Source organism: Phoenix dactylifera, chromosome 13 (assembly GCF_051530095.1).
Source record: "Phoenix dactylifera cultivar Ajwa chromosome 13, Ajwa_hap1_PhDact_Kaust_v1.1, whole genome shotgun sequence".
Taxonomy (NCBI): Eukaryota; Viridiplantae; Streptophyta; class Magnoliopsida; order Arecales; family Arecaceae; genus Phoenix; species Phoenix dactylifera.
In genome coordinates this window covers 18,622,773-18,694,861 of record NC_143202.1, presented here as the reverse complement: position 1 = coordinate 18,694,861, position 72,089 = coordinate 18,622,773, and the positions used below count along the sequence as shown (strand labels likewise).

The 72,089-nt window shown below is 40.6% G+C and overlaps 1 protein-coding gene and 2 long non-coding RNA genes across 7 annotated transcripts; 2 read left to right on the top strand and 1 right to left on the bottom strand.

The window, feature by feature from the left end:
• Positions 1-29,882: 29,882 nt before the first annotated feature.
• Positions 29,883-45,280, bottom strand: LOC103703431 (cysteine-rich receptor-like protein kinase 6). Of its 5 annotated transcripts, none has more exons than XM_089926934.1 (7): positions 44,458-45,280; positions 32,101-32,226; positions 31,578-31,711; positions 31,188-31,398; positions 30,701-30,938; positions 30,468-30,618; positions 29,883-30,392 (listed from the first exon to the last, which is right to left on the bottom strand). In XM_089926934.1, exons 1-7 carry the CDS (start codon positions 45,260-45,262, stop codon positions 30,042-30,044), a joined length of 2,016 nt encoding a protein of 671 aa, XP_089783060.1. In that variant the 5' UTR covers positions 45,263-45,280; the 3' UTR covers positions 29,883-30,041. The 5 variants fall into 5 exon arrangements, with proteins under 5 accessions (XP_089783060.1, XP_088565951.2, XP_026658904.4 ...); XM_088709825.2 differs by having other exon boundaries at positions 31,578-31,714; positions 44,458-45,278; XM_026803103.4 differs by lacking the exon at positions 44,458-45,280 and adding an exon at positions 41,882-43,490.
• A 1,761-nt stretch (positions 45,281-47,041) lies between these two features.
• Positions 47,042-49,147, top strand: LOC148703554 (uncharacterized). Its single transcript, XR_016398250.1, has 3 exons — positions 47,042-47,178; positions 48,115-48,213; positions 49,059-49,147. It is a non-coding gene; the product is annotated as an uncharacterized LOC148703554 (long non-coding RNA).
• Positions 49,148-52,332: 3,185 nt separating this feature from the next.
• Positions 52,333-54,286, top strand: LOC149751458 (uncharacterized). The gene is made up of 3 exons (XR_016398253.1): positions 52,333-52,469; positions 53,409-53,507; positions 54,198-54,286. It is a non-coding gene; the product is annotated as an uncharacterized LOC149751458 (long non-coding RNA).
• Positions 54,287-72,089: the final 17,803 nt, after the last annotated feature.

Genomic DNA, 72,089 nt, shown 5'->3' with positions numbered 1-72,089 from the left:
TAGCACCTCTATGAGGAAATCGGGAAATAAGGGTTCTAAGAAACGATTGAACCCCAAGAGTAGCATCAAAAAGAAAAAAAGAAAGAAAAACTCCGGATCAAGTACCTATTTTCATTGCGGCAAAGCTGGCCACTGGAAAAGGAATTGCAAGAGTTTTCTTGCAAGTATGAAGACTGATGCAAGAGTTGCATCAAAAGGTATGTTTATGTTACATGCCAACTTGTCATTAAGTTCTTCAAATTCAAATTCATGGGCATTAGATACCGGCTGTGGTTTTCACATTTGCAAATCTTTGCCTGGACTACAGAAAATTAAAATTTTGAAGAAAGGTGACTTCGAGCTGTATGGCGCTGGAGGAGAGTCCATCCAGGCTGAAGCTGTTGGAACCTTGATAGTCAACTTTAAAGACCACGCAATAGCACGTATCTGGTAGGATAGTGATTACGGGTATCGATCCACAGGGATTGGGGTACAGTTATTTTTCTTAAAAATAAAAATATTTAAAATGATGAATTTGTGAAGACTATTAAACTAAACAATTCAATAAAAAAAAATGCAATTAAAATGATATCAATTTAGGAGAACCTAGGGCAAGGAATTCACCACTAACATCAGAACAAGGGTTATTTATATTTTATTTCGTTCTTGGATTAACATGCAAATTGGCTACAAGCCTAATAAGCATTTAAATAAAAATTCACAAAAGTAATTTGGGCATAATCCATCTTCAGTTGGCATGAAATGTCTACCCTAATCTAAGGTGGTAGCACATCGCATCTTCCCTAAGCATGGACTATCTTATATTTACTTAGTGATCATGAAGAACAGTTGTATAAACATCATATTTAAAATCACAGAAATTAAATATGAGATGAAATAAAATATTCATTAGAAGCAGAATAAGGTTTATACAACTCCAAGAATAGAAATCAAAAATATAAAACCCTCAACCCTTTGTTAGGGTTGCATCCAGCCCTAGAGAGGAGATCAGCCCTGCATGGAGTTGGAGACGGCAGCAGCAGCACAGCAGCAGGCTCCCATTTGCATCATGATCAGCTTCCTTTCTTCCTCCCTCAGCACTTCATTCTTATTTTTTTATATACATGGGAAGTTATTCCCAAAATATCCAAACCTCTCTCCCTCCTCTGTTTTTTTTATTTCTACTTCTCCCGTGGGACTTGCCTCAGAGAGCTTGGATAGCCGAAGGAAGATAGCTCTCCTCCTTTTATAGCTTCACCAGCACCCCCCCCCCCCCCCCCCCCCCTCCTTGCTTCCCTCAACTGATTAGGATCTTCCGAATGGGAAGATAAGATCAAGGAACGGCTTCCTGTTCCTTGGATGAAGGTGTGACTGATCCGGACGTGAAAGTCGGTGATTCGTTGAAGAAGTCGGTTGCTCCCTTGGATGCAGAGGATGGCGAAGACGTGGAAGCTAGAGAGCTTGATCCGTTGTCGATGGAGGAGGCTTTGGAGAGGATCTCGGACGGTTGCTGGCGAACGGTGGATACGATGCAGTTGGGATGAGGTGGTTCCTGAAACAGGGGAGGATGGAGTTCCTTGCCGTGAAGCTCGCAAGGATGAAGCTCATCCGGTTGAGATGCGGCTGGGAAAATCTAGGAGGTGGGTCGAATGGCTGGGAGTTGAACAGAGGAGTTCCGAAGCAACAGGGAATACGTGGGTGATGAAGGTTATCCGGAAGAGGATGAGAGCTGGTGCCGTTTGGATTCACGGAATGGGGAGATGTGATCCGGAGGACGTTGGGCTGCTCCATGAGATCCGGAAGAAGAGGAAGCTGTTTGACTTCCTTCGGCTGGGAAGAAGCTGAACCGAGGAAGCAGGGGGGTTCGGTTGGCAGTTGAGATGAAGCTCGCGATGGGAAGACTTGGGTTTTGTTCCGCTGAAGCAGGGGATGATGTGGATGAATCAGTGGATGGTGAAAGCTTGATTCGGCTGGGATGGGGAGATGGAGTGCGGAATGGGATGAAGTTGTTGTGTTCTGTTTCCGTGAAGCAGGGGATGAGGGTGAATTGGTTGTTGAGATGTTCGGACGCGGGCTGAAGAAATCAGGGGAGAGAAGTTGGGAGGATCAACGTGGAGATGAGTAGAGGCTTTGAACACGGATGGGATGAAGGCTGGGTTCTATCTGGAGTAGGGAATCTAGGAGGATCAAAGCTTGAAGAGAAACTGTTGTGGAGTTGGGAGGTTAGGAAGATGGATTAAGCCAGGGGGACGACGTAAACTGGGAATCCGGAAGGAAAGAAACTTTTGATGCGTGGAACCTTCGCATGCATCACAGGTGGACTGCTGGGAAGATGGGTTCTGTTTTGATTGGTTTTGTTCATGGGATACGGGAGGAAAGGAAACTGCTCTGCTTTGTTTTGGTGAAGGGAATGACGTGGAGAGTTGAAATGGAATGTGAATGGGTGTGGTCGGCTGGGAGCCTTTATTAAAAATAAATAGGTTCAATTAAAAATTTTGTTCTATTCTTTGGTCATGGGAGAGATTCGGAAGAAGAGCCTTCCGTGATGCTTGGTCTGTGATGGCGCTGAGATGTAGACATTTTGAAAATCCCATGTACTTTGGCATGTGTCATTCTGGATGGCTGCCACGTATGCTCTAGCGTGATCAGGCTTCATGGTTATGAGTCAGATGATGATGGGTTTGACCCGACCTGCATACATTAGGTTCAATTAATAAATAAATAAGTAAAAGAAACTCGAATTAATTTATTAAAATGCAATGATGAGGGTAACACATTTTTTAGTTAAATTTACAAAATATGTAAATTAAAATAATGATAAGTGCTATAAATAAGATATTAATTTATGCATTATTTAGCACTTATCAAACCCCCCAACCTACATTTTGCTAGTCCTCAAGCAAAATAAAAGCCAACTCACTTTCGCAGGAATCGCGATTGCATTTACCGTATGCAACAAGGCTTTAAACCCCTAGGTGGCCCTAGTGGACGAGTTTTGTCTCGTGAGGGTTTCCGGCTCAGATACCCACAAACTGCTGTCGAAAGAATTTATTTTATTATTTTATAAAATCTAATTTCAAATGCATAAGTGCTAAAAATTTCAAAAGCACACAAAGTTTTATTACTAAGTCAGCCCAAATCCTAGGTCAAGATGCAACTTAAGTTGAAGTTATTAAGTTTCCGTTAGAGAGTTGTAAGGCTAATTTATACTTGGGTGCTCGGTGATGTCTGGACCATACACAAGCTAAGGCTTTAGATTCCCCAAAATACTGCTAAAGCTAGTAGGTCCCAAGAATTGGTAAGATAAGACCTATTCACTGATTCAAAATCACCCTATCTTGTAGGATTTCGAGAGTTGTGGATGTTTACTTTAATACCTCATGGGCTTTATCTGTAATATTCCAGTTTACTCGAATTTTTACAACGACGGCTTTCACACTATCGTCTTTTTTCAAGGTCAATATTATTTTCTCTTTTTTTTTTCTATTCTTTTTTTTAAATTTATAAATAAATTACGCATTTTTACTCTTGTAATGATTCCTCCGTGTAGCGAGCATTCAGTCAACACTCCCACACCAGATGGCGTAAGGTGTTGGGCATCAAGACTCCCCTACGGACCTATGCTCGGGTTCCTCATACAAGCCCGCTGACCTTTGACAATAGGTAGCCCTTTTCGATGTACCTGACTAAATTCACTTCTCTCTTTTTTTTTCTTTTTTTTTTTTAATAGTGAATTAGATAGGTATGATTCATCAGGATTCAAGGTTGCTACCAGACTTAACAACATCATGTTGAACCTAACCCTTAGAAGTGCAGGCCATGTGTGTTGTGAAATTCCAAAGTAAAAATTATCTTACAACTTACTAAAAGAACTTTTAATAAAAAGAACTCAAATTGACTTACTCCTGACTAGTTATTGGGCTTTTTTAGATTTTATATACTTTGTGTGTTTATCATTTCAGCATTAAAGCATAGAAATTAGGTTTTTTTTTTTTTTTTGAGATGAAATACTTATTCACAAAATCAAAAAATTTTGAAAAATTTCTTCAAAAATTCGAATCTTATACCCCCCAACCTAGATTAGACATTGTCCTCAATGTTTTTGTTTTTTTTTTTATAATTTTTTTTTAAAATTTTTATTATTATTATTATTATTTTTACGAAAATATGATGCATATGGAGGATAGAAGCATTGTACCTTAGTTGCATCAGTAATATGAGGACTTCTGAAAAAAATAACAAGAAAATGTGCAAAAATAATCTATGGAAATTGGGTTGCCTCCTGTTGCCCAAGGTGACAAGCCAAGAGGGGGGGGGTGAATTGGTTTCTTCTAAATTTTGGTGCTTTAAACGTTTTCTTAATTAAGTGCGGTGGACGCTTTCTTAAGCTATTTGAGTGAGTTAAACTAACGCAAGAGTAGAAGATGATGCAAGAGTAAATGAAAACACAAGCACAACACAAACACAACAATATATAGTGGTTCGGTGCTCTCCTTAGCACCTACGTCCACTCCCCAAGCGTCCCCTTGGGAATTCACTATAATCTCGCGGATTACAGTTGGATTGTTTTCCGGGCTCACAATCCAAAAACCTTTGTTGGTTTTACGGGCTCACCAACGAACCTATACACTTTGGTTTTCCGGGTTCACCAAAAACCTTTGTTGGTTTTACGGGCTCACCAACGAACCTATACACTTTGGTTTTCCGGGTTCACCAAAAACCTTTGTTGGTTTTGCGGGCTCACCAACGAACCTTTACAAAGTGTTTAATAACAAAAGGAAAGATTCAAACTCCTAAATGAGCATATGAAACAATATAAGCTACAAGGAAGAGTTAGAAAGTATTTATCGCTTTGAAGTCGCTTTGCTCTTCTTTGTCAAGGATGCTTCACTCTTTAAGGGGGATGGAGCTCTTGATGCCTCTTTGAATCTGCTCAATCCCTTTCTTTGATTCTTGAATGAAGCTCTTGATGAAGAAGATTAGGGCACTTTTGTATTCTTGGGTACTCTTTGATATTCAACTCAAAAGTTGTTCTCTCTGATGAATAGTGCCCCTTTAAATAGCTTCCCACCTTCTTAGGACAAGTCCCAATGGTTAGATTTGAAAAACTAGCCGTTACTCACCTTGGGAAGGACAAAAAGTACAGTTGCAGAACTAGCCGTTACTGTTCAGCCCGTGTTTGGGTCGGCTCAACCTGTCCTTGGGTCGACCCAACTTTGCCTTGGGTCGACTCAAACATTCCTTGGGTCGACCCTCTCAGAAACCACAGAAACTTCAATTTCAGCCTTCCTTCCCATGGGTCGACCCAACCATTCTTTGGGTCGACTCAAAGTCCACTTGGGTCGACTCAACTTCTTCTTGGGTCGACCCTCTCAGTAATTCCAGAGAACCAATTTCTGTCTGTCTTTCTGTCTTGCCTTTGGGTCGACCCTCTCAGGGTTTGGGTCGACTCAAGCTTGGGTCGACTCAACCACTGTTTGGGTCGACCCTCTCAGTAAATCCAGAGAGCATTCTTCAGTTGTGTTTTTGAGGTTCTTCAAGGTTGGGTCGACTCATGCTTACCTTGGGTCGACCCAACTCACTGTTCATTTGTGCCATTTTTGCAGGAGTGTGCCAAATGATTTCTTGATGTGCCGGGGTTGACCCAATCAACCTTTGGGTCGACTCAATCCACACTTTGCTGCATTCTCAAGGTTAGATTCATTCAAATGAACAAGGTCATGTATCTATTTTCAATTAACCAAATATACTGAGAGTAATGAACTTATAAATGAAGTATCAATTTAACTTATAGCATACTCTAGATAATTGCTTGTTAATCATCAAAATAACACTATCATCCTCAATCTCCCCCTTTTTGATGATTACAAAATAAAGAGTATAAGTCTATTGATACTTGTCTTTAAAATCAGTTTATAAAAGGGATTAAATTGCTGAATTTCAGCTTTTCATATATACTTGTGAAATCTCCCCCTATATCATTCAAATGTTGCCAATTTGACTTTTTGAATTGCTCCCCCTTTCATTTATAATTCATTAGCAATGAAACTTCAAAAATTGGAGATAAACTCTGAGTTTCAGGTTATGTATCGGGGTGCGAGAGGTGCGTGCCAAATTCTGAATTTATATGTGCCAAATTCTGAACTTTGATGGAAATTTTTGATTTAGTCAATTTCATTGTTACAAATTGCTCCCCCTTAGATGTATAAGCTTTCTTATATGATTTTCAATTTGTTTGCCCATTTATTTCTCTTTTCTTTACATAACTTTTATCTTTATTTCTCCCCTTTTGTTATATTTCTTTACTTCTCCCAAAATTAATACTCTTTCTTTACTTCTTAAATAAATACTCTTTCTTTACTTAAATTGAATACTCTTTCTTTTCTTAATACTCTTTCTTTTCTTAAATACTCTTTCTTTTCTTCTCCCCCTTTTTGTTATCATCAAAAATATATATATGGGAAAAGATGCAATAAATAATAAACTTCAAACTTCATTGATCAAAATAGGAACATTTTCATACATTCATGTCAAAAACAAAGACAGATACAATGTTCCTTAATCAAGATTTAAAGATACATAAGATAAAAACAAGATACATAGGAGAAAAGCAAGATACATGTGAGAACTAGATATCTAGCCTAGGCTCTAAACATAGACGCTAAAATCAGCCTAGGGGGAATCTAATGGCTGGGATCTAGTCCTCATCCTCCTAGCATACGTGGCGAGGGGAGGTCGAGCCTGGTGAGACTGTGTCTGGCGTGGAGCACGACGAGCGGGATGACTCTGTGCCGATATTTCTGACTCAGCAGCCTGTGGCACAGACGGTCCATGTGTCTCTCTCTCTCTCCGGAGTGCTCCTATCTGCTGCCTGAGATCACTGATCTCAGCAGACATGACATCCAACCTGGCGTCCAATCGGCTCGTGAGCCCGTCAGTAATAGTCCTCGCCTAAGCTGTCATGAGCTCTGTCATCCTGCTCCAGAAGTCATCCGTATCTGTCGGAGGAGCGGATGACGATGGTCCAGCCTCTGAGGGTACAGTAGGATGATCCATAGGCTCCTCATCCTCATCCTCTGGTGCCTCTCCCTCTGGTGCCTCACCCTGAATGCCTGCACCGATGTGAATCCACTGCCTGTTCACTTTCGCATATCCCATGCGTATGAGTGTCCGTGCAGTGTACGTGTCCGTGTGATGCAGACTCTTGGATGCCTCCTCCTCAAGAGGTAAACCATGCTGACGGAAGATCAATGTAAGTATCATACCATAAGGTAGTGATACCCTGTTGCTGCACATCACCTTCCTCATCTGCCTTAATATCATAGCCGGAAGATTTAGAGGAGTCCCCCGAATCATACACTCCATAACTGCTAGATCTCGCTCTGAGATGAGATCAAATCTCCCGGTCTTCGGAAATAAAATCCTATTTATCATATTGAGCAATAACCTCATCTCAGCGGAAAGAGAACTAGCTATTACCTTCTGAGAAAAATCGAAGTTCTCGTTTTCCATGATCAATTGCAGAGCTCTCATTTTGTCTTCTGGCCTCTCCGGAGTGGCTCCTATGCAGGGTAGGTGTAGTAACTCACTCAAGCTCTCCTCGGACACACGGATCCGAACCCCTCGAACTTCCGACACAAGCCCTCCCATACCAGTCTTGAGGAAGGCATAGAACTCTTGTACCAACCCGGGGTAGATGACCACATCTAGGGAGCAAAGATACTCCCAACCTTGTCTTTGGATCCATTCCCAAATCCGAAACCCTTCTTGATTGAAAAACTCCGAATGGATCCTTCTCCCGGTAGTAACCGGCCTCCCCGCAAATCTTGCAAGGATCACTGAGGGGGAAGGAGGAGGAGGGACCTCCGCACGTGCCTCACGTCTTGGAGACACGGGAGAAGGCTCGGTAGGGTGCCTTTCCTCTGGTTGGACCCGGGTCACTCTTCCGGATCTCTTGGCTACGGCTCGTTTGGGTCCCATTTCTTCAAGATCCTTAGGAAATCTACTGTTTGGAGGAGTTTAGTGGAGATTGGAGAGTGGAGGCTAGTCTTTTCGGAAGAAGACAAAGGGCAAACAGTGCCCTAGATGTGCTCTCGGGCCCCCTTTTAACAGTGGGGTCCCGACGTTGGGTCGACTCAAGATTTTTCTTGGGTCGACTCAACGTTGGGTCGACCCATGTTCTGGGTTGGGTCGACCCAAGTACAGAAATTTTCTTTTCTCTTCCTTTTTGCTTCTAAAAAGTTTTTTCTTGCTTCCAATCCTTATAAACTCTTTATGGAACAATGATACATGAGTAAGAAATCTATAGATAACAAATTTGACTCATGTTTCATGGGATTTTTGAAATTAGAGGAATGTATCATGAGACTACTATCTCCCTTTTATATTTCTTTAATAAAAAGGATCACATATGCCTAATTTCCTCCTGAGCATACAGAATCTATCTTCACTCAATGGTTTGGTAAATATGTCGGCCAATTGTTTTTCCGTGCATATATGCTCAATACATACATTTCCATTTTGCACATGATCCCTAATAAAATGGTACCTTATTTCTATGTGTTTGGCTTTAGAGTGCTGAACTGGATTTTTAGTGAGATTGATAGCACTAGTATTATCACACTTAATAGGAATGTTATCTAGTTTGACTCCATAGTCCTCTAGTTGTTGCTTGAGCCATAATACTTGAGCACAACAACTACCAGCAGCTATGTATTCAGCTTCAGCTGTGGACAGTGCCACTGAGTTCTGCTTCTTACTAAACCATGATACTAAGTTATTTCCTAAGAATTGACATGCGCCACTTGTGCTCTTCCTATCTAACTTGCATCCAGCAAAGTCAGCATCTGAATATGCAAGCAAATCTAGACAGGAGTCTCTCAAGTACCATAATCCAATGGTGGTAGTTCCTCTTAAGTATCTAAGGATTCTCTTAACAGCACTTAAATGTGACTCCTTAGGATCCGATTGGTATCTAGCACATATCCCTACACTGAATACAATGTCGGGTCTACTAGCAGTAAGATAGAGCAAGGATCCAATTAGTCCTCTATAGAGCTTAATATCAACACTTTTCCCTTTTTCATCTTTGTCTAGCTTACTAGTAGGATTCATTGGAGTGCCAATTCCCTTATGATTTTCATTCCCAAACTTCTTCAGTATTTCCTTTGTATACTTAGTTTGATGAATGAAAATGCCTTCTTTGGTTTGTTTGATTTGTAATCCTAGAAAGAAGCTTAGTTCTCCCATCAAACTCATCTCAAATTCTCCATGCATTAAATCAGTGAATTCTTTGCATAGAGTATCATTAGTGGCACCAAAGATTATGTCATCTACATATATTTGCACCACTAATAGATTTTTGTCCTTTCTTTTGATGAATAAAGTTTTATCTACATTTCCTCTATAAAAATCATTTTCAAGCAGAAATTTACTTAGTCGATCATACCAAGCCCTAGGTGCTTGCTTTAATCCATATAATGCCTTATGTAGTTTAAACACATGATTTGGCAATTCATGATTTTCAAATCCTGGAGGTTGTTCTACATATACTTCCTCCTCAATAATACCATTTAAGAATGCACTCTTCACATCCATTTAATATAATTTAAAATCCATGAAACATGTAAATGCCAGAAGCAATCTAATAGCCTCTAATCTAGCTACAGGAGCAAATGTCTCATCAAAATCTATTCCTTCTTCTTGATTGTATCCCTTAGCTACAAGTCTAGCCTTATTCCTTATAACTAATCCATTTTCATCTAATTTATTTCTAAATACCCATTTTGTTCCAATTACTGAATTATGCTTTGGTCTTTCAGTTAATGTCCATACATTACTTCTTTTAAATTGATTTAATTCCTCTTGCATGGCATTTATCCAGTTAGTATCTTTTTCAGCCTCTTCATAAGTTTTAGGTTCTAATTGTGAAACGAAAGCAAGATAATCATTTAAATTTCTAAGAGATGATCGAGTTCTTACCCCTTGAGATGGATCACCAATGATTAAATCTTTAGGATGTCCATGTGCATACCTCCATTCTTTTGGCACGTCTTGGGGTTGTGGTGGCACGCAATCATCTTCCTTATCTTGATTTGGCACGTCATCAATTTTCAACTTTTCAAAGTCGATAATTCCTGTATCATCATCAATAGTATTTTCTTTCCTAGCAGACTCACTATCAGACTCATCAAATATAATATTGACTGACTCTTCTACTACTAAGGTTCTTTTGTTGAATACTCTGTATGCCTTGCTAGATGTGGAGTATCCTAAGAAGATACCTTCATCTGACTTGGCATCAAATTTACTTAAGTCCTCCTTGCCATTATTTAAGATAAAATATCTACATCCAAACACTTTAAAATATTTTGCAGTTGGTTTCTTATTCTTCCAAAGTTCATAAGGAGTTTTCTTAGTTATAGGTCGTATTAAAACTCGATTTAGAATATGGCAAGAGGTGTTTATAGCTTCAGCCCAAAAGTACTTTGGAAGATTTGACTCGCACAACATTGTGCGTGCCATTTCTGCCAATGTCCTATTTTTCCTTTCAACAACCCCATTTTGTTGAGGCGTTCTAGGTGCTGAAAATTGATGTGATATTCCATTTTTAGTGCAAAATTCCTCGAAGTGTTGATTTTCAAATTCAGTACCATGATCACTTCGAATGGCTACTAAGGTGAGTTTCTTTTCATTTATGATTTTATTATATAGTTTCAAAAATTCTGAAAATGCTTCATTCTTATGTGCCAAAAATGAAACCCATGTATACCTTGAAAAATCATCAACAATAACTAGTCCATATTTCTTTCCTCCTAGACTTGTAGTTCTAGTAGGTCCAAATAAATCCATGTGTATGAGTTCAAATGGTCTAGTTGTTGATACTACGTTTTTCGATTTGAAAGATGACTTAGTTTGTTTTTCCAATGAACATGGTCCACATATTTTGTCCTTTTCAAAAATCAATTTTGGCACATCCTTTATTAATTCCTTCTTAACTAGTTTTGATATTAATTCCATACTAGCATGTCCTAATCTTCGATGCCAAAGCCAACTAGTTTCAATTTTCTTTTCTTCATTAGTAATTAAGCATAAACCATTTTTCTTGCCTAACTCATGAAGATCTACTAAGTAAATATTTCTTTGCCTTTGTCCTACAAGTACAATGCTATTATCTTTAGGATTTGTGATTATGCATACAGATGCTTCAAATGTAACTTTAAATCCTTTATCACAAAATTGACTTATGCTAAGAAGGTTATGTTTCAAACCCTTAACTAATAAAACATTTTCTATAAAAATAGATGGAGCAATAAAAATTTTACCCTTTCCAATGATATACCCTTTACCATTGTCTCCATAGGTCACTACTCCACCTTTCTTTGGTTCCAAGGTGACAAATTGATCTTCGGCACCGGTCATGTGTCTTGAACAGCCACTATCTAGATACCATCGTTTTTTCATTTTATCAGCTGCAAGACACACCTCATCGTCATTGGCCATATGACATATTTGGGCCGTGTCTTGATGATCTTCGTCCTCCGAACTTGATTCCTCACTTTCACTCCAATCGGCCATAAAATTCTTCTTTTTCAACTTTCTTGCCATCCTCTTCAAATCTGGGCAATCTATCTTATAATGCCCGGGTTTGTTACACTCATAGCAAATGGGAGTCTCCTTTTCTTTTTCCTTATCCTTAACCTTTTCTTTGCTTGAGTTACCTTTAAGAAAGGGTTTCTTTTTATGGAGCTTATTCTTACCTCTCATGAATCTTCTGAATTTTCTCCCAAGCACTGCCATCCCTTCTTCATCAATATCTTCATCATCATCTGAATCTTCCGATTCAGTTTGTTGTCTAGGGGTGGTAGTCTTTAGGGCAATGGGTTTTCTTCTCTTGACCTCATCTTCTAAATTTTGCCTCATTGTCAACTCATGGGTCATGAGAGATCCTAGGAGCTCCTCTAACTGCAGTGTGTTGAGGTCCATTGCCTCTTGAATAGCGGTTACCTTGGCCTCCCAATTCCTTGGTAGAGATCTGAGAATTTTACGCACCAAATCAGAGTTAGAATAAGACTTTCCTAAACTTTTAAGCCCATTTATAATATCAGTAAAACGAGTAAACATATCAGTTATGGACTCAGTAGATTCCATTTTAAACAGTTCATACTTGTGTACTAATATGTTTATCTTGGACTCCTTAACTTGATTGGTCCCTTCATGTGTAACCTCAAGTCTATCCCAAATTTCTTTGGCGGTGGTGCAAGTGGATATTCTATTAAATTCATTTACATCTAAAGAGCAGTAAAGTGTATTTACAGCTTTTGCATTTAACTGTGCTAATCTTCTATCACTTTCATTCCAATCCATTTCTGGTTTGGGTATGATAGTGCCATCTATGTTAAGTGTGGGTATGTGAGGTCCTCTAGTGATGATTTGCCACAGTTCATAGTCCGAAGCTTGAATGAATATCCTCATTCTAGCTTTCCAATATGTGTAGTTTGTGCCATTAAATAGAGGTGGTCTATTTGTGGATTGCCCCTCACTCATTGCACATCCCACTTGGGTTGTCATGATCTTTAACTCTTGATTGTTAGATCAATGAGCACTATTAGAGAACCTGGCTCTGATACCACTTGTTGCCCAAGGTGACAAGCCAAGAGGGGGGGGGGGGGGTGAATTGGTTTCTTCTAAATATTTGGTGCTTTAAACATTTTCTTAATTAAGTGCGGTGGACGCTTTCTTAAGCTATTTGAGTGAGTTAAACTAACGCAAGAGTAGAAGATGATGCAAGAGTAAATGAAAACACAAGCACAACACAAACACAACAATATATAGTGGTTCGGTGCTCTCCTTAGCACCTACGTCCACTCCCCAAGCGTCCCCTTGGGAATTCACTATAATCTCGCGGATTACAGTTGGATTGTTTTCCGGGCTCACAATCCAAAAATCTTTGTTGGTTTTACGGGCTCACCAACGAACCTATACACTTTGGTTTTCCGGGTTCACCAAAAACCTTTGTTGGTTTTACGGGCTCACCAACGAACCTATACACTTTGGTTTTTCGGGTTCACCAAAAACCTTTGTTGGTTTTGCGGGCTCACCAACGAACCTTTACAAAGTGTTTAATAACAAAAGGAAAGATTCAAACTCCTAAATGAGCATATGAAACAATATAAGCTACAAGGAAGAGTTAGAAAGTATTTATCGCTTTGAAGTCGCTTTGCTCTTCTTTGTCAAGGATGCTTCACTCTTTAAGGGGGATGGAGCTCTTGATGCCTCTTTGAATCTGCTCAATCCCTTTCTTTGATTCTTGAATGAAGCTCTTGATGAAGAAGATTAGGGCACTTTTGTATTCTTGGGTACTCTTTGATATTCAACTCAAAAGTTGTTCTCTCTGATGAATAGTGCCCCTTTAAATAGCTTCCCACCTTTTTAGGACAAGTCCCAATGGTTAGATTTGAAAAACTAGCCGTTACTCACCTTGGGAAGGACAAAAAGTACAGTTGCAGAACTAGCCGTTACTGTTCAGCCCGTGTTTGGGTCGGCTCAACCTGTCCTTGGGTCGACCCAACTTTGCCTTGGGTCGACTCAAACATTCCTTGGGTCGACCCTCTCAGAAACCACAGAAACTTCAATTTCAGCCTTCCTTCCCATGGGTCGACCCAACCATTCTTTGGGTCGACTCAAAGTCCACTTGGGTCGACTCAACTTCTTCTTGGGTCGACCCTCTCAGTAATTCCAGAGAACCAATTTCTGTCTGTCTTTCTGTCTTGCCTTTGGGTCGACCCTCTCAGGGTTTGGGTCGACTCAAGCTTGGGTCGACTCAACCACTGTTTGGGTCGACCCTCTCAGTAAATCCAGAGAACATTCTTCAGTTGTGTTTTTGAGGTTCTTCAAGGTTGGGTCGACTCATGCTTACCTTGGGTCGACCCAACTCACTGTTCATTTGTGCCATTTTTGCAGGAGTGTGCCAAATGATTTCTTGATGTGCCGGGGTTGACCCAATCAACCTTTGGGTCGACTCAATCCACACTTTGCTGCATTCTCAAGGTTAGATTCATTCAAATGAACAAGGTCATGTATCTATTTTCAATTAACCAAATATACTGAGAGTAATGAACTTATAAATGAAGTATCAATTTAACTTATAGCATACTCTAGATAATTGCTTGTTAATCATCAAAATAACACTATCATCCTCACCTCCCAACAAGCGCTAAGTTTAACGTCTTCAGCCAGACGCAGTGCATCCTTATTCATCCCGATAAATAGGATCCATTAAATCAAGGGATTCAATCAATTGTCCGTCTGCAACACATTCTATATAAGGTTTCAATCTTTGACCATTGACGTTTAGGATACGACTATCACTGAGGTTTTGAATTTCTACTGCCCCATGAGAAAGAACTTTCTTAACTAAGAAGGGACCATCCCACCTAGAGCGAAGTTTACCAGGAAAGAGACGCAATTTAGAATTGAATAACCAAACCTTTTGATTAGGCTCGAAAGACTTGCGGTTAATGTATTTGTCATGAAAAGCCTTAGTCCTTGCCTTGTATATTTTGACATTTTCATACGCTTCATTGCGTAACTCTTCAAGCTCATTAAGTTGAAGTTTCCGGTTAGAACCAGCTGCAGCCATATCAAAGTTAAACTTTTTAATGGCCCAAAAAGCTCTATGCTCGAGTTCTACGGGTAAGTGGCAAGCTTTTCCAAAAATCAGTCGATAAGGAGACATGCCAATAGGAGTCTTATAGGCAGTACGATAAGCCCAGAGAGAATCATTTAATCTTTGAGACCAATCCTTCCTATCAGGGCGTATCGTTTTCTCTAAGATGTGTTTTATCTCCCTATTAGACACTTCAACTTGTCCGCTTGTTTGGGGATGATACGGGGTGGCAACTTTGTGGGTGATTGAATATTTTCGAATCAAAGCTTCAAAAGATCGGTTGCAGAAATGTGATCCCCCATCACTAATGATAGCTCGGGGTATGCCAAAGCGACTAAATATGTTTGTTTGTAAGAACTTAATCACAACCTTGTGATCGTTACTCCTAGTGGCAACTGCTTCTACCCACTTTGAAACATAGTCAACCCCGACAAGAATGTACTCAAAACCAAAAGAACGCGGAAAAGGGCCCATGAAGTCAATACCCCATACATCAAAAATTTCTATAATTAAAATGGGGTTAAGTGGCATCATATCTCTACGGGTGATTATACCCATTCGCTGGCATCGCTCACAAGTTTGGCAAAATTTGTGAGCATCCTTAAACAAAGAAGGCCAATAAAATCCACTCTGTAAGACTTTAGCTGCAGTTTTTCTACCACCAAAATGTCCTCCGCAGGCTTGGGTATGACAAAAATTAAGAATACTCTGAAATTCACATTCCGGCACACATCGACGGATTACTTGATCTGGGCAGTACTTAAATAGATCAGGATCATCCCAAAAGTAGAACTTAACTTGCGAAAAGAATCGATCCTTGTCCTGCTTGGACCAGTGATCGGGAATTTGTCCTATGGCAAGATAGTTCACTATGTTAGCGAACCAAGGTGTTTTCATTTGTTGTACCTCAAACAATTGTTCATCGGGAAAGGAGTCATGAAGTGGTGAAATGTTATGAGGAGGTTCGAGAACGATCCTAGACAAATGGTCTGCTACAACGTTTGTGGTGCCTTTCTTATCACGAATTTCTAGATTGAATTCATGTAACAATAGGATCCATCGAATTAGGCGAGGCTTGGTGTCTTTCTTTGAAAGGAGGTACCGGAGAGCAGAATGATCAGTGAACACAATAACCTTGGACCCTAAGAGATAGGACCGAAACTTATCCAGGGCAAATACTACAGCTAGTAATTCTTTCTCAGTAGTGGTATAATTCAATTGTGCATCTGAGAGTGTTTTACTAGCGTAGTAGATGACGTGAGGTAGCTTTTCTACTCGTTGTCCTAAAACTGCCCCAATGGCATAGTCAGAAGCATCACACATAAGTTCGAATGGAAGGGTCCAATTGGGAGGTTGTATGATGGGTGCTGTAGACAACTTAGATCGGAGTTTTTCAAAGGCCTCTTTACATGCTTTATCAAAAACAAAGGGTGTATCCTTGGCAAGGAGATTGCACAAGGGCCTCGAGATTTTGCTAAAGTCTTTAATGAAGCGACGGTAAAATCCAGCATGGCCAAGAAAAGAACGAATTTGTTTCACAGATTTGGGTGGAGGAAGATTAGAAATAAGATCAACTTTAGCTTTATCTACTTCAATCCCTCTTTTGGACACAATGTGTCCCAAAACTATTCCCTCTTGAACCATAAAATAGCTCTTTTCCCAACTTAGCACTAGATTGGTTTCCTTACATCTTTTCAGAACTAGGGCTAAATTACTAAGACAATCATCGAATGAGGGGCCAAAAACTGAAAAATCATCCATGAATACTTCCAGAAATTTTTCTACCATGTCGGAAAAAATTGCCATCATGAATCATTGAAATGTCGCAGGTGCATTGCATAGTCCAAATGGCATTCTTCTATACGCAAATGTTCCGAATGGACATGTGAAAGTGGTTTTTTCTTGATCATCAGGATACACGGCCACTTGGTTATATCCAGAATAACCATCTAAGAAACAGTAGAAACCCTGACCGGCTAATCTTTCCAGTATTTGGTCAATAAATGGCAAAGGAAAATGATCCTTCCTAGTCATGGAGTTAAGCTTTCTATAGTCGATGCAAACACGCCAGCTAGTGGTCGTGCGTGTAGGCATTAATTCTCCTTCTGCATTTTCAACCACAGTAATGCCCGACTTCTTTGGTACTACTTGAGTCGGACTCACCCAGTTGCTATCAGAGATAGGATAAATGATTCCAGCATCTAGCAACTTTACTACTTCTTTCTTAACCACCTCTTTCATGTTAGGGTTAAGTCTCCTTTGCATTTCACGAGTTGGTTTTGCATTTTCTTCTAGGTGAATGCGATGCATGCAAATAGATGGGTCAATTCCCTTTAGATCAGTTACAGACCATCCAATTGCATGTTTGTGTTCTCCGAGTACACTCAAAAGTTGACTTTCTTGTTTGGCAGATAGGTCAGCTGCGATGATTACAGGTAGGGTATCTTCGGGTCCTAGAAAAGCATACTTAAGGGTTACCGGAAGTGGTTTTAACTCAAGTTTGGGAGGGGACTCGATGGAGGGGCACTGTAGTGTACTAGAAAGAGTAGGAAGAAGTTCATATCGGACATGCCAAGGATGAGACATTGTGAGAGACAGATTGTCAAGTAGGACATTGACTTCTTTTATGGCATTGTTTAAATCAAGATTATCAATGTCAAAATGGGCTAGACATGCTTCCAGAGGATCATCTGTCAGAATATAGGGAAGGGCTTCTTCTACAAGATCGTCCATTCTGTCTACTAGAAAACACTCATCTTCCCTTGCAGGTTGATCGGAGGCGTGGAATACATTCAGTTTGACTTTCATGTTCCCAAAGGATATATCCATCACCCCCGTTCTACAGTTAATACATGCATTGGCTGTAGCTAGAAAGGGACGACCAAGAATCATGGGGATCTGTTTCTTGAGATTGGGCACAGGTTCCATATCAAGGACGATGAAATCGACTGGGAAATAAAATTTGTCGACCTTGACTAAGACATCTTCAATTGTTCCTCGTGGTATTTTAACAGATCGATCAGCCAACTGTAGGGACACCGAGGTAGGCTTTAATTCACCTAATCCGAACTTTTCGTAGACTGAATAAGGCAGGAGGTTAACACTCGCCCCTAGATCTAATAATGCTCGATCAATAGGATTGTCTCCCACCACACAAGAGATGGTAGGGGCACCAGGATCTTTGAACTTAGGAGGGGTTTTGTGCTGAAGGATGGAGCTCACTTGTTCAGTCAGGAAGACCTTTTTAGGCACATGTGTCCTAGATTTTCGTTTCTGTGTACAAAGGTCTTTAAGAAATTTGGCATAAGATGGAACTTGTTTTATAGCATCAAGGAGAGGGAGGTTGATTTTGACTTGTTTGAATACCTCCATTATTTCTTCCAACGAAGTTCCTTTCTTGCCAAAGGCAGAAGGTGTATTCAGACACTGGGGGAAAGGAGCCTTCAGTGTAAACGGTGTGGTTGATACTGGACTAGATGGTGACACAGATGAGTTCGCGTTCTCTTTAGGCACAGTCATATTCTTATCTTCATTTTCTTTATGTTCTCTTTCTCCAACCTTATTATCTACTATGCGTCCGCTTCTTAAGGTGGTCATGGCATTGGCTTGTTCATGGTGAACATCATTCGGTTGAGTCTCTTGAGCCATGTATTGCCCTCTCGGGTTACTCACTGGCTGGCTTGGAAGCTTGCCTTCCTCTCTTTTATTTAGTGCACTCGCTAACTGCCCTAGCTGGGTTTCTAATTTAGCAATAGACTGGGTATGGGAGTGCAATAATTGTGAATTGGCTTCGAGTCCTTGAAGAGCAGTTAAAACCTTTTGCTCAAAAGCCATATCTCTTTGGGGTGCTGGAGGAGGGACATGTTGAAATTGTGAATAGTGAGTAGGAGGGCGGTTTGGGTGAACATTCTGGAATGGTTGAAAGTTTTGGGAATAAGGTTGGGAAGTATTGGAAGTTTGCTGCTTCCAAGAGAAGTTTGGATGGTTGCGCCACCCCGGGTTATAAGTATTGAAAAATGGGTCGTTACCCGGTCGGGATTGTGTTTGGGCAGCATTTACTTGTTCTTGCACAAATTCAGGGAATTGAGCTGCCGAAGGGCATTCATGAATAGGGTGAGACGGGCTAGAACAAAGAGCACAAACTTGTGCTTGGGAAAAGTTTGGAAACTGTTCTCTAGACATTAGCTGGTCCAACTTGTGGGATAGTGCATCTACTTTGTCAGATAGACCTATGGACTGGCTAACTTCATATATGGTTCCTTTTCTTTGAGAACTCGGGGGTGCTTGACGAGCGGAGGAGGCATGGTGGAGGGAATTTTCATTAAGGTTCTCAAACAATTGCCATGCCTCATGTTCACTTTTAAGCATGAAGGTACCCCCACAAGAAGCATCAACCATCTGACGGTTTCGTTCAGACAACCCGTCATAGAAACATTGCACTAATTGCCATTTGGGTATTTGATGATGCGGGCATTTTCGGAGTAAATCTCTAAATTTTTCCCAAGTTTCATGAAATTCTTCCCCATCAGATTGGGAGAAGCTCGTGATAGCACGCCTAAATTGGTTTGTTCTTCCTATGGGAAAATATTTCTTTAGAAATTCATGTTGCATTTGAGCCCATGAAAGAATATTGGCTTCTAATGAATGGAGCCACTGCTTAGCTCTATCCTTAAGGGAAAAAGGAAACAGCCTAAGTCTCAGAGCATCATCAGTGAAGTTCTGAATTTTGACAGTAGTGCAGATCTCAAGAAATTCATCCAAATGTTTATATGGGTCTTCATTGTTAAGTCCATAAAAAGAGGGAAGCATTTGGATGACACTAGACTTAATTTCAAAATGTGCAGCAGCGGTGGTATCAGGTAGTCGAATACAAGATGGAGAGGTATAAATGGAAGGAGTGAAGTACTCCTTTAGGAGTTTGGGTTGTTCTTCAGCCATCTCTATAAGTGGTATAGATCCTATGGTTCTATAAGTCCGGATTTCGGCTCGAAGGGTCCTAATAGAACGCTCTATTTCAGGGTCAAAAGGTGCTAATTCGGGAGATCTGGAACGACACCCTAGCATACACTAATACTCCTCTGATCAGTTTCAGTCAAGCATGCACTAAAAAGAAAAACACATCAATTCCTTAAGTTCATCCTAAAACCACTAGAGAGCTCCTAACTGGTTTGAAGAGGGCACCTAAGCCTCCAATCCGGTCTAATGACTGAGCTGACCAGGTAAGCTCCCAGGTAAGTGGGGGGGTCACGATGCGTTGCAAAGGTCCCACTTAAAAACCACTTGCCTCGAACAGATGAACTGTCTCCCTTAAAGGGACAAAGCTTGCCTAGACATCAACTGAGCCACAGAGCGAAATTGGTGCAACTTTCGGTGATCTTCGTCCTATTGAGCTCGAATGTCCCTAGGGGCCAACGTCTAATTGATTTTAATTAAGGTGAAAGCTATGTGAGAATTGATTCACCTAATTTGGGCAAGAAGCTGGTGATGAAATCCAGTTCTTATCTTGTTGGGGTGATTGCCCTTACTATGTGCAAATTAATTGGTGTATATGTATCAAGCATGCATTCACACTTTTGCTTAATTTAAAATCAAACAATCACCACACAAGGAAATTTAAATAAGAAAGGTTTAGATGTTACCAAAGGGAATTTTTCCAGCAATTTTTAGAGCAAACCTTTTCAGCATTCCTTTGCCAATAGTTCCCTTTCTGATCGCTCCAGATTTTCTCTTTGATTTCTGATCAAATAACACCAAAATAAAAATCAAGAATTAGTAAGAAAGAAGGAAGGGGATAATTAAAGTAAAAAAAATAGAAAAATATTTTTATTTTATTTTAGATATATATATTTTTTAAAAGTTTTTTTTTTGAAAGTTTTTTTTTTATGAAAAGAAAAACAACTATGTTAACAATCCCCGGCAACGGCGCCAAAAATTGATAGTCAACTTTAAAGACCACGCAATAGCACGTATCTGGTAGGATAGTGATTACGGGTATCGATCCACAGGGATTGGGGTACAGTTATTTTTCTTAAAAATAAAAATATTTAAAATGATGAATTTGTGAAGACTATTAAACTAAACAATTCAATAAAAAAAATGCAATTAAAATGATATCAATTTAGGAGAACCTAGGGCAAGGAATTCACCACTAACATCAGAACAAGGGTTATTTATATTTTATTTCGTTCTTGGATTAACATGCAAATTGGCTACAAGCCTAATAAGCATTTAAATAAAAATTCACAAAAGTAATTTGGGCATAATCCATCTTCAGTTGGCATGAAATGTCTACCCTAATCTAAGGTGGTAGCACATCGCATCTTCCCTAAGCATGGACTATCTTATATTTACTTAGTGATCATGAAGAACAGTCGTATAAACATCATATTTAAAATCACAGAAATTAAATATGAGATGAAATAAAATATTCATTAGAAGCAGAATAAGGTTTATACAACTCCAAGAATAGAAATCAAAAATATAAAACCCTCAGCCCTTTGTTAGGGTTGCATCCAGCCCTAGAGAGGAGATCAGCCCTGCATGGAGTTGGAGACGGCAGCAGCAGCACAGCAGCAGGCTCCCATTTGCATCATGATCAGCTTCCTTTCTTCCTCCCTCAGCACTTCATTCTTATTTTTTTATATACATGGGAAGTTATTCCCAAAATATCCAAACCTCTCTCCCTCCTCTGTTTTTTTTATTTCTACTTCTCCCGTGGGACTTGCCTCAGAGAGCTTGGATAGCCGAAGGAAGATAGCTCTCCTCCTTTTATAGCTTCACCAGCACCCCCCCCCCCCCCCCCCCCCCCTCCTTGCTTCCCTCAACTGATTAGGATCTTCCGAATGGGAAGATAAGATCAAGGAACGGCTTCCTGTTCCTTGGATGAAGGTGTGACTGATCCGGACGTGAAAGTCGGTGATTCGTTGAAGAAGTCGGTTGCTCCCTTGGATGCAGAGGATGGCGAAGACGTGGAAGCTAGAGAGCTTGATCCGTTGTCGATGGAGGAGGCTTTGGAGAGGATCTCGGACGGTTGCTGGCGAACGGTGGATACGATGCAGTTGGGATGAGGTGGTTCCGGAAACAGGGGAGGATGGAGTTCCTTGCCGTGAAGCTCGCAAGGATGAAGCTCATCCGGTTGAGATGCGGCTGGGAAAATCTAGGAGGTGGGTCGAATGGCTGGGAGTTGAACAGAGGAGTTCCGAAGCAACAGGGAATACGTGGGTGATGAAGGTTATCCGGAAGAGGATGAGAGCTGGTGCCGTTTGGATTCACGGAATGGGGAGATGTGATCCGGAGGACGTTGGGCTGCTCCATGAGATCCGGAAGAAGAGGAAGCTGTTTGACTTCCTTCGGCTGGGAAGAAGCTGAACCGAGGAAGCAGGGGGGTTCGGTTGGCAGTTGAGATGAAGCTCGCGATGGGAAGACTTGGGTTTTGTTCCGCTGAAGCAGGGGATGATGTGGATGAATCAGTGGATGGTGAAAGCTTGATTCGGCTGGGATGGGGAGATGGAGTGCGGAATGGGATGAAGTTGTTGTGTTCTGTTTCCGTGAAGCAGGGGATGAGGGTGAATTGGTTGTTGAGATGTTCGGACGCGGGCTGAAGAAATCAGGGGAGAGAAGTTGGGAGGATCAACGTGGAGATGAGTAGAGGCTTTGAACACGGATGGGATGAAGGCTGGGTTCTATCTGGAGTAGGGAATCTAGGAGGATCAAAGCTTGAAGAGAAACTGTTGTGGAGTTGGGAGGTTAGGAAGATGGATTAAGCCAGGGGGACGACGTAAACTGGGAATCCGGAAGGAAAGAAACTTTTGATGCGTGGAACCTTCGCATGCATCACAGGTGGACTGCTGGGAAGATGGGTTCTGTTTTGATTGGTTTTGTTCATGGGATACGGGAGGAAAGGAAACTGCTCTGCTTTGTTTTGGTGAAGGGAATGACGTGGAGAGTTGAAATGGAATGTGAATGGGTGTGGTCGGCTGGGAGCCTTTATTAAAAATAAATAGGTTCAATTAAAAATTTTGTTCTATTCTTTGGTCATGGGAGAGATTCGGAAGAAGAGCCTTCCGTGATGCTTGGTCTGTGATGGCGCGGAGATGTAGACATTTTGAAAATCCCATGTACTTTGGCATGTGTCATTCTGGATGGCTGCCACGTATGCTCTAGCGTGATCAGGCTTCATGGTTATGAGTCAGATGATGATGGGTTTGACCCGACCTGCATACATTAGGTTCAATTAATAAATAAATAAGTAAAAGAAACTCGAATTAATTTATTAAAATGCAATGATGAGGGTAACACATTTTTTAGTTAAATTTACAAAATATGTAAATTAAAATAATGATAAGTGCTATAAATAAGATATTAATTTATGCATTATTTAGCACTTATCAAACCCCCCAACCTACATTTTGCTAGTCCTCAAGCAAAATAAAAGCCAACTCACTTTCGCAGGAATCGCGATTGCATTTACCGTATGCAACAAGGCTTTAAACCCCTAGGTGGCCCTAGTGGACGAGTTTTGTCTCGTGAGGGTTTCCGGCTCAGATACCCACAAACTGCTGTCGAAAGAATTTATTTTATTATTTTATAAAATCTAATTTCAAATGCATAAGTGCTAAAAATTTCAAAAGCACACAAAGTTTTATTACTAAGTCAGCCCAAATCCTAGGTCAAGATGCAACTTAAGTTGAAGTTATTAAGTTTCCGTTAGAGAGTTGTAAGGCTAATTTATACTTGGGTGCTCGGTGATGTCTGGACCATACACAAGCTAAGGCTTTAGATTCCCCAAAATACTGCTAAAGCTAGTAGGTCCCAAGAATTGGTAAGATAAGACCTATTCACTGATTCAAAATCACCCTATCTTGTAGGATTTCGAGAGTTGTGGATGTTTACTTTAATACCTCATGGGCTTTATCTGTAATATTCCAGTTTACTCGAATTTTTACAACGACGGCTTTCACACTATCGTCTTTTTTCAAGGTCAATATTATTTTCTCTTTTTTTTTTCTATTCTTTTTTTTAAATTTATAAATAAATTACGCATTTTTACTCTTGTAATGATTCCTCCGTGTAGCGAGCATTCAGGCTGAAGGAGAGTCCATCCAGGCTGAAGCTGTTGGAACCTACAACTTGAAATTGCCTTCGGAAAAGCTCCTACAATTAGAAGATTGTTATTATATGCCCAAAATTATTAGAAATATAATTTCCATTCCTTTGTTGTTAAAGAAAGGTTTTGAAATTAATGGAAAGGGCAATGGTTGCTCTATTTATTTTTCTAATAAGCATCTTTGCAATGGCATTATGGAAAATGGTCTTCTAGTTTTATTACTTAATGACAATATCTTTCATATTAATAAAAGCAATAAAAGAAAGAGAGAGGAAGTGAATAATACCCTCCTTTGGCATTGCCGACTTGGTCACATAAGTGAATCAAGAATCAACAAGTTATACAAAGAAGAGTTCTTTGATCCTTATGATTATGAATCATTAGGAACTTGTGAATCTTGTCTTATGGGAAAAATGACCAAGTCTCCATTCACTGGACATGGAGAAAGGGCAAGTAAGTTACTAGGACTTATACATATAGATGTATGTGGTCCTATGACAACTCCAGCTAGAGGTGGATACTCTTACTTCATCACATTCACTGATGATTTATCAAGGTTTGGATCTGTGTATCTTATGAAACATAAATCCGAAGTCTTTGATAAGTTTAAAGAGTATCAAAGTATGGTTGAAAAACAAACCGGAAAGTGTATTAAAATCCTTCGATCTGATCGAGGAGGTGAATACCTTTCTAGTGAGTTTTTAAATCATCTTAAAGAAAAGGGCATTCTCTCTGAATGGACACCTCCGTATACGCCACAATTAAATGGTGTAGTTGAACGGAGGAATCGTACTCTATTAGATATGGTAAGGTCCATGATGTGCTTTACAGATCTTCCTATTTTCTTCTAGGGTTATGCCTTAGAAACTGCTACATATGTGCTAAACAGGATACCTTCAAAATCTGTATCTAGTACTCCATATGAGATATGGAGAGGTAGAAAGCCCAATCTTAAATGTTTTAAAATATGGGGCTGCCAAGCATATGTCAAAAGAAATTTTGGACATAAGCTAAGTGCTAGATCAGATAAATGTACATTTATAGGTTATTCCAAAGAAAGTATTGGATATCTCTTCTATCACCCTAGTGAACAAAATATATTTGTTAGTAGGCATGCCACTTTCTTAGAAAAAGAGTTTATCTTAGAAAAGGGCAGTGAAAGAAGAATTGAACTTAATGAAGTTCAAGACCTACAAATAGAAACACAAGAAATTCTTCAACCAGATGTACCCATTTATGAAGTACAACCACAACACACATCTCCTCTCCAAAGGTCAGATAGAGTGCGAAATGCACCTAAGAGGTATGGGTTTATCATTAAGAATGATGAAGCCCACTTCGTCGAAAATGATGATCCTCTGACCTATTCGGAAGCTATCATGAGTAATGACTCTAACAAATGGTTAGAAGCTATGAAATCCGAAATAGACTCTATGTATACCAACCAAGTACGGACTTTGGTTGATGCACCAGAAGGTGTAAATCCTATAGGTTGCAAATGGGTCTATAAGAAGAAGATTGGAGCAGATGGCCAAGTAGAAACCTACAAGGCTAGATTGGTGGCAAAAGGTTTCAGGCAAAAGCAAGGAATTGACTATGATGAAACTTTTTCACCAGTTGCCATGCTTAAATCTATTCGGATTTTGCTTGCAATAGCTGCATACTATGATTATGAAATTTGGCAGATGGATGTCAAAACCGCCTTCCTTAATGGTTATCTTGAGGAAGAGGTTTACATGACACAGCCAGAAGGATTTGTCTCAAGTGAAAGAGCAAATCAAGTATGCAAGCTTAAGAGATCCATTTATGGATTAAAGCAAGCATCGAGGAGTTGGAACATCCGTTTTGATACAACAGTCAAAGAGTTTGGTTTTATCAAAAATGTGGATGAACCATGTGTGTACAAGAAGACTAGTGGGAGTGCCGTTGTCTTCTTAATATTGTATGTAGATAACATACCAATCATTGGAAATGATATTCCAATGTTACAATCGGTCAAGACTTGGCTATCAAAAAGCTTTTCCATGAAAGACTTGGGAGAAGCATCCTATATACTTGGTATAAAGATCTATAGGGATAGATCTAAAAGGATGCTAGGCTTGTCCCAGTCTAAGTACATAGATCGTGTGCTGAAAAGATTCAGCATGGAAGGAAGTAAAAGAGGTTACTTACCTATGAGTCATGGCATACGTCTCTCTAAGAAGATGTCTCCTAAGACATCTGAAGAGAGGAATAGAATGAATTCTATTCCCTATGCTTCGGCAGTAGGATCAATTATGTATGCTATGCTATGTACTAGGCCTGATGTTGCTTATGCCTTAGGCATAACAAGCAGATTCTAGGCTGATCTAGGAGAAAATCATTGGATAGCTGTGAAAAATATTCTTAAGTACTTAAGAAGGACTAAAGATATTTTTCTAGTTTATGGAGGATCTGAGTTGAAACTAGAAGGATTTTCTGATTCTAGTTTTCAATCAGATCCAGATAATAGCAAGTCCACTTCAGGATATGTCTTTACCCTAAATGGTGGTGCAGTGAGCTGGAAGAGTTCCAAGCAGCAAACTGTAGCTGATTCAACTACTGAGGCAGAATACATCGCTGTAAGTGAAGCCGCTAAGGAAGCTGTCTGGATGAAGAAGTTCATCGCTGAGTTGGGAGTAGTTCCTGAGATTGCTGGACCAGTTTCAGTTTATTGTGACAACACTGGAGCTGTTGCTCAAGCAAAGGAACCAAGATCTCATCACAAATCCAAGCACATTCTAAGACGCTTCCACCTCGTTCGAGAGATCGTCGAGAGACAAGACATAGTCATTGAACGAGTAGACACAAAGAACAACTTAGCAGACCCGTTCACTAAAGCTCTACCACAACAGCAGTTCGATCGCCACCTCGATTGTATGGGGATAAAATATAAGAGCGATTGGCTTTAGTGCAAGTGGGAGATTGAAAGAGTAGATGCCCTACAAGCCAATCGCAATATGTATTGCGAAAGGTTTTTTCTTTTGATTTGTCCAAATCATGTACATGACATTTAAATATGAATAAAGGCGTTATGTTTTATCATTTGCTGTTGATTATATTTATGATAAACTCCTTAGATTAGGGCAATGGTTTTAAGACTATGATGAGATCATACTACTGAGACTTAAAATCCTAAAATTCTAATCTTAAATATTCCCAGTCATTGGTACATTGAGTCGGGAATCAATGATTACCGGAAAGACTGGCATGTCTTATGTATGCTCGATGCAGAGGATAATTGATCTCACAATCATTTGTGTGGAGACACTAATACAAAGATGTGGGTGCTCATTAGAGGAATGAGTTCACTGAATTGACCTACAAAGAGAAATCTTATGAAGTCTTACTTACATGTCAAAAGATGATTCTCTTAGTGGGAGTTGCCTGATCCTATGACCTGAGATGACCATGGTATCTTGTGCATATGAACCCATATTTTGGTTTACACTCATTCATGACAATAAGTTATGTACGAGGTCTTCTGGATATGGTGAATTGTGTACGAAGATTATGAGTAGGTCAACAAGGAATTAATCACTTCTAGTAAGAGAAGATAGCATCCTATTTATTCTAATCATATGATAATTCAGGAAGCCTTTGATCAAAGCAGAATGAAAATTAGAAAGAGTTTCTAATGTTTCATTATTTGAATTATCATTAAAAGATTGAGAAAAATATGAATATGAAATTGAGTTTGACATATATTCATACTCATATACATATTTGGGATGCAGTTTGATTAAAGGATTGAATTGCATGGTAACTTGCCACTGAAGGGTATTTTTGGTATTTCCACCAAATTTCATATTTTTCGGGTAGACATGACACGTTGCTAGACGTCAATCTTGTTTTATAGGTTTGATCAAATTAAAGAGTTTAATTCGATCACCAATTAAAAAGGATTCTAATTGTTAAGTTCAGGTTCGCGCAGTTTGGACTTAAATCGATTAGAAGAGTTCTAATCAAGTTGGGTCAACTCGCACTCACACCTATTGCTGGCTAAGTATGGAACCCAATGGGTCACACACAAGAAAACTTATCAAGGGTCTAATTGGATTAGATCATGTTTGCAAGATAAACATCCTAGCAGGTGTTGCAAATCTTAGCTCCTAATTCGAATTGGATTCGAATCTGATTCGAATTGGATTCGAATCTGATTCTTAATTGATCTAATTTGATTAGATCATACTCTAATATGGGTTAGCCAAGAGTTGGCACCTAATTGGCTTGGTTTGAGTCTAATTGGATTAGATTTAATAAATCATTCAATCTAGACCCTTAGATCTTGATCTACCGTTGGATGAAGACATAATGGAGAGTTGGTTTAACCCAATTGGATTGGGTTAGAGGATGGCTACCATAATTGACCATTGGATCTTAATCCCACCATTGGATGAAGACATAATGGGTCAAGTGAATGGCGCCTTGCATTGGAGCCCTTGGATCATCATCATGAAAGATCAAGAGGTGAGGCGTGATGGACATGTGATTAGCATGTGATGTTGACTTGGTCAAAATATGGCACCACATGAAAGGACATATCATTTGATACACCTCCTCACTTGATCTGCACCTCCTCTTATTTGATATGGCCCTTTAGATAATGCCCTTTCATGAGAGAATGTGTGGATGGGATGCATCCCTTGGAGATGCATCCCTACACCTATTATAAATAGGTTAGCACTCCATGGGTTTCATCATTCCAATTCCACCCCACTCCTCTCTTCTTTCTTTCTTACATTAGTTTCTTTCTTTCTAGCATTGCTTCTAGTGTGTCCTAAGCCAAGACAAGGTGGTCTTCTTTAGGACAAAAAGGATTAGAAGTGATTTTAGAAGGCTAAAGAAAAATAGAAAGGAAGGAAAGCAAGCCATTAGAGTTCTTTAGAAGAATTCTGCATTAAGGATCAAAAGTCTTTGGAGCTAAAGTCTTGATCAAGTTTTCGTGTGGATCACCATTGGAGGGTGGACACTTGGACGCCTCGTGGAGATTGTACACTTTGGATTAGCGTTTGAGGTATTCTACTAATTCTGCATTTATTTTATATCATTTGATTGTAATCATTAAGGTGATCTAGGCTTAAAAGGGTTTCATGCATAGGAACTTTATTACGAAATTTTTAAAATCCCTAGCTTCCGCTGCGCATTATAACATGTTAAAATCCTTCAGCTTCAGTCTACCACAAGTGAGCAAACTGGGTCCTGCACAGGTCTAAAGAGGTTGCGTGGAGTAAAGCTTGTCATACCAACAAATATGGTGCAGGAGGATGAGCTTCACACAATTTGAATCATCCAATGATGGGGGTGAAATCTTCATGACTCACCACAAATGTAATGTTTGTGCTTTCTATACTTGATGAAACAAAATGATTAGACTGCAGAGTTAGATTGTAGGGTAGACTGATATGATTAAATTACTTATGATATTGATTTTTCCTTTTATAATATTTAAGAATGTTTTGGAAGCTTATTTTTTGAGTGGAACTCAGCTTCATCTTGGTACCTTTTTTATGGTGCAAATGAAGTGAAAAATCTAAGAAAATTATCCGACCATCGTTATTCATATTAAAGCAATTGCTAAGGGAACGGAAGATTCATCTATATTCTCTTACTATACCTACTAATTTGTCGAACACTAGCTGCCATCAGAATGCATGATGGTTTGCTGCAATTTTCCTTTGACATTTGGTTTGGTGCAAATATTATTTTAAATTTAAAAAAAAAGCTTCGTAGTACATGAGGCTCCCACTATTGTGGGGTTTGAGGAGGGTTAGATTTATGCAGCCTTATTTCTGTATGTGGAGAGGCTGTTTCCAAATTTCAAACCCATAACTCCAAGATTATAAAAGAGCAACTTTATCATTATGCCAAGACCCATGCTCAAATATTGTTTTCTAACTTGCAAAATATAATTTGAGCAGAAAACTTCTTAGTTATTTATTCTCGCTCTTTTCTTATTGTATTGATGATTGTGTACTCCCGTTCTTTGAAACTTTTGCTTGAAGTTAGCTTTTTCCCATCCGCTATATCATTTCCTTTTATCATACTTCAATGCTAAATTGATAAATAAACATTGACACGGAGGAAATCAGGCAAAGACGCTTATCAGAGTATGGAAATGTAAGAGACATACATATTGATTTTCCCATGTTTCAAAGGATCTGAGCAAAATACATGCGTTACATCCATGGCACAAAGCCTTTAAGCTGCATAGAAAGACTTAAGTCTTTAAAGATATTTGCCAACAACCTTCTTCTTAGTTTCTTATGTTTATCTAGGTTCGAATTCCGTAACTGACATCTCATTTAGTGACACCGTTATCAACCTATCCAAATATTGGTTGTGTATACCACCACGTAAATTGAATTCATTTGCATGAGCATATGAATCCATGACACTCTGTCTGGTACAAAATGCTGGTCTGGAGGGAGCTTGGATAGAAGCTGAATCGCTGTAGAGCAGCATAACGACTGTTGACATGTTGGGTCTATCTGATGGATCCTCCTGAACACACAATAGTCCAATCTGAATGCATCTTAACACTTCAGTTGTTGGGCAATGGCTGCCTAAGCAGGAGTCTAGTATCTCCAAAACTGTTCCTTTGTTCCACTGCTCCCATATCTGCGCGAAACAAATCTATTAGATCAATCATCCAAAATAGAACTATGCTATGTATATTATGATTTAAGAACTCACATCGGCCAGAAGATATCTGCCACTTTCTGAATTTGAGGAGCCACTGTTCTTCCTGCCTGTTAGAATCTCTAAAACCAGCACGCCATAGCTGTATACGTCTGACTTGATTGAAAACTGCCCATGCATAACATACTCTGGTGGCATATATCCACTGCCATGAAAATAAGTAAATTATGGAAGATAGTCTATGATCTGCTCATTGGATTATGTTGATTATTCATATTTCTACTTACAATGTTCCAACAACTCGGGTTGTGAAGCTTTGACTCTGGTCTCCGCCAAAGAGCCTAGCTAAACCAAAATCAGATATCTTAGGGTTCATGTCTGCATCTAATAATATGTTGCCGGCTTTCAAATCCCGATGTATAATTCTGAGTTGAGAATCTTCATGTAGGTATAGTAGGCCTCTAGCAATTCCACGGATGATCTTGTGCCTTCTTTCCCAGTTTAGCTGTTCGCGTTTTACAGGATCTATTCTATAAAAAAAACCTAGTAGTTAATTGAGATAATACTTTTGCATTAAGTTTAAGATACGTTTAAAGATGATCAAATAGTTATTATTTCTACTAACAAAAAGAGGGTTAAGTTGGACATGTGAGTTTTGGATTCAATAGGAAAACAAGGAGAAACAACATACGAGCAAAATAAAAGATCATCAAATCAATTGTAAGCTGAAAATATTATGGTCCTCATGCAAGTTCTAGAAGGATAGAGAAATACCAAAAAGAATGGTATCCAAACTTCTGTTAGGCACATATTCATAGGCAAGCAACTTCTCCTGTTCTTCCAAGCAAACACCGAGAAGCCTTACAAGATTTTTGTGCCGGAGATGAGCAACTAAAACTAGTTCATTTTTTAGCTCTGCTAGTCCTTGCCTCGAAGTTGTTGATAACCTCTTCACTGCACATTCTTGCCTATTGGGTAGTATTCCCTACGAATAGCAACAAGATTAGCAGGAAATGTCAACGGGAAGAAAATGAATATATTAATGGAACTGATTTGGATCAAGAAAGATAAAGACTGCATATATTAAGTCTTTAGTCTGAAGTCCTTTCATCAATATTAGATTGGAAAGAAGGGCATGATTTTAACACGAGATTACAATGATACCTTGTAAACTGCACCAAAACCACCTACTCCAAGTTTGTTTTCTTCAGCAAAGTTAGCCGTCGCAGCTCTTAGCACAGATAGATCAAGTAATAGTGACTCAGAATGTGTGATCTCCTCCAGGTTGTCCTCCTCATCTACTGAAACAGCAAAGAATGTTAAGACCATTTTAAATAGGTTTTCTTACAAAATGAAATAACCGGATTGGTTTCTAAATAATTTCACTCAAACACATTGTTGAGTATGTTGAGTGGTTTGGATGATGACATGATAAACAGGTCATTGCACCTGCAGTGGACTTGTGCACTGGTGAAACTAGTTTAACAGGCCCATTTTGACCTATGAAGAGGATCAAACAGTGTATGCATTATTGCTTGATTACAGTAAACCTACGTTTATATCTTACAGCTCAGGTAGGATTTCGTCACATGGCCCTCTCTAAACAATTGGTCTCACTCTCTCAGTGAAGCTCTCTAACAAAAATTCCTGGGAAAGAAACCAAATTTTGCAGATATGGATCACTTACAGGGTAAATTTTTTGCCGACTTCCACCTTGTCCAGAAGCAAATGCAGGTGATGGAGATTAGCAAGGATGATGACACTAGAGGTATGGCAATTTTAAGAACAATATCTGTTGCATTCTTCTTGTTGCCTGCATAAATGACCAAATTTCATTAGTATTTTCATCTCAACCTGACACTTCTATGGTATCAGAACACGGATCCATGGTCAAGAGATATCTGTCGTATCGGTGCATTTTTGTCGAGCTAAGAATCCTTGTGGCACCAAATGGAAATTGAGACTAGAGGGAAAACTGTCATTGATTTTTACTTTACAAACCATATGGCTCTAGTTGGGAAGGCTTACTGATTGAAGCGTGGTAGAGAAATAGATTAGGTGTCAAACAGGACTAGAAATTCCAGAGAAAAGATTGCAATCTAAGAAGAATACAAGTGCAATTATGAAGCCTCTTTGGTCAACAATGAGAACTCCGATCGATGTTTTTAATTCCTAATTCGGTGCAATAATGACATTGGTGGGCCCTATCTTTGATCACTTACTAATATCCCGGTGGAAGCTGGCCTATCCTACGATTCTCTGGAGGAAAAAAAGATGGCTAGTTTGGTTTCTTTGCGGAGAAAACTAACTTATGCGGCAATATTTTTGGCACAACTATATATCTCACTATTTAGCATTGATTCTTAAAGGGTTGTCTATATAATATTGTTATTATTGCGGCAATAAATGTTTTAGGTGATACCGTGCAACGAGATTCAGCTAGTGTTGGGCAACGGGCCATGCCGGGCCGGCCCGGCCCAGGCCCCCCGGGCCCAAGAAATAAACGGGCCGTGCCTGGCCCGGCCCGCTTATGAAGCGGGCCATGCCCGTCCAGCACGGAACGCCAGCCCGGCCCGGCCCCAGGCCCGTCTATTGGCGGGCCGGGCCGGGCACGGCACGCCACGGCTCCAAATGGGCCGTGCCAGGCACGGCCTGCAACGGCTCCAGACGGGCCGTGCCTGGCACGGCCCGTCTGGAGAGGAGGGAGAAAAATAGCCGTTTCCAACGGCTATTTTCAGGAAAAAGACCCTTTTACCCCTCCCAACAGTCCAATAACGGCTGAATTGAGGGATATTTTGGGGAAAAAAAATTTTGGGCTTCTATAAATAGCCCATTCCTCCCTCATTCTCACCACACCAAACCAACTATTCTCTCCTTCTCTACTGCTATTATTTCTCTCTTCTAAAGTGCTCTTCTAGCAATTTAATTTTTAGTTTGTTCAAGTGCTACACAAGAGGAGGTTCCTGTTGAGAAGAGAAGGTCGCTTCTGTTGAGAGCACAAGAGGAAGCTCGGAATTTCGGCTCTGCCTCTGCCCTCCGACCCTCTACTCAATTCCTCCTTGCGGTTAGTTTTTATTTTTTGAATTAATCATAGATATGTCATCTTTTGAGGAAAGTCAGTTTGGCATTCCTCCTGTTTCTGAGGGAGAAGAAACTAATCCCCAACCCCATGTTCCTAGTTCCTCTAGAACTGGTGAACCGAGTGAAGATCAAACCTCTTCTCGTAAGAGGACTAGTGCTGTATGGAATGAATTTGATAGAGTTATGGTTGATGGAGTCTGGAAAGCTAGATGTAAAAAATGTGCCAAACTTTATAGTTGTAGTAGTAGTGGGGGAACAGGGCATTTAAAAAGACATCAAGAGAGTCATAGGATGCATGATTCTCATGCTCAAACTCAAAGTACCCTTAATATACAAGGGGGATTACTTGTAGGTAATTTTGCATATAATCATGAAAATCAAAGAAAAACACTTGTAAAATGGATAGTTAAGGATGAATTACCTTTTAGTTTATGTGAATCTTTTAATTTTGAAGAATATGTTCAATTAAACCTACAACCTGCTTACAAAAGAACTAGTAGGCGTACATTTAGAAGAGTAGCTATGACTAATTTTTTAGCAATGAAACAAAATTTAATTGAAACACTTTCTACTTTAATAAACTGGTAGGGGTCTATGCCAAATCCCCCACCAATAGTGGCTTTATATTCATAAATCCTTAGTTTTCAATATTTATTAATTTATTAAAAAAATTTATGAAGCATTAATTTTTATCGGGCCGGGCCGGGCCCAGGGCCGGGCCCAGGCTCGGACCGTGCCAGGCCCGCGGGCCAGCCCGACCCAGGCCCTTATGGGCCGGGCCGGGCCCAGGCCCTTATGGGTCACAGGGTACTGGCCCGCGGGCCGTGCCGTGCTTGGCCCGCGGGCCTAGACCGGGCCGTGCCGGCCCAGGCCCGAAGCGGGCCGTGCCGGGCTCGGCCCGCGGGCCAGTACCCTGTGACCCAGCACGGCCCTCTCAAATGGGCCGTGCCAGGCACGGCCCGGCACTGTAGCGGGCGGGCCGTGCCAGGCACGGCCCGCTTCGTGCCGGGCCGTGCCGGGCCGTGGGCGGCCCGGCCCAGTGCCCAACTCTAGATTCAGCCAACTCACCGACTACGTGGCGGCTTGAGTATCCTCCAAGGCTAAAGATGCGACATCCCTGCTGATGCCGCACAAATGCGGAAAAAGAGGAGAAGAAGGAAGAACAAGAGAGGAAGAAGGAAGAAGAGGTTCTAGAGACACAGGAAGAAGAGAAGGGGAGGAGGATGAGGAAGAATAAGATTTGGGAGGAAAAGAAATTCTTAATCATTCATTAAACCCTAATCATGAAAATAGTTCCCTATATATAGGGCCCAAATACACAACTTGCATAAACCCCCCTTACACAGAAATAAATCCTAATGAACCCACAAATAACACAAATAAGCCCTAAAATGCAAATAAGCCCAGAAATAAAATAAACCACAAATAAACCCTAGAATGCAAATAAGCCCAAAAATAAAATAATAAAATAAATATGCAAATAAACGAGTCTGGCTCAATCCGGGGGCTCAGGATCATCTGGATGAAGGGCTCTGATGTCCCCATCAACTCCTCCCGGGTGAGAAAAACTCGACCCCATCGAGTACAGGTCTGGCCGGCTGTCGTACTGCTCCAGAAGATCGGGGTCAATGCGCTGCAACTGTGCTTTGGAAATCCACGTCACATCAGACTTTGGTCGACCTTTCCACCGAACAAGGTAACGTTGGTAACCACCGTTCCTGCTTGAAATAACCTGCTCATCCAATATATGTTCTATTTGTTCTCTGCGTGCATGAAATTTGGGAGGTGGTGGCTCAACAGCAGGTAATAGGGCAGGGTGTCCAACATGGGCAGGTATATCAATAAAGGGGTCAGAAGGCAGGAATATTATCTTTTTGTATGGGACTAAATCTTCAATATTAAATGTCGCACTAATCCCATAGTCATTAGGAAGATCCACAACATATGCATTCGAACTGGTTTTCTTTAAGATTTTGAACTGTTCTGCACTACAAATTTGTAATTTTTTAAACGTTTCCGAAGAAAGTCGTTCAAACCTAATTCTTATCATGACGTAATCTCTTCCACTTAACTCATTATAACGTCTGGTTAAATCAGCAAGGGATTTATATTTTAAGTTATTAAAGTGACTGCAATTGCTGATTTCTTGATGCAATGAATGTGGATGTGATGCAATTGATTGTGCAGACTCAAAGACTCTATACTGATGAGACATGAAAAACAAGTCTATGGGTTGCCTAGGTTTGTAATCATGCACCACTTCGAATGGATTTATACCTATGGACTTATGAATCGAACTATGATATGTAAACTCAACTGTCGATAATATTAAATCCCAGGTCCTAGCGTATGCATTTGAGTTGAGCCTATGATGTGGAAGGTTGGGTAGAAATACTCCGGGAACTAGATCAATTGCATGTTGGATATCACGCATCGGAGAGAGTGCATCCGGAAGATCATCAGGGACTATAACATTAAACTCCTCTATAAGGGAAACTACTATAGAGGAATGTTCAAGATTGGATTCCACATGGGTATTTTTAGCTACGAGTGCCAATTCAGGTGACTTGCTCTCAATATCTGTCACTACCTCTTCCACAATAGTGATGTGAAGTGGCTTGGTTGTACTTAGATCAATAGTCTCCCTTTGGGAATCATTTTGGACAAAGTCTAATTCTGTAGGTTCGTCTTCAAAGTCTTCTTCATAGTCTTCTATATTTGGTTCATAGACTTCTTCGACATATTCGGCCTCTTGGTTCCTAACTTCTGGTTCAGTAATCGGGTAGGTCTTAGTGGAACATTGGGGCGCTATATGGCCGAATTGTTGACACCTAGAGTATTGGGTTTGGTGCCTAGGAGAGTGGGGAAGGACTACAGGTGGTGCGACCAAACCGATTTTAGTTTGGGCTGTAACAGGGGTTGGCGATTTAGGGGTCCTAGAATTTTGCACGAGCTCACGGATCTCTTGTTGGAATTCCTTGTATCCAGCCCGCATGGCAACGATCTGTTCTAAGAGAGACCTCAAAATGTCGGAATGCATGGTAGCTACAGGGGTTTTAGGTTGATTGAGATAGTGCTCCATATCACTACAGGTTGGCTTGCACTGATGACACTGGGTGACGATGTGAAATGTAGTGTCACTAATGAAACCCTTATAAGTATGATGCAGGACCAGATTTGATGCAGGACAACCTACTAATGCAATCTATTATGATTTCAGAAATCAGCAAGTTTTCACAAAATAACTTAAAATTTAAATGTTGCTGATTTTTACTTCGGTTATTCAGAATTAAGGATTAAGATTATTCAATTTAAGAAATTAGATTGCAATCAAGTAGTACAGTTGTTCTGATCTTAAAGTAATCTGATCGAATACTGTTGAGAAACGTCCTGTTACTAGGGTGTGCTAATTTAATGTTAAGATTTAAAGGGTAATGGGATGGGTTCGGAAGTGAAAGGTTTAATGTTCTGAATTTTGACAACAATATAAATTTTCAAGAATATGGCTATCATGCAAGAGAACTAGAACATAATTAAATGAACAAGCCAGAAAAAGTAGAAACCTATCACCTGTCGTGAAGTAGTCGACCAAAATCGTGTGCTTGTGGACTGGGGCGACGATCAGGGGCACGAATGCAGCTGGTAGGCTCTTCAATTGGCGGACCGAATTTGACTTCAGCAATTTGCAGACTTGAATAATTCTAATTAGTAGGCCTATACTCAGCGGCTCTGAAAAGGAGTGGCGTGCTTGGCGACAGTGGCCCGATTGCGAAGAAAAGGGTGGTTTTTAGGCTGGGTCTGATGGGGAGGAATAGGCCGAATACTGTTTTGTGATGGCCTGATGAAGGGGGTGGGGTGGATTATGCTTATGGTGGTGGCGCGGACCTGAGACTTGTTGGCCCGAAGGTTGAGGAAGGGGCGGGCGAGTGTGAGGGTGTGGGGCCTGATGAAACCCCTGTGGAGTCGGCCCGTGGGAGTTTGAAGGGAAGAGGGGTTTTGATCGGAGAAGAAGGGAGGGGAAAGGGGAGCGGGGCGGGGGCGGCGGAAGTGGGGGAGGAGAGGGACAAAGGGAGCCGGACGCGGGTTGGGGCGAGAGCGGAAGCAGCAAGAAGCGGCGAGGCAGCGGAGCAGAGGCAGGGAGATGGACCTCGGCGCCGAGAAAGAGGCACAGAGGTGGGGCGGCTCGGTGGTTCGATGGCGGCGTGCTCGGAGGGCACGAAGAAGTGCTGCGGGCGGTCTGCTTGGGGAAGGCGGCGTTCGGAGGGAAAGCTCGGCGGAGGGCCCGGCGGAGGCGGCGCTAAAGCGGTGGAACGGCGACAGCGGTCGCGGCAAGGACGGGCGGAGCTGCGGACGGCCGCGGTGACGAAGGCGGACGAAGGCGGTGGCAAGGCGGCGAGGCGGGCGGCGACGGCGGACGAAGGCGGTGGCGAGGGTGCTCACGGTGAGGAAGATGAACAGGTACCCTTTTTTTTTTCCTTTTTTTTTTCTTTTTTTTTCTTTTTTTTTTTACTTTTTTTTAACTCAGACCCGTTAAGATTCGGGTTAACGGGTTTGACCCGATCCGATACCCTTTACGGACCCGTCACGTGTGGGTCACGTGAAACTTTTTTTTTTTTTTTGATTTGTTGGAGCCGGACTCGGGCTAGCGGGTAATGGGCTAATGGGTTTGGCTCTTACCCGTGAACGCCGGTCTTCTTCAACCTCCCGACGGATTCGGGAGGGCGTGCCGCGCTTCGCGGCGGCGCTTGCGGGCGGAGCGGAGATCTCGGCCGCGGCTCTGCGGCGACGGGGGCGGCCGACCTCGGGTAGGCGGTCACAGGCGCGGACGGCAACCGGTCACGAGCTCCGGCTGGTGGCGGTGGCGGACTTTTGGCGACAGATGGCGGCGGTGGTGCAGAAGATGAGGCGGAGCGCGGCGGGCGGCGGCGTCGACTGGGACGTCGGCGAAGGCGGTCGTGGAAGAGAGCGGCGGCACGAGCAGATTGCACAGCTCGGGTGACGTCTGGAGCTCGGGTGAGGTCTGGCGGTGGCGCAGGCGGAGGATGGAGGCGGTGCGGCTTGACGGTGGAAAGGGGTTTTCCTTTCTCCTCTGGTTTGAACCGAGAAAGAAAGAGAGAGATTCCCTTCTTTTTTTTTTTTTTTTTTTTTTCTGATGAGAACCGAGAGGGAGGGAGGGACCTTCTCTCTTTTCCTTTTTTTTTTTTCGGTTTGGAAGATGTAGTCGGGAGATGGATCGGGGCTTTGGCAGCAGGGGCAAAACCAGCTTGCTCTGATACCAAGTTGATGCCGCACAAATGCGGAAAAAGAGGAGAAGAAGGAAGAACAAGAGAGGAAGAAGGAAGAAGAGGTTCTAGAGACACAGGAAGAAGAGAAGGGGAGGAGGAGGAGGAAGAATAAGATTTGGGAGGAAAAGAAATTCTTAATCATTCATTAAACCCTAATCATGAAAATAGTTCCCTATATATAGGGCCCAAATACACAACTTGCATAAACCCCCCTTACACAGAAATAAATCCTAATGAACCCACAAATAACACAAATAAGCCCTAAAATGCAAATAAGCCCAGAAATAAAATAAACCACAAATAAACCCTAGAATGCAAATAAGCCCAAAAATAAAATAATAAAATAAATATGCAAATAAACGAGTCTGGCTCAATCCGGGGGCTCAGGATCATCTGGATGAAGGGCTCTGATGTCCCCATCACCTGCCATAAATTAATCCAAAGGCTCTTCATAAGAAGGTCACGAACAAATGCACAAAAATACCTAAACTAGAGGAAGCTCGATCCCTCTATTTTCTCTTTCCTTTCCAGCTCACACTTTGACTTATGCATTAGAGTGCCCAGTTAAAGCCAAGCCAGAGATCTCTTTGATCTTTGTCTATTGTCTCATAGTTCCACGCGGATAGTCCACATTGACGTCTCGGGATTGGTGGCAATAGTTTGAAACCGTCTGCGAAAAATAAAGAAAGAAAATGATAAGACTCGAGAGAAGGGATTAACTATTGTCTGCCCACCCACTCCAGGCAGCTTTCGTGCAGCCCCTTGAGATCCCAGTCTTCTCATCTCAATGTGGGTGATATCGATGTTGGGCGACTTAACCTGCTTGTCCAACAAGTGCAAGCTCTAACAACAGTGGTATAGATTCTACAACAGCAAACTAATAATCCTATCATCTGCCCGAACCACCAAGGTCCCTCGATGCAAAGTAGCAGCCACCATCGCCCCCAACACACCAAATAGGGTTAGGGGCTTAGTTGCTCCTCCTTTGGTGCAAGTTCTAGCTCAGGTAATTCACCCGCTACTTGCTGGAGGGAATCTTCAAGCGAGAGGCTGACCTCTTCAATGAGATCGAGGAGATACATCACCAGATCAAGGCTCTACACGGGAAAAGGGTTGGAATAGAAGATGATTTGAAGGCGGTCAAGGATCCCCTCTTCACCAGGAAAATCTGTAAAATTATTTGGGCCCACAAGGGTGCAAATAAGTTCTGAAGTTATGGATGGGTTGAGTCGAACTAGATCCGATCTGGATCCGAATCGGACCCAACCTGGACCTGAACCGCACCCGACACGGACTTGAACCGGACACGAATTTTTTGAGTTGGGTCCGGATTATATATGGACCCGATTCGACTCGAATGACCCATTGGGTCAAAAATTGTAAAGGTGGACCTGTGGACCTGATCTGATCCTACCCGATCTTCTATTAGATGAGGTCTGGGTCCAAAATTAGGACCCGACCAAGAAATCAGATCGGGTTGGGATCACTTATGATCCGACCCATTTACAACCCTAGCCAGAACTAGGCATAAAGAGAAAAAAAAAAGAAGCAGTAGGAAGAAAAATCCTAAGTTTCCTCTGACCTGCCCTTACTTTAGTGCCTAGTCGACAGTTCGTTGGTGGTGTTCTGTGTTACTGGAGTTATATTGGACTATAGAACAACTACATTTTTAAGTGGGGGAAATGATTTCAGCAGCTTGGTGTCTTCAAACATTTTCTGTCACCCAGGACTTATCTACTTCCGTAAGCTGTCTTCTTTTGAGCCCGGATCCCTCAAAAGGTTGCTTTCTAGAAAGACTACTACCAAACTTCTTAGAAAAACTGCACATATTGACTGAAAATAAAACTCGTTCTACTCTTTCGTGGGCCGCCCACGAAAGACATGAGAGGAGCAGCAGTGCTCTCGGAATTTTCCAATAAAAAAAAGCATGCATTACTGGTCGCTGTTGGACTCTCCAATACGTCAAAAATGGTGGGCTGGACGTTGAAAGGTCCACATTTACACCAGGTGGGTCCATGGTCTATCTCATTTTCTCGTTGAACAGAAAAAATATATAAAACTTGTAGCACTTTTAGGATAATTACATGATAAATAACTCGGACAACGACAAGCTTGAAATTGGAAAAAAGGAAAAATTGATCGCAGAAAATTATCATAAATACACATATGTTAGTAATCAAACAATGAAAGAAAATATGTCTAAGAGCCTTATGATTAGGCAACAAGGGGGGCAAATCTAAACACAAGGTAATTTATTTATCAATTAACAAGAATTAAGAGTCAATGTATCATGTGGCATCGCTTTCATTTTTTTAATTTACAATTTTCTAAAAATTGAAATTCAGTTTTCATATTTCTTTCTTAACACTAAAAGGCTGAAATCTATTTGGTAGTCACTTGTACTGTGTTTGGCGCTGCTGTGATGGTAGTGGTGATAATGACAGCAGAGAAGGTAGTGATCATCATGGATGATTTTGGTTTTTAAAAACTTTAGAAACTAGATTTTTCAGCTCTCATAATTTCTAAAAATTAGAATATTTTTTACAAAAACAAATATGGAAATGAGGATATCAAATACCACTTTTTGGTGTTTTTTTTTTTTAAAGAAATGTGAGAGCTAGAAGGTGATACCAAAGAGGCCTATATATTTCAATTTTGTTAACTGAAAAACAATTCCATGTTTATGGCTATGCAATATCGGTAACCTGGAGGGGCAAATTTTTTTACTGATCAGTATATGCTTCTTTTATGTTAGTGTCTCTCTCTAAGGGTAGTCCGATATAAGTCATGCTGTTTCCTAGTTACTTCTTACAAATTTATTCAACAAGAAAATATAACTTTAATTCCCTCAATCAGACAATGTAAATTTTTATGTACAAAAAGAATTTAGCTAGAGTGCATAAATTGGTAGAATATAAATTAAAGAGCTTTACACAGGAATGGTCTATCTAAATATGATATCAAGCAGATATGTAGGTTATTATAAAGAGCTTTACCCAGGATTGATCGATCATGTAGTTGTTGACCCTTTTTGTGCATCAAACTGGTATTATCACAACTAGCTCTCCAGATTCTAGCAAGGAGTTATCTTACTTCCCTTACCTTTCTCTCTAGCTGGGTTTCCAGGCGTCGGCGAACCAAGCCTTAGCGTCGATGCCCCGTCGTAGAACTTGTAGAGCTCGTATCTAAAATTGCACTGCACTCGTAACACCCTTCCCCCCTGCTTCAAACCTACCCCCGTCAGTAACAACTGGATTATCTCCCGAAGGCACTGCCGGCACCGGCGTGGCCCCAGGTCTGGCATGCACTGCACCAGGCCGTATATCGTCGGAATATCTGTCGTAGTGGCGAACTTCCTCGTCGTGTTGTATGCGGCCCAATCGGCTATAGCACTCAGAAGCTCGTTCACTAGATTCTTGAACAGGGGGCCGTCCGTTGTTATGTCGTTGGTATTCCACATAAGGAGTGTCTCCGGCTCCTCTGTTGTCGCTAGGGAATCCTGGCTCGAGTGGCGGAGGAGGCATGAATCGTACCAGACGACAGCTTCGACCTTATAGGGGCAGAGGCGGACGATGTCATGGTTGGCTGTGTTGAGGCAGGAGAGGCATAGGGAGGTGTTGACGTCACCACGGCAGAGGGCGAGCCCGTATGCCGGGTTGGGCTTCTGGCTGATGCTTAAGTTGGAGAAGCCAGTACTGGAGAGGGAGGCGTTGGAGGCGAGGGTGGGGAGGAGGATGTCGAGGTTGACCTCGTAGTTGCTGTTGGCTGAGTAGTTGCCGCTGCCGCAAAACGAGTAGATTGGGTCGCCGGCGGCGACGGGAGGGGAGTGGAGGAGGAAGAGGAGAAGGCATAGGCGGAAGAGCGAGGATGATGAGGAGGGGAGAGAAAGAAACATTGCTGGTGATATGTAGCAGTACACTGATTTATTTTTTCGTCTTTCCCTTTCTAAGGATAAGATATTGGTTGAAGACTTGACTACTGAAAAAATGATGGCGGTCGATGCAGGGAACCGTGGAAGAAGTCGCGTGACAGAAAGCTAGGGGCAATGACAACGATAGTGAACTTTGTGTGTTTGTGCTGGTGCGCCTTCATGTAACCGATTCTTCCCTGAGTGTATGCTGTTGTGAAAAGGTGACATACGTGGTGTGATATACCAGTAATATTGTGTAGATTTATTTGATGATAGAGTGATTGGCTTCCGCGCTCCGGCCTCAGCATAATTATGAATCTGTTATTCAATCAATAGATTTTGGCGAATGGATTTTTCTTGGGCATTGGATTTTGGAATTTATTTTGTATGTAGAGTCATGGTTGTTATGACTTGAGACAAAAGTTTATGTCGAGAAGTTTTGCAATTATTCTCAGTTGGAATGTATATTTCATAATGGTTTCTTAAAATTATTCAGAAAAAAAAAACTTATAGACAAAATACAACTTAGACTTTGATTTTAAGTCTCAAAAGTTTTACCTTCCAAATTTATTGGTACCATTGCAGCTTGTCCAATTTGATTATTAATAGGATGTCGACTAATCTACCTCCGCCTGGATGCCTCACAAGGTTGCCTTCGAGAAAGACTGCTACAAAACTTCTAAGAAAAACCGCACATATTGACTGAAAGTAGGCTAGCTGTCCTCTTTTGTGGGCCCTAGGAAAAAGTCATGACAGGAGCAGGAGTGTTCGCAGAATTTCCCACAAACATGCATGGAATGGTCCCCGTTGGACTCTCCAACGCATGACAGTTGGTGGGCTGGAGGTTGCAAGGTCTATATTTACACCAGGTGTCTCTATGGTCTCATTTTCTCATTGAACAGAAAAAATATATAAAACTTGTAGCACTTTTAGGATAATTATATGATAAATAGCACGGAGAACCACAAGCTTGAAATTGGAAAAAAAGGAAAAATTGATTGAAGAAAATTATCAGTTTTCATTTTCTTTCTTAACACTAAAAGCCTGAAATCTATTTGGTAGTCACTTGTACTGTGTTTGGTGCTGCTGTGATGGTAGTGGTGAAAATGACAACAGAGAAGGCAGTGATGATCATGGATGATTTTGGTTTTTAAAAATTTTAGAAACTAGATTTTTCAGCTCTCATAATTTCAAAAAATTAAAATATTTCAAAAAACAAAAATGGAAATGAGGTTATCAAAACACCACTTTTTGGTGTTTTTTTTTAAAAGAAATGTGAGAGCTAGATGGTGATACCAAAGAGGCCAATATATTTCAATTTTGTTAACTGAAAAACAATTCCATGTTTATGGCTATGCAATATAGGTAACCTGGAGGGGCAAATTTTTTTACTGATCAGTATATGCTTCTTTTATGTTAGTGTCTCTCTCTAAGGGTTGTCCGATATAAGTCATGCTGTTTCCTAGTTACTTCTTACAATTTTTTTTTAACGAGAAAATATAACTTTAATTCCCTCAATCAGACAATGTAAATTTTTATGTACAAAAAGAATTTATCAAGAGTGCATAAATTGGTAGGATATTAATTAAAGAGCTTTACACAGGAATGATCTATCTAAATATGATATCAAGCAGATATGTAGGTTATTATAAAGAGCTTTACCCAGGATTGATCTATCATGTAGTTGTTATCCCTTTTTGTGCATCAAACTGGTATTATCACAACTAGCTCTCCAGATTCTAGCAAGGAGTTATCTTACTTCTCTTACCTTTCTCTCTAGCTGGGTTTCCTGGTGTCGGCGAGCCAAGCCTTAGCGTGGATGCCCCGTAGTAGAACTTGTAGATCTCGTATCTAAAATTGCACTGCACTCCTAACACCCTTCCCCCCTGCTTCCAACCTACCACCCTCAGTAACATCTGGAATATCTCCTGAAGGCACTGCAGGCACAGGCCTGCCTCCAGATCTGGCGTGCACTGCACCAGGCCGTATATTGTCGGAATATCCGTCGTAAAATTCACCTCCCCGGTGGCAAACTTCCTCGTCGTGTTGTTTGCGGCCCAATGGGTTATATTACTCAGAAGTTTGTTCGCTAGATTCTTGAACAGGGGACCATCCGTCGTTATGTCGTTGACATTATACATAAGGACTTCCTCCGACTCCTCTGTTGTCGCTAGGGAATGCTGGTTGGAGTAGCGGAGGAGGCATGAATCGTACCAGACGACAGCTTCGATCTTATAGGGGCAGAGGCGGACGATGTCATGGTAGGCTGTGTTGAGGCAGGAGAGGCATAGGGAGGTGTTGACGTCACCACGGCAGAGGGCGAGCCCGTACGCCGGGTTGGGCTTCAGGCTGATGCTCAAGTTGGAGAAGCCATCGGAGAGGGGGGCGTCGGAGGTGAGGGAGAGGAGGAGGATGTCGAGGTTGACCTCGTAGGTGCTGGTGGCTGAGTAGTTGCCGTTGCCGCAAATCTGGTAGAGTGGATCGCCGGCGGCGACGGGACGGGAGTGGAGGAGGAAGAGGAGAAGGCATAGGAGGAAGAGTGAGGATGATGAAGAGGGGAGAGAAAGAAACATCGTTGGTGATATGTTGCAGTACACTGATTTATTTTTTCGCCTTTCCCTTTTGAAGGATGGGATACTGGCTGAAGACTTGGCTAGCATTTGTGATGGCGGTCGATGCAAGGAACCGTGGAAGAAGTCACGCGTGACAGAAAGCTAGGAGCAATGACAAAGTGAACTTTGTATGTTTGTGCTGGGGCGCCTTCATGTAACCGATTCTTCCCCGAGTGTACACCTGTTGTGAAAAGGTGTGATATACGTGGGTGTGATATACCAGTAATATTCTGTAGATTTATTTGATGATAGAGTCATGTTTGGTTTCCGTGCTCCGGCCTAAGCATAATTATGAATCTGTTATTCAATCAATAGATTTTGGCGAATGGATTTTTCTTGGGCATTGGATTTTGGAATTTATTTTGTATGTAGAGTCATGGTTGTTATGACTTGAGACAAAAGTTTATGCCGAGAAGTTTTGCAATTATTCTCAGTTGGAATGTATATTTGATAATGGTTTCTTAAAATTATTGAAAAAAAAAAGCTTATAGACAAAATACAACTTAGACTTTGATTTTAAGTCTCAAACGTTTTACCTTCCAAATTTATTGGTACCATTGCAGCTTGTCCAATTTGATAATTAATAGGATGTCTAAGGTAGTTCTTATAAATAATGAATAGCTGAATTTTTTGTTTTCAAAAAATAGAAAATTTCCTGAGGGCCCATTTGGCATCACTTCTATTTCTATAACAATTAACGAAATTATCACTTAGAGATTATTATTGAAGATAGCACTTGTATAAAACTTCTGCAATTTCTTGCTTTTATTTTCACTCTTTTTTAGAGCAATAAATCTTTACTTTCAAAAGTGCTAAATATTTTTCAAACAATTTGAAATTTGTTAAGTGTAGTTCATTTCTTAAAATTATTCAAAAAAAATAGCTCATAGACAAAATGCAACTTATACTTTCATTTTAAGTCTCAAAAGTTTTACCTTCCAAATTTGTTAGCACCATTGCCACACATCCAATTTGATAATAACTAATATCATGTCTAGGGCAGCTCTTAGACCTAAACCCTATTTTCGTCAATTTTTCATATTTTCTAATTTTTTTAAGAGAATTGAGTTAAATATATTGACGACAATCTTCCTTTTTTCTAATCGGATCATATAAATATACATTTAAATTTACGATACAAATGTGTTAAAATAGTGATGCACTCAACGGATGACAACTTATGCACACATTTTTTAAAAAAAATAATGCAAGCATTATTTTTAAAAAAAAAGATTTAAAGCTTGAGCCTCTTGAAGGGCATGCCCTTAAGGTTGAGGTGAAAACCAACTATATTAATAGTTGATGGTGGCAAGGTATATATTCAAAATGAGCAATTCACACATGCTCAATTTTTGGTATGCCCATTCCAAATAGATGCTACATACATTTTAAATAGGTAATGCTCCGATGGATGATAGTTCATGCACATTTTTATAAGATATTAAAAAGTTACAAGTACACATTTCAAATAGCTTATATACACATATTTTAGATTTGGTGATGTACACATCTTAAATAGTTGATGTAGATGAAATATTTTAGATGATAATTGTAATACCCCATGAAAAAAAAAGGGAAAAAAAAAAGGAAAGAGAGATGGGCCGGCCCGAAAAGACCGGGCCCATCCCTCTTTTTACGATCGTGCCCTAGGCACGATCGTGGATGAGAGAGGAGAATGGGAGAGAGGGGGGCGGCGGCGTTGGAGGGGATCGTCGGAGAGGAGATGGACGCCGAGATCTGGCCGGCCGCGCTTCGGTGAAGACTCCTCACAAACCAAGTGAAGAGCTCTCGGATCCGTGTTTTTCAACCGAGCTCGCCACGGATTTCTTCCTCCGATTCCTCGCCGGAAAGGCCGCCGGAGCACCCATCGGACTGAGGTAAGCGTGGATCTTTCCCTTGCGTATCATTTGCTTGGTTTTTGGGTCGTGTGGATGGGATTTTGGCCGGCGGATCGCCGGAAAAGGGTCCGAAACAGGGTACCCCTGTTTCGGCCTCTTCTTTCCGGTTTTTGGCCGCCGCCGGCCGCCGAGATGGCCGGGATTCATGGCGGTTGGAGTTGGTCGGATCTGTGAGGGGGGTCAGAGAGGGTTTTCTAGGTTATGTATGTGATGAGGGAGGGTGGATCCGAGGTCTTCTTCCTCGGGATCCCATCCTCTCCTCCTCTTCCCCTCGTCGGTTGGCCACCGGCGTTGGCGACGGCGGCTGGGTGTCGTCGGTTGGGGGCCGAGCCACCATCACGGTGGCCTTTCCGTGGAAGAAATGGAGGAAGGGGGAGGGGTCTGTGTCGGTTGGAAAGAAGAAGAAGGAGAAGAAGAAGAAGAAGAAGAAAAAGAAGGAGGGAAAATAATAATATAATAATAATAATAATAAGAGGAGAAGGAAAAGAAGAAGAAGAGGAAGAGACTTCTTCTTCTCTCTTTCTCTTGGCCGGCCACCATCGCCGGTGACTGCAGCAGGGGTGGCCGGCGATGGTTCGGCCAATGGTGGCCGAGGGTGGGGAAGGTGAGGGCACAGCCACCCCGGCTGTTGCCCTTGGACCAAAGAGGTGGAGGAAGAACCCTTCTCTATCATCCACCCTTCTTTTGGTCTTTTCATCGGGACTGGCCATCGTCGCCGGCGTGGCAGCGGCCACGGCTGGCGACGACATGGGCCGGTGGTACAAGGGTGGGAGTCGGGCCACCCCGACTGCCCTAGATTTGGAGAGATTGAGATGTTTGGGGATCTGGTTATGGACCCCATAGTAAATATCAATTATGGTTTGGAATATTTAAATATTAAATGATTTAGTTTGTGATTTGTAATTGATGTTGTAGAGGAAGAGTCGGCAGAGCCAGGAGGTTTTGATCAGGGGACTCAGCACCCCAGCGCGTAGGTTGTGATTCGGACTGTGTTTGAGTCAGTCTACAATTTCGGTAAGAATCCCTACATCTGAGCACTTCTATGCATATTGATTTATCGTTGGATTTATTTACGGTTTTGATGTTATTGCTTGTGAGTTGATATGATACATATGAGACGAATTTTTATCAACATATTTTCATTATTATGTTGTTATTGTTTATGAGTTGATGCGGCACCTATGAGGCGTGCATGTTGTTTATAATGAAAATATTGAGATAAATTCATTTGGGAAGAAATAACATATTTTTGAAAATTTATGAAAATATGTGATGTGATGGGAATGCGATTGAACATGTAAAACTAGACATGTAATATGGGTTGGACTAACCTTGTCATGAGATAGCCTCTACGAGCTTATGCGTAGGATAGCGGCCACGAGCTGATGCGTGGGATAGCCTCCACGGGCTTACGTGTGGGATAGCCTCTACGAGCTTATGCGTAGGATAGCGGCCACGAGCTGATGCGTGGGATAGCCTCCACGGGCTTACGCGTGGGATAGCCTCTACGAGCTTATGCGTAGGATAGCCTCCACGGGCTTACGCGTGGGATAGCTGCCACGAGCTTATGCGTGGGATTTGTGCAGTCTTGGACTGGGACATGATCTTGGTTAGTCCAACGCCAGAAATGAAAAGTTTGAAAACTTTGGAATTTGAGTAATACGGGAATGGATCACATAATGTGAAAAAGGATTTGTGTATATGTACTGATTACATATATTTGTTGTTTGTTGAGCTTTTGAAATGATGAAATGATATATATATTTTGATACTTGATTATTTTATGATTTTGTTGTGTGTGGCTGTTGGGATTCTTACTGGGCTGGAAAAGCTCATACTACACTTCCATTTTTTTTCAGAGGCACTGGATTCGTAGAATCTGTCGGATGGGACAAGAAGTGAGCTCGATCTGGAGTCAGACTGCTAGATAGTTAGAAGTCAATTTATCCTTTATTTATGGACATTTGAAATTATGTAATAAATCAGTACATTGTAGCTGGATTTGATTGAATTACATCAATCTTTGGTTTTGGCATATATGTGAATATTGTACCTTTTAGGCCTTGCATGATCTTTAGGGCACTGCTCTAGGGCACTTTGGGTTTATCTTGTTATTATGGCAGGCCCCGTCATAGGCTGAAAAATGTGGTACTTTGGTAGGCCCCCTCACAGGCTAGAAATGTGGAACTATAATGTGCAGGCCCCGCCACAGGCTGAAAATGTGATACTTTGGTAGGCCCCCTCACAGGCTAGAAATGTGGAACTATAACGTGCAGGCCCCGCCACAGGCTGAAAATGTGATACTTTGGTAGGCCCCATCACAGGCTAGAAATGTGGAACTATAATGTGCAGGCCCTGCCACAGGCTGAAAATGTGATAATTTGGTTGCCCCACCACAGGCTGAGAAATGTGACTGAGATTTGACCCAAAGTCGGAAAGATAATTAATCCGGATCAAGTTAATATAGAATGTAAAGAAAAAGCATTGAAAACATTAATGAAGATTTATGAGCTATCGTATGCTATATCATTCTTGCGTGGTTGGACTTTCATTGATATTTGACGTACATACTTATATTGATTATTTGAGCCTTTTGATAGCCGGTTTATGATTTCATGAAATGTGCGTCGATTTGTCGTGGCTTTCAAATTTATATTATTATTGTGTTGGTATGGATGTGTAGGGATTCTTACTGGGCTGTAAAGCTCACCCCCTTTTTCTTCTTTTTCTTTATCAGAGTTGCAGGATGCATAGATTTGGATGGGATGTGCGCAGAGTGCGAGTACTTGAGTTATTAGTTAGTTTGTTTATCCTTCTTTGATGTCGATGAACATTTGAAGACTTTGTAATTGAACCAATTTGTTTATTTGGACATGTCGGATTTGCTCCATTTGAATTACTAGATTAATTGTGGATTTATTGGAATTTTTGTTAATCATAGGCCTTGCATGATCTTTAGGGCACTGCTCTAGGGCTCATGCGGCCGGTCGCGTACCGGACCCGGGTGCTGGGTTCGGGGCGTGACAGAGTGGTATCAGAGCTTAAGGTTAAGATATCCCAGGGTTTATGTTCAGGTGAGTGTGAGTGGAGAATTATGATAGAAAAACTATCAGAGTCTTGGTTTATAATCGCTTGAGATTGTAACAGGAATGATATTATAATCTAAGGTTTAAGACCACTAGGGACTGTGGCCTTAGTGGCATTAAAGTTTGAGGTTTAAGATTATTGGAAAATGTGACAAATTGGAATCTGAGCATATGTTTAAGATCACTAGGGATCGTGACAAAAATATATCATAGCTTAAGGTTATGATCATTTGGGACATGATAATTAAATTCGGTGCTTAAGCTGTAAGATCACTGGGCATTGTGATAAAATGTATACATCGGTTTGGTTTTCGATGCGTGCGGAAGGAAAGTATAAATTGTCTTTGATCATGATAAGAGAGGTTTGACCTAAGATAAGTGTAGGTCAACAATGGTATATCGAGTATACCATGTTCAGATATTATTTAAATGACTTGAAAGTTCAAATTTGATATGGGTTTTGATGTGATTGTACTTTTGGTTTTGCTGCTAAAATCATTGGGATTTGTACGTAGATCTTCCGTAGTATTGGAGTGAGCTAAAAAGATTTCATAATATTGAAAGGAATATTCTTCGAAGTTGAATATGTATATGGATTATATCTGGTATTGGCATGTTGGATATTGTAAACAGACCTATTTCCTATTGATGTATTTGATTATTTTGAGGCTATAGGGTATGCAAATTGGTGGAGTATTCTAATTATTGGAATTTGTATATCTGGATTGGGCTCCTGAATTTTTCTTATAATTGTTGGAAGCTATTGGATGTGTTAACTTGAACTCAAGTCAAGGTTTATGACCTAACTAGAAATCTTTGTCATTGTAAAATACAAAATTGAGTAGAAATTTCGATTTTGAGATGCTTATGTGAGTTATCATAGGTAACATTGATCATTGACATTAAGGATTTTGGTAAAGAAGGATTTGGAGGTTGATAGAGTTAATTCCTACTCATAGTGATTTTGGCTCAACAGTTCTAATCCATTGAGTTTGAGGTAAATTCTGTTGGAAGAAAAATCAATGTAGATCTTCTAATTAAATTGCTAAAGGAATACAAGAATTACCTCCCTTTAAATTAAACTTAGATATTTTGGATTCTAAGAAGGTTGTGGAGATCACATAGTGACCTTAAACTTGACTAAAGTATCGGGGGTTAGTTATGGTATGTACCCTCTATATAAATTGAGGACAAAAAGATCTAAAGGTTTTGCTCTAGTTCTACTTGAAAATTTAAAATTTGGAGTTTCTTAGTCTCAATGCAAAGTGATACTTTAGTCAGAAATCATTTTGTGACTTTAAAGAATTGAATGAATTAAATCAGAGTGTACAGCGGAAGTGTGGTGGTTTGACTTATTTTGAAACTGGTTAAGATCATTAATATTTGATCTAAAAGGCATTATGATGAAATACTTGAGTTAGTTTCAGGAGAATGTTGTTGATTCTATGGATCTCTTATTTGTTGGAATGATGTGGGAGAAAGAAAAGAAAAATGATTATAGAATATTAAGAGCATTTGATACTAAAGATTTCTCCTATTTCTGTCAAGCCAATTATGATCTCTGGGCAGAATTAAGAGAAATTAATTTCTTTGGGATATAATTATGGCATTTTAATCCAAAGTTGGGAGTTTGGAATTCTTTTGAAGGAGATCAAAAGAACTTACTATGTGTGGTAAATAGAAATAATCAAGTTTTGAGATGCTGTGATTTTTGTATGTCAAAATCTTGTGAGTAGGTACTCCGAAAGGGAGACTACTTGAGATCTCAGGGATGATATAACGGATGCATTTTTTTTAAAGTTTGAGGCTTCCAGTAAGTCAATTTCGAGGACGAAATTTTTTTAAGGGGGAGAGTATGTAATACCCCATGAAAAAAAAAGAGAAAAAAAAAAGGAAAGAGAGATGGGCCGGCCCGAAAAGACCGGGCCCATCCCTCTTTTTACGATCGTGCCCTAGGCACGATCGTGGATGAAGAGAGGAGAATGGGAGAGAGGGGGGCGGCGGCGTTGGAGGGGATCGTCGGAGAGGAGATGGACGTCGAGATCTGGCCGGCCGCGCTTCGGTGAAGACTCCTCACAAACCAAGTGAAGAGCTCTCGGATCCGTGTTTTTCAACCGAGCTCGCCACGGATTTCTTCCTCCGATTCCTCGCCGGAAAGGCCGCCGGAGCACCCATCGGACTGAGGTAAGCGTGGATCTTTCCCTTGCGTATCATTTGCTTGGTTTTTGGGTCGTGTGGATGGGATTTTGGCCGGCGGATCGCCGGAAAAGGGTCCGAAACAGGGTACCCCTGTTTCGGCCTCTTCTTTCCGGTTTTTGGCCGCCGCCGGCCGCCGAGATGGCCGGGATTCATGGCGGTTGGAGTTGGTCGGATCTGTGAGGGGGGTCAGAGAGGGTTTTCTAGGTTATGTATGTGATGAGGGAGGGTGGATCCGAGGTCTTCTTCCTCGGGATCCCATCCTCTCCTCCTCTTCCCCTCGTCGGTTGGCCACCGGCGTTGGCGACGGCGGCTGGGTGTCGTCGGTTGGGGGCCGAGCCACCATCACGGTGGCCTTTCCGTGGAAGAAATGGAGGAAGGGGGAGGGGTCTGTGTCGGTTGGAAAGAAGAAGAAGGAGAAGAAGAAGAAGAAGAAGAAAAAGAAGGAGGGAAAATAATAATATAATAATAATAATAATAATAAGAGGAGAAGGAAAAGAAGAAGAAGAGGAAGAGACTTCTTCTTCTCTCTTTCTCTTGGCCGGCCACCATCGCCGGTGACTGCAGCAGGGGTGGCCGGCGATGGTTCGGCCAATGGTGGCCGAGGGTGGGGAAGGTGAGGGCACAGCCACCCCGGCTGTTGCCCTTGGACCAAAGAGGTGGAGGAAGAACCCTTCTCTATCATCCACCCTTCTTTTGGTCTTTTCATCGGGACTGGCCATCGTCGCCGGCGTGGCAGCGGCCACGGCTGGCGACGACATGGGCCGGTGGTACAAGGGTGGGAGTCGGGCCACCCCGACTGCCCTAGATTTGGAGAGATTGAGATGTTTGGGGATCTGGTTATGGACCCCATAGTAAATATCAATTATGGTTTGGAATATTTAAATATTAAATAATTTAGTTTGTGATTTGTAATTGATGTTGTAGAGGAAGAGTCGGCAGAGCCAGGAGGTTTTGATCAGGGGACTCAGCACCCCAGCGCGTAGGTTGTGATTCGGACTGTGTTTGAGTCAGTCTACAATTTCGGTAAGAATCCCTACATCTGAGCACTTCTATGCATATTGATTTATCGTTGGATTTATTTACGGTTTTGATGTTATTGCTTGTGAGTTGATATGATACATATGAGACGAATTTTTATCAACATATTTTCATTATTATGTTGTTATTGTTTATGAGTTGATGCGGCACCTATGAGGCGTGCATGTTGTTTATAATGAAAATATTGAGATAAATTCATTTGGGAAGAAATAACATATTTTTGAAAATTTATGAAAATATGTGATGTGATGGGAATGTGATTGAACATGTAAAACTAGACATGTAATATGGGTTGGACTAACCTTGTCATGAGATAGCCTCTACGAGCTTATGCGTAGGATAGCCTCCACGGGCTTACGCGTGGGATAGCTGCCACGAGCTTATGCGTGGGATTTGTGCAGTCTTGGACTGGGACATGATCTTGGTTAGTCCAACGCCAGAAATGAAAAGTTTGAAAACTTTGGAATTTGAGTAATACGGGAATGGATCACATAATGTGAAAAAGGATTTGTGTATATGTACTGATTACATATATTTGTTGTTTGTTGAGCTTTTGAAATGATGAAATGATATATATATTTTGATACTTGATTATTTTATGATTTTGTTGTGTGTGGCTGTTGGGATTCTTACTGGGCTGGAAAAGCTCATACTACACTTCCATTTTTTTTTCAGAGGCACTGGATTCGTAGAATCTGTCGGATGGGACAAGAAGTGAGCTCGATCTGGAGTCAGACTGCTAGATAGTTAGAAGTCAATTTATCCTTTATTTATGGATATTTGAAATTATGTAATAAATCAGTACATTGTAGCTGGATTTGATTGAATTACATCAATCTTTGGTTTTGGCATATATGTGAATATTGTACCTTTTAGGCCTTGCATGATCTTTAGGGCACTGCTCTAGGGATCATGCGGCCGGTCGCGTGCCGGACCCGGGAGTTGGGTTCGGGGCTTGACAATAATAGTTATCTTTTATTGCTTTCCCAAATTCTTTCTAGATTAGGAGATATACTTGGTCGAAATCTTTCTCGAAAAGAAAGTTTTTGGTCTGATTATTCTTTTTTGGAGTCTAAGAGATCAAATTTTAGCACGTTTTAACACTTTACGGGGTTATCTCTATGTTGTAGATCTCAAAAAGTAATCCAATCACTACAGTAAAATTAGAAAAAGCCGATCCTTTTTTGCGGACGCTAGGAAAAAGCGTCGGCAAAATTTTCTGCAGCGCCAAATTTTGCCGACGCTTTTTAAGAGCGTCGGCAATTTGAAAGAATCGATGACGCTTAAATGCGTTGTCACAGTCCTCTAGCAAAATCGTTGCTGGGAAGCGTGGGAATTGGACTTGGGATGACGCTTTTAAGCGTCATTGTTGTCCCTTGCATAAGACGATGCTTATAAGCATCGAATATACATGACGCGTATAAGGGTCGACAAAAGACGATGCTTATAAGCGTCATCTAAGGCTAGAATCCCTCAAAACCCAGCGCCCGACCCCGATCAAGCTCTCATTCTGCCCTGGCTACTTCCCCTATTTCTCCTCTCTAGCTTCCGTCTTCCTCCTCTCCAGCACTGCCCTAGCTTCCGTCTTCCTCCTCTCCGGCACTGCCCTAGCTTCCTTCTTCCTCATCTCCGGCGCTGCCCTAGTCACCCATTTTCCTCCTCTCCGGTGCCGACCGTCTGACTCCAACCTCCTCTCCTCCTCCCTCCTCTCCGGCGCCGACCGACCAACCCCGACCTCCTCCACTTGAGGTATTTTTCTCCTCCTCCGTCCTCTCCCTCCTTCTCGCTTGTTCTCCTCCTTCTCCGCCTCTTCTTGTTCATATGTTCGTGGGTGTTTTTTTTCTTTTTTTACAGATTCTCTAGCTTTGCCTCCGCCCGAGGATCTCCTCCTCCTCTCCCTCCTCTCCGGCGCCGTCCGAGTAGCCCTCAAACCTCGATCGAACGGCAACCCTGATAAGTATGATCGTTGATGCACATTGAACAATTATTATTTTTTATTATTTTGTTGCTATTTGGCTAAGTTAAAAATTGAGTATCAAATTAGTTATCCTAAGAGCCTATTTAGATAATCTATCAAGATTTGGACTGAATTTTCTACTGGATTTATAGGCTTGTAAGCCCATTTGAGTACCATTGATCATGATCTCCAATATCTAAATTGCATAGAACTGAATGTTTTGAAGGCCTCTTATGCATTGATGTGTATGTCCAGAGATGCAGTTTTACTAAACAATATGTGCACTCAAGAAATTGAATTTCTTTACATAGGCATGTATGGCGTGGGTGCTAAGTGTCCAGAGTGTTTAAAAACTGTGACATGGGAACACTTGTGCAATATAATTTGTAGAAATAAAAATGTATTACCTTAAAAACTATGTTAATCACCAGCCTTTTCTGCTATTTCTGGTCACATATCCATCAGCAATTAAAAAGCATTTCATTGAAAAGCTTCAGCCAGGAATGGACCATTATTTTGTGTCAGACTTTGTAGGAGAGAAGAAAAGGAGAGGTGGTGATAAAGAAGAAAGTATAAAAATGGATTAGAAATTGTGGGGCAACTAGCATCTTACAGATATCTTGTTCTCTAGAAAGCAATTTTCAGGGGTCCAGGATTCTTTTCTGCAGCTCTGACATCAAACTATTTGGTGATTCCAGTCCACTGTTAAATACCAGTAGCCTCAAGATGATCATTCAGGAGATGAACTATGCAATGTCTGTAAATAAACAACAAAATCTAAACATGCTTTTTTTCTTTCTTTCTTTCTTTCTTTTTTTTTTTTTTTTTTTTTTTTTTTAAAGCGGCTACTAATTTCATATAACTCTAAACATGCTTTTAAGACTCAGTATATGACAATGCCTGTGGGAAGATGCAAGCAATTGGTATGTCATATCTGCCAGATTGACATTTGTCATTGTTATGATTGTTGGCTAAAGAGACTAAGATGAAATTTATAACCTATAGCCGAATGGCTATAAGTTGTCGATATATATATAAATTTCTTAAAAGTTGCAAAACACCATCCAATAAAGAAATCTCAGTACCTTTTGCCCTGACTTAGTTCACTAATGTAAAGATCGAACTAGTCAGTTCACTTTTGAGTTTTTTATGTATATTGACATTTGACCTGATGGAAATAAAATTCAGGTCCAGAAGTCCCTCATTCTCACCCTCTTTGAAGGCATTTAATGTATATGGAGTCCTCCATAGGATCTTGTGCTGAGTACTAATATCAAAACCTTCCTAAGAACAATAGGCATGTAATGGTGACGTTTGGTTCCTAAGAACAATAGGCATGTAATGGTGACGTTTGATGCAAACACCAAAGCGATTGGAGTCACCACCGAGACAGCTGCTCCCGCCCAAGCAGATGTACAGTTCATTACCATACCATCATTCTTTTAAAAATATTTTTGACCATTTTCTCATCTTCTGCCTTACTGAATCCTTACCGTTCTTCTTGGAACAGAGGTGGTTGTTGGCTTATGATGCGAACAGCAACTGAGATGGCTGGCCCTGCACAAACATGTAATTTAGCATGTCAGCACCAAGGTGTTAAAAATCAGTCTTCCTGAATGTGTACTAGCAGGGGATTCTGATGGTAGCTATGTAAGATTAATAGGCCTAGGATCAGTTAATAGGCCTAAGATCAATTGGATTCTGGAGATATAATATCTGGAAAGCTACTAGTTCGATCAAATTTGATAGGTGATTTAGTTTGCATGCAAGTCAAGATAGAAATTAGATAAAATCATATTGGAATTTTGTTCAATCAATATACTAAGCAGCAATGCATGGACTTCGATATAGATGTATATTGATTCTTTTTTTTTGCATACCAGGTAACAATATGCCCCGAGAGAGACGATTTAGAGATGTGGAGTTTCAGCATTCTCAGGTGGGATCTACTTCTGATCAGTCCCTGCAGTCCCAACAGCCATGTGAGCACCAGCAGCACGAGTCAGGATCTCAGCGCGAGCCTTTGCTGATTGCCCGGAGGATGAGCTCCGGATCCAGGAGATTTCGATTTAAAGTTCATATTTTATGTTCATATTTGTCTTCAACTTTTTAGAACATATTTTATTTAATTTTAATAGATGGACAAGGGACGGTGAGGACGAGACGGGGACCCACTCAAGCAAAGAATGTGTGGAAGCTTCCTCCGGGTGAGAAGATCATCACCCGATGCAACGAATTGGGGCAGCCCATCAATAGAGCTGGAAGTCTTCTATCAAGCTTTTTAGGATCGGTTGCAAGCAAGGGTCAGCTGTGTCCGCTCAACTATACGAAGTGGAATGGCATGCTTCCTTCTATAAGGTTAAGCTTCTTAGACTTATACAGATAATGAATTGAATTTGTTCTTTTTAATTTGACATCTCCTGTATGTTAATTTGCTTACTACCATAATTTTACTTTTGAGGTTTAATATTATTATAACATTCTGTATCTTGTTGTAGGGAAAGTTTGTACTCCCTCTAGAGAGCCATGATTGGGTGCTAAAGTCCCTCAACCGCAAATGGAAAGAATATAAAGCAAAATTGAAGACGGACTTCAAGTGCGAGGGTATGACAGAGGAGGAGGTTGCTCGGGTGACTCCTCCTGATGTATACCCTTAGCAGTGGAGGGAGCTTGTTCACTACTGGTTTTCTGAAAGAGGACAGGTCACGTATATTGTTTCAATATCTTATATTATCTTTATTATTAATATAGATTGTAAATATATACATTGAATCATATTATACTGTGTGCTTTTATTTTGGCAGACATATTCTAATATTGGTAGAGCTGCACGAGCATCTCAAGCAGTTCCTCACACTTCAGGCTCGAAGAATTATGCGAGACGTAGAAATGAATTCGTAAGTTCTTTTGAAACTATTTGAAATTCTACTAACATATAGCACGTATCATGATATATAGTTTATCAATATACTTTCCGTATGTGTAGATAGTAGAGCATGAAAGGGAGCCTGGTGAGGGGAGCCTGGTGAGGTGGAGTTTTATAAGATGATCCACACTCACCGAGATGGCAGCTTTGTCCGGGACGAGTCGAGAGATATAGTTGTATGTATTCATTTTTTATTTGTTCATAATTTTTTATTAATTTTACTTCTTTTAAAATATTAATGTGACTGCTTTTTTTAGAGATATAGGAAAGAGCTACAACTCTTATTTCAGAGCGCGTCGGGGAGTCATCATCATCCGACGCGGCCAGTCGCATCAAGGCTCAGGTCCATGCCGAATTGATGGGCCCAGAACATTATGGTCGCGTGAGGGGTTATGGTGTCGGAGTTACCCCTACTCAGTTGTCTGTAGTGAGCCGATATACCATAGATGCCAGACAAGGTACTAGCACTGCAAAGGTTTATAGTTTGAAGACAGAGATGACACAGATAAAGCAGTCATATAAAACAAGGATAGAGGAGATGAGGCAGAGTCATATGACTGATATGGCGGAGTTGAAGCAGAGCCAAGAGTTGAAGATACAATTTTTGCAGGATCAGCTTGACCATATTTCATCTTTTTTGCAGAGATTTGCTCCTCCGGTACATAACTAAATCTATTTGAATATTTTATGTAATTATAATTTATTCTTGTATGAGCGTGATGACTTTCGTATTTTTAGTTTCTAAAGTATTTTTTTTTTGTAGGTTGCTGATACTTCATCTACTCATAGAGATGATGATGCCGTCGACCCTTGATACATCGTAGATTGTGTACTTAGGAATTTGAGATGTATGTTTTTAGAATGTTTTTGAAGTACAATGTAATCTGTGGAGTGATTGATTATACCCCTATTTGATTTTGATGAGCTTAAAGCATTTGAGTATATTTAATGTTGTACTAATGAATTCAATCTAGTATTTCAGACTATTATATGTGAATGTATCTTTAAGAGCATTGAGCCTTAGTTCAAAGTCATTTGGTTAAGTGTTGAACTCACTTAAGCCAAAGTCTGAAGCTCGAGTCGACTCCGGAAGATTGCGAGTCGACTCTAAGTGTTTCAGAGGTTCTGGCACAAGCTCGAGTTGACTCCCATACTCTACGAGTCGACTCCGACTGAGAACAGACAGAAGGACAGAAAGATGATTTTCAGACCCTGTCACCGAGTCGACTTCGAAGATTTCGAGTCGACTCCGATGCTTGCCGAGTCGACTTCCGACGGTTCCGAGTCGACTCCAAAGGATAATAGATAGAAAGACAGAGAAGTGTTTTCTAGACCCTGTTACCGAGTCGACTCCAGAAGGATGCGAGTCGACTCCAACGTTTGGCGAGTCGACTCCTAATCATGCCAGAGTTGACTCTCAGAGGAAAGCGGACTGAAAAGCAGAAAACCAAACTTAATGACCCTATGAACGAGTCGACTCCAAGAATTCTAGAATCGACCCCAAGTCAGCCGAGTCGACCCCAACAAAGTGCGAGTCGACTCCGAGGCAGCTCAGATCAATAGACAGAGGATCGGTTTTTCGGGATCTGAGAGCCGAGTCGACTCCAAGATGATCCGAGTCGACTCGAGAGAGAAATGCAGAAAAATAGATCTCTGAAATTCTGAGAACGAGTCATCTCCAAAAGTGCCGAGTCATCTCCAGATATTGGCGAGTCGACTCCAAGTTTGGTCCGAGTCGACTCCAGAACGGGACAGCACTTTAATTCAAATCCTGAACAGTAGGCGAGTCGTCTCCAGTAAAGCATGAGTCGACTCCAGCAACAGCCGAGTCGACTCCAGATCGAGCGAGTCGACTCCAACCCCAACGGATATATTGTCAGAAGGTGCAGACTGTGCAGAACGGCCACAAATCAGTGTCTAACGGCTAGTTTTCAAAAGGAACTGTTTAAATAGCTAGAGTAAATAGTAGTAGACATCAAGAGAGCTATTCCATTCGAGTAAAAAGGTATTTCCACATACCAAGAGTTCTCAAGAGTAAATACAAGCAAAAGAAGGAAGAGGTGCGTTCAACTCCATCCGACAAGCACTTCCTTCGCTTTCAAGGCTCTCTTACTGTCCTCAAATCTTCAGTACTTTCTAGAGGAGACCCAGAAATCGAGAAGTCCCTACTTTCTATTCCATAATCTGTTTGAGGGCTTCTAACCTTTACTTTGCATTTATAGTTTTCACATCTGCTTGTTTAGAAGCTTTCTTTGTGAAATCCCAAACATTACTTTTCTTACTTGATTCAATCAGGAGATTGAATCAAGGATTGTAAGGTTTGTTGGTGAGCCAAAGTTAAAACCAACGGTGTAAGGGTTCGATTGTGATTCCGAGAAAACAATCGGATGGTTCTAGTCGGTGAGCCTGTGAAAACCGATCGAGTTCGTTGTGATCTCGACAAGTTGGGTTGTGAACTTGTAAAACAACCGGCTGTAATCCAAGGGATTATAGTGAAATCCCAAGTGAAGCTTGGGGAGTAGACGTAGGAGCAAGGGTTAGCTCCGAACCACTATAAACTGGTTTGTGTTTGTATTGGCTGCTGTCCTCTCTCTCTCTCTCTTCATTCACTTCATCTAGTAAATTAACTAATTTGTTTGCAATAGATTTAGTTAATTACTAATCATAGTTTTTAATTGGTCGAGAATTAATCCAGACCCAATTCACCCCCCCTCTTGGGTTGTCTTCTTGGGCAACAAGTGGTATCAGAGCCGGAGCTCTTATATTAAAAGAGTAAAAGATCAAAATGACAACCTCTTTTGGATCTTCTCTTACTGAGGGGCAATCCACCAATAGGCCTCCATTCTTCAATGAAACCAACTACACCTATTGGAAGGCTAGGATGAGGATATTTATCCAAGCCCAAGACTATGATGTTTGGAGCATCATAGTTAATGGACCATACATTCCTTCTATTTATGTAGATAACATTGGTATACCCAAGCTTGAAAAATATTGGGATGACAATGATAGAAGGAAGGCACAACTAAATGCCAAAGCAATGAATGTACTTTATTGTGCCTTAGACCATAATGAATTCAATAGAATCTCTACTTGCAATTCTGCAAAAGAGATATGGGACAGACTTGAAGTAACCCACGAGGGCACGAATCAAGTCAAAGAATCCAAAATAAACATGCTAGTTCATAAGTATGAACTATTTAAAATAAAATCTAATGAAACTATCACTTTCATGTTTACTAGATTTACTGATATTGTCAATGGCCTAAAAAGCCTTGGCAAAAGTTATACTAACAGTGACCTTGTCAGGAAGGTTCTTTGATCTTTACCAAGGTGATGGAAAGTCAAGGTAACGGCGATCCAAGAAGCCAAAGACTTGAACAAGCTGGCACTCGAGGAGCTCCTTGGATCCTTGATGACACATGAGCTCACAATGAAGCAACACAGTGAAGAAGAGCCTCCTACAAGAAAAAGGTAATTGCCCTTAAGTCTATTTCTTCTAACAAGGATCCCTCTTGCAGTAGCAGCAGTGAAGAAGAAGACAATGAGGGAGATGAAGATGAGGCTCTTCTCGTGCGAAAGTTCAGAAGATTCATCAACCGAAAGAAGTCCTTTCATCAGAGGAGAGGTTCCTCAAGTTTCTACAACAAGGACAAAGGTAAGGAAAGAAAAAGTGAGGAAATCAGTTGCTATGAATGCAAGAAGCTGGGATATTTCAGAATCGACTGTCCCTTGCTGAAGAAGGGCAGTAAATACAAGAAGAAGAAAGCTCTTGTCTCCACTTTGACAGACTCCGATCAATCATCATCATCATCGGATGAGGAACAAGAGAAAAAAAGCAAATTTTTGTTTTATGGCAAACGAAAATGAGGTAATATCTGAAACACATTTAGATTTTACCTTTGATGAATTGTATGATGCTTTTAATGAACTAATAGATGAATATAAAATAATAAATCTTAAAAATAAAGAATTGAAACTAACTAATCAATCTTACACTCATAAGTACGATAAATTAATTAAGGACAAGGACTCTATCATCAAAAAAAACTTAGAACTTAAAACAAGCAATCAATTGCTAACTCAAAAAACTAATATCTTAATTAAAGATAACGAAAGACTAACTAAGAAAGTTTCAGAACTTAAAAACAGTAACCAAACTCTAAAAGATAACTTTACAAAAGATCTAAATTTACTAAAAACAGAAAAACTAAACTTAATAAAAGAACTTGAAAAATATAAACCTATAGTTGAGAAGTTTACCTTTAGTTCTGAAAAACTAGAAATGATTCTTAATAGTCAAAAAGCTGTATTTAATAAAGCCGGTTTAGGGTATAAGCCTAACAACAAGCAAAAATTTCTTAAAAACTTTTTTGTAAAAGCCGAAGAAAGTAAAACTAAAAATGTAACTTATTTTTGTTGTGGTAAAGTAGGACATATAGCAAATGTATGTAATCACAAAAAAACTAAAGCTAAAAGAATGATTAAAAAGATTTGGGTTCCAAAAGGAACCAACATTACTAACCTTGAAGGACCCAAAAAAATTTGGGTGCCTAAAATTGTATGATTTCCTTGTGTAGGACTGTCTTGCAGCCAAGGTCGACAAAAACTGTTGGTACTTGGATAGTGGCTGCTCAAGATACATGACGAGTGACAAGGAGCAATTCTTCACCCTAGAGCCTAAAAAGGAAGTTGCTGTGACTTTCGGAGACGATAACCAAGGTCACATCATTGGTATAGGTAAAGTACAAATCACCTCTTCAATCTTCGTTGATAATGTATGATTTGTAGATGGTCTTAAGCATAACTTACTTAGCGTTAGTCAATTATGTGATAGAGGTTTTGATGTTCTGTTTAAGCTATCTCTATGCATCATAACCAACTCAATTGACAATAGCTTAGTATTCAAAGGAATAAGACGTGGCAATGTGTACGTAGTAGATCTTGAAGATCTTGCCAAAAATAGTTGTTGCTTAGTAGCTAGTGATTCTAAAGTCAATGATGCAAGTTGGTTATGGCACCGTAAATTAGGTCATGCAAGTATGGATACAATATCAAAATTAGTTAAAAGAGACTCTGTGATTGGTTTGCCAAAGCTAAAATTTGAGAAAAATAAAATTTGTGAAGCATGTCAATATGGCAAACAATCTAGAAGTTCCTTTAAATCCATAAATAGTGTCTCTACTACTAGACCCCTTGAACTACTTCACATGGATTTTTTTGGACCAACTAGAACCACAAGCCTTGGTGGAAACAAATATTGCTTTGTCATTGTAGATGTTTTTTCTATATACACATGGGTCATATTTTTAGCTCATAAAGATGAAGCATTTTCAGTATTTAAGAAATTTTATAAGGAAGTAACTAACTCAAGAAATGCTTTAGTTATAGCTATTAGGAGTGATCATGGAACGGAATTTGAAAATCACCTATTTAATGAATTCTGTAGTAGAAAGGGAATAACTCATAATTTCTCTGCACCTAGGACACCACAACAAAATAGAGTGGTAGAAAGAAAGAATAGAACTCTAGAGGAAATGGCTAAGACCATGTTATGTGAAAGTGATCTTCCAAAGTATTTTTGGGGTGAAGCAATTAACACATCATGTCATATACTAAATAGAGTTTTATTGAGACCAATTATAAAGAAAACACCTTATGAACTTTGGAGAGATAGAAAGCCCAAAGTAAACTATTTTCATATTTTTGGGTGTAGGTGTTTCATTCATAATAATGACAAAGATAACTTAGGTAAATTTGATTCCAAATCTGATGAAGGTATCTTCTTGGAACATTCTACATCAAGTAAGGCTTATAGAGTCTTCAACAAAAGAACCCTTGTTATTGAAGAGTCTATACATGTTGTTTTTGATGATTCTAATGATGCCTCTTCTAGGAAGAAAGTAGCTTTTGATGTGATGCAGGAATACTTGAGAAAAAGATAGATAATATGATATTACAAGAGAATGAACCGAAGCAAATTGGAGAAACTTCAACAAGCCAAGAAGTAATTGTTGATCATGGGCTTACAAAGGCTTGGAGGTATGCTCATGGTCATCCTAAAGAATTAATCTTAGATGATCCATCTCAACCTGTTAGAACTAGAGCCTCTTTTAGAAACTTAAATAATCATCTTGCATTTGTTTCACATTTAGAACCTAAAAACATAGAAAAAGCTGAAAGTGATGTAAATTGGATAAATGCTATGCAAGAGGAACTTAACCAATTTACAAGAAATAAAGTATGGAACTTAGTTGAAAGACTCACTGAATACTCAATAATAGGAATTAAATGGATATACAAAAATAAACTTTATAAAAATGAAGTTGTGATTAGGAACAAGGCTAGACTAGTAGCAAAAGGCTATAATCAAGAAGAAGGTATAGATTTTGATGAGACTTTTGCTCCTGTAGCTAGACTTGAGGCAATTAGATTGTTACTAGTATTTGCATGTAATAAAAATTTTAAATTATTCCAAATGGATGTAAAAAGTGCCTTCTTGAATGGGTATATTAATGAGGAAGTTTATGTAGAACAACCTCCTGGTTTTGAGAATCATCAATACCCCAATCATGTTTATAAACTAAATAAAGCACTTTATGGTCTAAAACAAGCCCCTAGAGCATGGTATGAAAGACTTCGCAAATTTCTATTAAACCATGAATTTTCTAGAGGAAATGTTGATACAACTCTATTTTTGAAAAAGAAAAACAAAAATATATTAGTAGTGCAGATTTATGTAGATGATATTATTTTCGGTGCTACTAACAATCGCCTTTGCGAAGAGTTTGCTGAATTAATGTAGCGTGAATTTGAGATGAGCATGATGGAAGAATTGAACTACTTCCTCGGACTTCAAATCAAACAATCCAAGGAAGGAATTTTCATCAATCAAGCTAAATACATCAAGAAAATGCTAAAGAAGTTTGATATGGATGGAAACAAGTCAATTGGCACTCCCATGAGCTCATCATGCAAACTAGACAAAGATGAATCAGGTAAATCAGTAGATCAAAAGCTGTATAGAGGTATGATAGGATCTTTATTATATCTTACAACAAGTAGATCTGATATCATGTTTAGTGTATGCATGTGTGCTAGATATCAATCTAATCCTAAGGAATCACACCTAATTGCAGTTAAGAGAATTTTTAAATATCTTATAGGAACAAAAAACATAGGTCTATGGTACTCTAAAGAATTAAGCATAAACTTAATAGGGTACACTGATTCAGACTTCGTTGGCTGTAAACTTGATAGAAAAAGCGCCAGCAGATCTTCTCAATTTTTAGGAGAAAATCTAATTTCATGGTTTAGCAAGAAACAAAACTCGGTTGCACTATCTACGGCGGAAGCCGAATATGTTGCTGCCGGGAGTTGTTGTGCTCAAATCTTGTGGATTAAACAACAACTTGAAGATTATGGCATTAAACAAGATAAAATTCACATAAACTGTGATAATACAAGTGCCATTAATCTAACTAAAAATCCAATTCAGCATTCAAGAACTAAACACATTGAGATAAGACATCACTTCATAAGTGATCATGTACTGAATGGTGATGTGACACTTCAATTTGTTTGTACTAATGATCAACTTGCTGATATCTTCACAAAACCCTTGAGTGAAGATCGATTTTGTATTCTTAGAAGAGGGTTAGGAGTGATTGATCCATTCTTCTGATACTCCCCTCTAATTCATTGATGTTGATGATTAGCTTATGTTGAATATAGTATTTCTTGTCTATGATCATCAAATTATTTCTTAAATTCTAAAGATTTCCATATCTCTCTCCTTTGGCACGGAATTAACTGAGGTTTTTGGTTATATGCCAGAGTTCGAGTCGACTCAAATAGATTTTAGAGTCGGCTCGTGGAAGAGTCAACTCGCGCATATTTAGGAGTCGACTCGAGGTCGAGTCGACTCGCGACTTACTAGAGTCGACTCGAGGTCGGAAATCCAACTTTTAACCCTAAGTGGAATGTTTTTCTCTTCATTTCTATTTTCAGCCACCATTGTTCAAAAGCCCTAGAGTCGTCTCCTACCTCGTCCCCGACCTAGTTTTGGCCTATTCTCTCGAGTTTTCTTTCATTTTTCTTGTCCACCCCTCGGTTTTTAGGTTAAAATGCCTAGAAAAACCGTTGTCCCGAGCCGGAAGAGACCTCTCTCCGCAAGCGGCGCTGAGAGACGATCCAAGACGAGAAACAAACCCGTGAGGCCACCACCTCCGGTTCCTTCTCCGCCGAGGACGGTTCCCTCGCAACCATGCACCGGGAGGGTTGTCTCTACCGGAAGACAAGTCAACTTTGACTTTCTCTTCCGGAAAGGGTTCAACCTATGGCATCACCTTAGAGCCCAAAGTCTAGAATACTTTTGTTCTCTTGACCTCCCTACCTACCCAGGGTTAGTTAGAGAATTTTATGGGACCGTCACAAGAGGTGGCGGTGGTGTCCAAGGGGTAGTAGCCAGTGTCCCCATTTTCATTTTTGAAGATCTCATTGCTAGGATCCTCCACCTGTCATATGATGGGATCGCTCCCACACATCCCGCAGATAGGACAGAGGCCCTTACAGCCATTTTAGGGAGACCACCCCAATCCCCCATCGAGGAGGTGTCTGCAAATCAGCTTTTGGCTGAAATATGACTCATCCTGAGCATCATATCTAGGACCCTTTTTTCTAAGACTGGTCGGTTTGACTTTGTCTCGGAAAAGGACCTAGCATTGATGTTCTACATCCTACATGACATTCCTATAAACTTCCCAAAGCTAATCTATAGGTATCTCTGTGAACCCTTAGATAAGCCTAAGCTAAGCCTTCCCTATGGTATGCTCTTTACTCTTATCTTTAGGGAATTAGAGGTCCCTATCCTTAAGGGAGAACCCACACGCTCCCTTAGGCACACTGATCATATGGGTGAGGGGACACTTCATAGGATGGGCTTTCATAAAGTAGAAGGACTCTGGGTTAGGAGAACATCTTCATCCACATCATCTGATCCTACTACTCATCATTCACCTAGCCCTGTCCATGACCAGGACCACTACACAACTTCTCCCACTTTTCCTTCCACCTCCCATACTGAGCCATCCACTTCAGTTGGACCCTCCACAGCTCCACCACCTCAGCAACCTCTAGAAGTTTGGATCAGCACTGAGCAGCTCCGGGAGATGAGACAGGAGATAGTGAGGGAGCTGAGAGATGATATTTTGAGAGAGCTGCGAGGTCCAGTTAGTGCTCCCTCCACTGACATCGTTCCCTCCTTAGCAGCCGTGTCCAAGATGGTAGCAGACCTTAAGGAGGAAATCTACAACATAAGGAGCCTGGTCCAAGCTCAATACTGGAATCTTAGCGACGTAAAGGATGACACGAGGAAGATGCGAGATAGCATCAGAAACGAGCTAGGTAGCCATAGTCAGGGTGCAGAAAGGCTAGCAATTGCCTTGATCTCCAAACTTGACACCCTCCAAGAAAGTGTGACCCAATTGGCTCAAACAGGCTACGGCGACCTCGGAGATCATAGCTCAGTTAGGGAATGTGTCTGAGGGCATGAGTTTGGTTCTGAAAGCTCAGCGGCGTAATTTGGGAACCTCATCATCATCCACCCAAAAATGACCTTACTTTTATGTTTTTTATGTAAAGTCCTGTTGGACTCTTCAAGTGTAATCAAATTTTGTGATCAATGAAATTCTTTTCTAAAAAATTTGAACATTGTGTCTTCTGTTATGCTTCAATGAACTGAATGTTATATTTCTCTACTTTGCTTCTTTGATACTTCACCTTTTTGCTATGATGACAAAAAGGGGGAGAAACTATGTGTATTGAATGTAAAGGGAATAATCACTAATCACTAATCAAAAAAATCCTTAAAGCAAAATGTAATTTAAAATATAATTTGTTCTTAGTGGATTCGATATCTCGAGGCTCATTATCTCTCCGTTGGGGCTCCTCAAGATGTAATCTCCAGAATCTATTCAAGAAATATTCGGAGATTAGTTGAATCATACTCAAAAATAAATTGACAGATTTTTCCTTTCGAAGTAAGAATTTAAGCTCAAAGTTTCAAAACATTAGAATAAAATTCAGAAAACTTGAGCTAGACTAAAACAAAATTGAATGCACATGTTGAGGAAAAGAATCTGAAATTTTAAGAAAGCAAATTCACTAAATACATATAAGCCAAATAATTGATTGCATGATTTGAAGGTTTATAGAATTCTAAATGAAAGGGGAAGCTTTAATTTCAGAATTTACTGACTCATACCTTTCAATTTTGGATAAATTAAATGACTCGACATTTGAATTCATTTCAAACTTTACCTCTTGGTTGAGCAATTCATTTTACAAATACTCAATGTTTTGTCATCATCAAAAAGGGGAAGATTGTGGAGTGATTGATTATACCCCTATTTGATTTTGATGAGCTCAAAGCATTTGAGTATATTTAATGTTGTACTAATGAATTCAATATAGTGTTTCAGGCTATTATATGTGAATTTATCATTAAGAGCATCGAGCCTTGGTTCAAAGTCATTTGGCTAAGTGTTGAACTCACTTAAGCCAAAGTCTGAAGCTCGAGTCGACTCCGGAAGATTGCGAGTCGACTCTAAGTGTTTCAGAGGTTCTGGCATAAGCTCGAGTCGACTCGCGTACTCTACGAGTCGACTCCGACTGAGAACAGACAGAAGAACAGAAAGATGATTTTCAGATCCTGTCACCGAGTCGACTCCGAAGATTTTGAGTCGACTCCGATGCTTGCCGAGTCGATTTCCGACGGTTCCGAGTCGACTCCAAAGGGTAATAGACAGAAAGACAGAGAAGTATTTTCTAGATCCTGTTACCGAGTCGACTCCAGAAGGCTGCGAGTCGACTCCAATGTTTGGCGAGTCGACTCCTAATCATGCCAGAGTCGACTGTCAGAGGAAAGCGGACTGAAAAGCAGAAAACCAAACTTAGTGACCCTGTGAACGATTCGACTCCAAGAATTCTAGAGTCGACCCCAACAAAGTACGAGTCGACTTCGAGGCAGCTCAAATCAACAGATAGAGGATCGATTTTTCAGGGTCTGAGAGCCGAGTCGACTCCAAGATGATCCAAGTCGACTCGAGAGAGAAATGCAGAAAAATAGATTTTTGAAATCCTGAGAACGAGTCATCTCCAAAAGTGCTGAGTCATCTCCAGATATTAGCGAGTCGACTCCAGGTTTGGTCCGAGTCGACTCCAAGACGGGACAGCACTTTAATTCAAATCCTGAACAGTAGACGAGTCATCTCCAGTAAAGCATGATTCGACTCCAGCAACAGCCGAGTCGACTCCAGATCGAGCGAGTCGACTTCAACCCCAACGGATACATTGTCAGGAGGTGCAGACTGTGCAGAACGGCCACAAATCAGTGTCTAACGGCTAGTTTTCAAAAGGGACTGTTTAAATAGCCAGAGTAAACAGTAGTAGACATCAAGAGAGCTATTCCATTCGAGTAAAAAGGCATTTCCACCTACCAAGAGTTCTCAATAGTATATACAAGCAAAAGAAGGAAGAGGTGCATTCAACTCCATCCGATAAGCACTTCCTTCGCTTTCAAGGCTCTCCTACTGTCCTCAAATCTTCAGTACATTCCAGAGAAGACCCAAAAATCGAGAAGTCCCTACTTTGCATTCCATAATCTGTTTGAGAGCTTCTAACCTTTACTTTGCATTTATAGTTTTCACATCTGCTTGTTTAGAAGCTTTCTTTATGAAATCCCAAACATTACTTTTCTTACTTGATTCAATCAGGGAATTGAATCAAGGGTTGTAAGGTTTGTTGGTGAACCAAAGTTAAAACCAACGGTGTAAGGGTTCGATTGTGATCCCGGAAAAATAATCGGATGGTTCTAGTCAGTGAACCTGTGAAAACCGACCGAGTTCGTTGTGATCTCGCGAAAACAACAAGTTGGGTTGTGATTTGTGAACTTGTAAAACAACCGGTTGTAATCCAAGGGATTATAGTGAAATCCCAAGTGAAGCTTGGGAAGTGGACGTAGGAGCAAGGGTTAGCTCCGAACCACTATAAACTGGTTTGTGTTTGTATTGGCTGTTGTCCTCTCTCTCTCTCTCTTCATTCACTTCATCTAGTAAATTAACTAATTTGCTTGCTATAGATTTAGTTAATTACTAATCATAGTTTTTAATTGGTCGAGAATTAATCCAAACCCAATTCACCCTCCCTCTTGGGTTGTCTTCTTGGGCAACATAATCAAATATGATAATATGAATATTTTGAATGAAAAGTTCTTGTTTGTGAAGTGTATTTTGTTGTCTATGTGATTTAGTGTATTTGTTTTGTTAGAATTTAATGTATACAGAGTATTAAAAATTGCTTTTAGAAATTTTTTTTAAAAAAAAAATTTCTATTGCCGATGCTTTTAAGCGTCGGAAATAGCAAGTGGCACGAAACCTGGCATGCCTTTAACGACATTTTTTACAGCGTCGGTCTAGTCCGCAGAAACCAACCCTATGAAGCATCGGTCCAAGTTCGCAGATGCTCTTAAGCGTCGGTTACCTCACGGAAGAACGACGCTTAAAAGCATCGGCATAGATCCACGACGTTTTCCTGATGCGTCGGCCTAAACCGACCCCACGCCCACCTGCCCGACGTCTTACCCACGCTTTAGGAGGCGTTGGCAGAAAATCTACCGACGCTTAAAAGCGTCGATAAAGACCAAACAAAGCATCGGAAGATATCCTTTCTTTTGTAGTGAATTTTAAAAAATAAATCATCTCAATCGGGTGTCGTATGACCAACCTATAGCCTTTAGAAGTTTAGCACATGATTCGGCTTTCTAATATAGTAAATATCATTCCTAAATCCTATCCAACCCTATCGTAGTAGCCAAAATGGTCCACATCGAGTTAGATAGTCATTTTGGACCATTGTAACTCTTTAACATCAAATAGTTTTGTGTCAGATGTCATCATCTAATGACTCATCACCTCTTTAAAATATATGCACCAACAATTAATTATGTATTGATAGTTCATTTCAAATATATGCATCAAAAGTTTATAATGTATGCATCACCTTTTTAGAATGATGCATCAATTGTTTAAAATATGCATTTGTAAATCTTTAATATCTTATAGTGTATGCACCAGCTATCATCATCCAATGAGTGTGTCACCTGTTAAAAACATGACTAGTTTAAAATTTGTACAAAAATAATTCAACATGTGTGGATTGTACTTTTCAAACTTATGCATTATATTTGCATTGTCTTTTTAGAATATATGCATCAAGTTCGGATGCATCAGCTATTGAAAATGTATGCACAACTAATTTGAAAAATGTGCAATAGGTGTTATCAAATATGTGCAACTCTCTTTTAAACATATGCACTAGAAATCTCTATCACTATCACTAATGGTTGTGGGTGGTAGTGGAGATCGTTTGTGATGGTGAGTAGTGGTGAATATCATAAATGGTGGTGGGTAATGATGGACGCCATCGAAACTAGTCTACAATTTTGGAATTGTTAGAAGTGGTGGTGGAGATCATCGATGAAAGAAGATGGTGGTGGAGATTGTCGATGATGGAAGATAATGGTGGAGATCATTATCGATGGATGGTGATGGTAAAAATCATCAACTGTAGTAGGTGCTAGTGGAGATCATGAGCAAAGGTTGGTAGTGTTGGAAATGATCAATGA

What these genes read in the sequence shown, in the direction of transcription:
- LOC103703431 (XM_088709825.2), bottom strand. Translation starts at nt 45,262, where the DNA reads ATGTTTCTTTCTCTCCCCTCTTCATCATCCTCACTCTTCCTCCTATGC. An exon ending in GTCGGCAAAAAATTTACCCT is followed by an intron (nt 31,715 to 32,100) that starts GTAAGTGATCCA and finishes TTGCTGTTTCAG; the next exon opens with TAGATGAGGAGGACAACCTG. An exon ending in ACCCGAGTTGTTGGAACATT is followed by an intron (nt 30,619 to 30,700) that starts GTAAGTAGAAAT and finishes TTTTCATGGCAG; the next exon opens with TGGATATATGCCACCAGAGT.